The sequence below is a fragment of the Lagenorhynchus albirostris genome, chromosome X (assembly GCF_949774975.1).
Source record: "Lagenorhynchus albirostris chromosome X, mLagAlb1.1, whole genome shotgun sequence".
Classification (NCBI taxonomy): Eukaryota; Metazoa; Chordata; class Mammalia; order Artiodactyla; family Delphinidae; genus Lagenorhynchus; species Lagenorhynchus albirostris.
Window position 1 is genome coordinate 20,409,531 of NC_083116.1, and position 70,924 is coordinate 20,480,454.

Consider the following 70,924-nt stretch of genomic DNA (forward strand, 5'->3'; position numbering starts at 1 on the left):
GGCGCTGGTGTATGTGCCCCTCACCTGGCTGGTCTCCCTGACCCTGGGGTGGCGGTGACACAGCCAGAGGACTCAGCCACCACCCCCTCCTCTCCCTCTACAGGCACAGTAGGGAGCCTGGAGGCAGCAATTGTTCCTTCAGCCTGTGGCTGCAGCCAGGAGGCCACTGCAGGGCCAGGGACAGTGGGGGTGACCAGAGGTGGCCTCAAGGATGCGGGAAGACCAACAAGTCAGGAGCCGGTGTGCGTCTGGCTCTCTCCAGCGGGTGCTGGCAAGGTGGGGCTCTCCTAGGGCCACGGAGCCCCTGCGGGCTAGGGCAGTGTCCTATATTGGTCTTTTGGGGGTGAAGCCGACAACAGCCTCTGCCAGGTTACAGCCTAGGCCTACCGGGTTCATGGGAGGAAAGGGACTAGCTGGCTCCTGTATCCTGGGGCTGGGGGTTTGGGGGTGGGGAGCTGAGGGTGAAATGTCGAAGCCCAGGTGTGGGGGGGAGCTGGGGGTGGCGAAGGTGTGACCCAGAAGCCCTGCACCCCTAGGGCTTGGCCCTGCAGGAGGCTAAGGGCAATGGGTCAGCAGGGGCTCTTGGGGCACGGGTGGGGGGTGAGGGGAGCTGAGTGAGAGGGTCAGGAGGGGAGTCTCGAGCTGCTAGACACTCCAGCTGAGGATGGTGAGAGCAGAGACTGTCATCAGAGGGGCCAAGGAGGCAGTGGGCGCTGCCCTGGAGGCCAGGGGCTCCGCGTGCCGCTGTAGCCAGGAGAACTCCTTCAGCAGCTGGCGCCGCTGGAGCTCGGGGCCCACCTTTTCGCGGATGGTCTGGTAGTAGCGGTTCAGGTACTGGAGCTGCAAAAGGTAGGAGGGGTAAGGGCCTCCCCAGGCCAAGCTGTCAAGGTGTGGGAGCTTGGTACCATCCAGGTCCCCACAGGTCCCCACAGGTCCCCAGCCATCATCAGGTGAGCAGGGGAGGGATGCCCCAGTGCGTGCCTGTACGTGCCATCGGTGTGGACCCTCCCAAGGGAGGGGAAGGGGCAGAGGGTCTTCGCTTAGGGGAAGCAGGGGTGAGAGAGGCCCAGGGCTGCGGAGAAGGCACTTAGTGGCTCGAGGGCTGAAGGGGAAACAGCGCCGAGGGGCGCTCGCTCACCTGCTCGGGGGACAGCAGGCTGACGTCGATGAGGTTCCGGTCATAGGGCACCAACGACACCACTTCAAATGTCAGGTAGGTCCCTGGGTACTGGGGCGGGGGCACAGGTAAGGTAGGAAGGCAGGAAGTGAGCGAGGGGGAGGAGCTAGGCTGAAGGGGTGGAGGGAACACTCCACCCAGAAGCCCTGGGCATGGGGAACTGACCTTGTCAAGCCTGAACCCTCCACAGTGCCCTTGGCCACCCCCGTGTCTACCACTTAGGCACCCGCCTTTGGTGCTTCCCTCATGATTCCTGAAGTTTAGACTTAGGCCTGTGTTTTTCAAAGTGTGCGCCTCCAGAGCGCCAAGGGAGCCTGTTAAACATGTAGATAGATTCTGCGGTCCACACCCCAGACCACTGGAGTGAGAATCTCTAGAGCAGAGCTGGGAACCTACATTTAAATACTTTTAAGGTAAGTATTAGTTTTTTATATCTTTCTATCTGATTTCCATCTCTATCTACAGCTCTCTTTCTATCCATATCTCTGTTTCTATCCATTGAGATATCTATGGAGATAAATATAAAGAAGAAGAAATAGCCCATAATTCCCATCTCCCAGAGAGCTCTTGCATATATGTGCTTAGAAAATTCAAACTACAAAAAGATACTCAATAAAAATGGAAAGTCTCCTCCCTGCCTGGTTTCCTTCCTGAAAACATTTTTGGCACATATAGTATATATATGTGTATATTCTAAAAATTCACGCAAAATGGATCCTACTATACACTTTTCTGCACCTCCCCGCCCCCCTGCCATAGTAAACCTAGGAGAGTGCTCCATATTGGCACAGGGAGGTCTACCTCACTCTTTTTTTTTTTTTTTTTTTTTTTTGCGGTACGCGGGCCTCTCACTGTTGTGGCCTCTCCCATTGCGGAGCACAGGCTCCGGACGTGCAGGCCCAGTGGCCATGGCTCACGGGCCCAGCCACTCCGCGGCATGTCAGATCTTCCCGGATCGGGGCACGAACCCGTGTCCCCTGCATCGGCAGGCGGACTCTCAACCACTGCGTCACCAGGGAAGCCCTACCTCACTCATTTTAAGGGTCCATAGTGTGCAGATGATAATTTATTTAACCAATGAAGGATATTTAGTCTGCTTCCATTTTTTTAAACTATTACCATCACTGCTACAATCAACATCATCGTATAAACATCTTTATACGAAGTGACGTTTTGGGACTATATCCAGAAGGGATACATCTGGCAGTGGGAATGCTGAGACAAAAGGTATAGGCATTTTCAATATGTATTTTGATAGATATTACCAAACTGCCCTCCCAAAAGGTTGTACCAATTTGTACTTCCCCCAGCAGTGTATGAGAGTGTTCTTTCCCCCACAAACTCACAAGCACTGGGTGTCATCAAAGTCTTTCGCTTTTGTCAATCAAATGGTATTCTACTGTCAGTTTGATTTGTATTTCTTTAAGAATAAAGTTGAGCATCTTTTCACATTTATGGACCATTTGTGTTGATCTTAGTGAATTGTCTCTTTACGTCTTTTGCCCATTTTTTCCCTTTTCCTTATTTCTCTCTTACTCGATTTTTAAAAGCTTGTGGTAAAAGAAGGACATTCCCCCTTTCTCTGACACACGTGCTATACTCGTCATACATCTTTTGAGTTTGTATATGGTATTATTCCCATATAGATGTTTTTTATTTAATTGGGTCAGAGTTATCAATCTTTTTCTTCATGACTTCTGAGTCTTACATCGAAAGGCCCCTTTCCTCCCTGGGATTATAAATGAATTCAGACAGGTTTCCTTCTAGATCTTTTATGGTTTCACCTTTAAACCTCGATCCATTTGGAATTTTATTGTAGTGTAACAGTGAGGTTCTTCAGTTTAATTCCCCCCATTTATTAAACAATCTTCCTCTTCTTTACTGTTTTGAAGCACCAGCTTTATAGTAAACTAAATTCCCATCTTGTTTATGGAAATTAGAGGGTCCATTTCTGGACTATTCTGTTCCACTGTTCCGTCTTTCCCATCTCTGGTGTCGTACTGTTTTAGTGATGGCTGCTTCGTAGTGTGGGCTAATATCTGCAAAGGCTAGTTTCCCTTATTGTTCTTTTCCAGAATCCTCCTAGCTATCTAGCTATCTTTGCATGTTTATTTTTACAAATAAACTCTACTATCATTTTGTGAAGTGTTGAAATTGAGGTTGCCTTGAATTTATAGATTAACTTAGGGAGAAATGACATCTTCATAATATTGAGGCTTATTTCCAGAGACCGCCATTTACTTAAATCTTTTTTATGTCCCTCAGTAGAGATTTTCTCCGTGTAAGTCTTTTAAAGTTTATATCTAGGTATTTTATCTTGTTGGTTGTTATTATACAGAATCTTTATACCTAACAGGCTCCCCTGGTGATTATTATGTGCATTGAGAACCAATGATTTAGGGCAAGGATACTGATTCATTTGGTTTGGAGTGGGACCTGGGCATTAGCATTAAAAAAAATCTCCACGGGCTTCCCTGGTGGCGCAGTGGTTGGGAGTCCCCCTGCCGATGCGGGGGACGGGACACGGGTTCATGCCCCGGTCCGGGAAGATCCCATATGCTGCGGAGCGGCTGGGCCCGTGGGCCATGGCTGCTGGGCCTGCACGTCCGGAGCCTGTGCTCCGCAACGGGAGAGGCCACAACAGTGAGAGGCCCGCGTACAGCAAAAAAAAAAAAAAAAAAAAATCTCCAGGTGATTCTAATATTCTAATGTGTAAACAGGTTTGAGAAACTGATTTATGGAGTTATTCTGACACTAAGGAAGACTCCAAATAAATTCATGACCCTACATTAAATTCTCCTTTGACCTTCCTTACCCCCCATGCAGCCCAGAGTCACTGCCACGCTGTCCACACCTCCAGCCCGCCTCAGTGGCACTTTACCTTGGTCTTTGCTTCTACCACAAGGGCCACATCTTCAAGACGGATCCCAAATTCTCCATCCTGATAGTAACCAGGTTCTGGGAGGCACAAGAGATGCTGGTGACATTAAGTAGGGGAGGGGACCCAAGCCCAGGTTTCCTATGCTGACTGAGGAGTGGCTGGAGGGCCCGGCTGCCCCCAGCACCTGTTAGATGCTCCGTGGCTACTCGGAGGCCACTGCCAGACTTCAGATTCCCCACCCTCCCTTGCAACCCAGCGGGGAAGACTTAAGAGCCCACTTGGGTCCTGGAGGCGCTCCCCTCTCCCTGTGTGCCACTGTCCTGTTACCCCGGCACTTGAATGGAGACTCTGGAGTTTGGATGTACAGCTGGAAACCAACTCCCATGGGCAAAGTGAGGGTACGGGCTGAAGGGGCTTGGGGTTAGAGTGGGACAACCCATTCGGGGCTGGGAGTGGGGAGGTGAGGGAGTGCAGCGGTGGAGCCGGGGCGGGCCTGTGTGGGGCTGTGCTCCTTGAAGGCTGGCGTTCCCTAGACTGCGGTCCTGGAGGAGCCCCGAGAGCCGTACCGATGGAAGTGAACATGCCCTTGGCCATGGCAATGTTGCCAGACTGGAATCCCACTGGCCCTGGAAAGGGAGAGTCAGGGACAGTGTCAGCCCTCCTGCACTCACCAGCTTGGAAACTAGCAGGTTCCGGGGAAGAGCAGGTAACTGGGATCCCTAGCAGCGTGTGTCCACCGCATCACCATCTACCTGCGACTGGTACAGACCAGACTGGCTCTGGCTTTTATTTCTCTGGGGTCTATGCCAGTCAGCCACTGGGCCTTGACCTGCCTCTTCTCTCTCTGAGGCCGTCCTAAATGCCAGCGGAGCGGCCAGCTGCCAGCATTTCTCACTTACCCTGTGGAGCACCAACTCCCCACCAGCTGGGTGACCTTGCATGGGTCACTGCACCTCTGTGGGTCCTGGTCATTTCCACACCTGTGAAACGCTCCACCTCTTTCATAAGAGGGGGAACTCCAGGGGAGTGCTGAGGAGATACCTACATTCGTGCACACACAGGAAGTTGCCAATGCCGTGGCCTGTCCCATGACCATAATTGAGGCCAACATCCCACAGGGCTCTGCGGGCAAAGGCCTCCACCATTCGCCCTGGAAGAGAGATGACCTCTGGTCAGCTGGCTGGACCCCAGACTATTGGCTTTGCCTCTTCCTGCTCTCTTTTTCCAGACCAACCACCAGGATGGTGCCTGAGGAGAGGGCCCCCTGAGAGGCAGGTAACCATGCCCTATCTCCAGTATACCGTACGTTGTACCCACTACCTGGACCTCCCCATCTGTGAAGACACCCGCTTCCTCCAGGAATCCTCCCATGACCGCTGCAGCCCACACTGACCGCCCCCACCTCTGAGCTCCGGCTCCAGCTCCTGAGTTGGACTAGGAGACAGGAGGCCTGGGCTCAAGGCCTGGCTCTCCCACTAACCCTCTGTGTGACCTTGGGCAAGTCACTTTCTCTCTCTGGGCTGGATTTTATCTATACGGTGGATGGGATGATGATATAATCCCTGCCCCACTAGCCTCCCAGGGTCTGAGTGCAGTGAAATCAGGGCCTGAGGTTCTGGGTCCAGCCTGGTTTGCAAAACCCACCTGATGTAGCAGCTGGGAAGACGAGTCTGGAGAGATCAATATTTCCTATCAACACGCGGGTGTACGCCTCCTGATGGGGAGAGGGCGAGGGAATGCGGTGTGTGGGCCCAGGCCTGGGTTGGGGGATGTTTGGGGGAAGTGCATGCTCATGCGTGGTCACCAGGTTCTGGAGGAGGGCCGGAGGAGACCAAGGGGGACCTGCTCAAAGCTGGGGCTTGGTCCATGCGGTTCCCTTTGGCTGGTCCACAGGGATGCTTGTAGGTGGGGGTGAGCTGAGGCCACAACAGTAGGGATTGGGGAGGCAAACTCCCTGGGCTGGAATCCTGACATGGCCACTCACAAATTTGACCTTGGGCAAGTGATTTTAACCGCTCTGTGCCTCAGTTTCCTGGTCTGTAATGGGACGGTCATAGTACCAGCTCATAAGGTTGCTGGGAGGACTAGGTACGTGCATGTTGGGTGCTCCCAACAGACTAGATGCTCAAATAGAGGTCAGCACCCTTCATTGCCATGATCACGATCACCCTTTAGTTTTCTTAAGGCCTTATGGTTGGGTTGAGGCCTGATAATTGGCAGGTCGGCCTTGCTCTGTCGGGGCTGTTACCTTGTGGTAAGAGGGAGGGAGGTGGGCTGACAGTGGCCTCTTCTCCTGGTCACTCCCTGTGGCGACCTGGTGAGTCCCCTTCACCGCCCCCCCCCCACACAGGCTTGTCATCTTGAGCATGATAGCCTGGGGCATTGGATCTAACAGCTAAACTGAGCTCATTGAGGCCTGACCAGTGTTTGTTTTCTCTCTCTCTCTGTCTCCGGCACAATGTCTGAGCCACAGTCCACTTGCTGAATGCACAAATGTGGCCCCCTGCTCTCCAGCCCCCCAGAGGCCCCCAGAGGCACACAGACCATGTCCCTGCCTCGACCCCAAGTGGACCAGCCCTCGCTGCTTCCTGAAAACCTCCAGCTCCTTTCCACCTCTGAGACTTTGCTGGTGCCTTTCTCTCCCCTTGGAATGGGATGCCTGTCTTCCTCTTTTCTGTTCAGCACAGTGCTAGGCTCACAGACAGCACTAAGAAAATATTTGTTCATTGAGTTACTGAAATGGGATGATGATAAGCTTGGGCTGAGGCCCTGTTGGGGGCCTGAAATATCTCTGGAGAAGTAGTTGGGGGCACTGGGTTTTCTGGTACTAATTTGCTGTGTGACCTTGGGCAAACTACTTAACCTCCCTGGGCTTCAGTTTCAGCCTCTGTACAATCAAATGGCTCTTGGCGGAGTGGTTGCTTGGGTGTCCGTTGGGTGAGTGTGGGTAGGGAAATGTGGTCCAATGCCTACCTTTTGGAAAGCAGAGGGGGTGCCCCAGTGGACTGTTCTGGTGATGTCTGTTGTCCCGTCCCTGTGGAGAAGGACAATCAACATGTCCAACTCTTCTGAACACCTTGGGGTAGGGATCGTGGCCACGTGCTTCCCGAGTGCTTTCCACTGGGGTTTGAGTGGCAGGGCTGGGATGGGGGTGGGGAGGGAGGTGAAAGGAAGAGGATGGCTGCCATCATGCAATTCCCAAACTCAGCATCTATGCATGAAGGGGCTCTACAAAGCTATCACATTCAAAATCACTATGTTTTCTGAGAGTCCCAATTCCCCACACACATCTTCTACCCCCATACCAGCCATTTTGGTTGTTTTGTAAATCTGGGTTTCCTTGGGCCAGGCTGGCTCTAAAAGCAAGGCTTCCTCCAGGCTTCCTAGGAGGTAGGAAGGGATGGTCCCATTCTTACAGATGGGGAAACTGAGGTCCAGAGAGATCATAGCACTCTCACACATTCATATACTTATTTGCCATTTATAGAAGGGAGGGAGGCAGAGCAGACGTCATTATCTCCATTTCACAGGTGAGGCAATTGAGGCCACGAGGCTATCTCCCTCCCTGAGCCTCAGTGAGGCCAGGTCTGGCGCAAGCACTGACTCCACACAGTTCTCTCCATTGTAAACATGGATCTGCCCCAGGGATTTGCTCAGGGTCCCAGTGAACCAAAGCTGCCAGAAGCCAAATAGTCTGACTCCCAACCACCAGCTGCAGCCGTTCCCTCAGGATGCCTGCTGTGGCCACCCCCCGGGGGTGGGGGCAGTGAGGAATGATCCCAGGGCCCTAGGGACTCCTCCGTGGGAGCAGGTCACAGGGCGTGGCCGACTTCTTCAGAAGGAGAGAAGAGGAAGTGAGATGGCCATTTACCCGGCCTCACCCTGCTGAAGCATGCCCCAATCCAGCAACGCCCCAAGAATTCACTTCCCCTTCGCACACTGGCCATCTCAAGTATACACAGCGCCACACCGGTGACTGCGAAGGCTGCTAGGCTGAGCTCCTGCCAGGCTGGCTCCCAGAGCCCCGTTAAGGCTAAGTGTAGGGCTTTTATCATTAGCACATTCACTGCAGGATAGAGGATGGGAAACTATTCCTTGCTCCTCCATCAGTTCAGCGTGCCCCTTTCTATCCCCCACTCTAAGTTTCCCACAGTCCACCTGCTTCCTAGATGAGAAGGGAAAATCTTCCAGCCCACCTCAGCTCAGCTCCCATGTGAATGAATGGGCCTAGTCTATTCTGCATGGCTGTCATGTCCAGGTGTTCAGGTTGTGCACTGCACAAAGGTACCACATCTAAAGAAATGCCATTCACTGAATGGGTATATACTAATTTCAATGAGAGCACACAAGTGGACACACAGATTGTGGGGTCCTGGAGCACGGGACAGTGCCCCCCCACCGCATAACCCTATCTGTGGTTGTGCTCACACTCAGAAGAACACGCACATGTCTACTTGCAGACACATCCGCATGCTGATGGGTGTGCCCTGTCCCAACTGTGCTGCAGGTGTCCCCTGAGGTTGCTTCACTCACCTGCCTACTGCTCTTGAAGGCCTGATCCTGCCCCCACTCCCCATGACATGGTCACCTCACCGTACAATGAGGGAAGAGGTGGTGAGGACAATGCATCATGCTGGTGGCGTGCGGGACGTGTCCAGGGTGTGCATGAGTCGGTGAGAATATGGGCGCTGTGTTTGTGCAGCCAGGCGGGGCTGCTGAGCGTGGCTGTTCGGACTGTGTAATAATGTTCGGGCTTAAAAAACATTTAACTTTCACAAGGGGAGTCTTCCTCATTCTCACAGGGCAGCACCTGTGGGCATCCCCACTGTTTTGGCCTCTGTCTGTTGCCCACCGGGCAGGGACCCCCACGTGTGAAAATGGGAAGGATACTCAGGCACATTCAGTCCAGGCCTCTCCTTTCTCAGATGAAGGATCCATGCCCAGGAAGGGAAAGCTTTGGCTGGCTCTTGGCTGAGCTGAGACAGCCGGGCCAGGGCTGGGTGGGGAGCACATACCAGTATTGTCCCCCGGAATCCAGCAGGTACATCTCATCTGAGGACAGCTTGCGGTGCAGCTCCTTGGTGGGGCTGGGAAGGGGAGAGACGCTGAGAAAGGAGCAGCCTAACCCTGAGCTGGGTGAGGTGGGGGTCCTGAGTTAAAGCAGAGGAACCTCCTCCCCCCTGGGGGCCGGCCTTCTAGCTAACTCCTTTGGGGAAGCCATCATCCCCCAAAGGCCCCGGGGAGACTACTGAGCTTCTGCTGCTAATGTCCTCAGCGCACATCTGTTCATCCTGCACCTCCCCGAGCAAGGCCCTGGTCCCCAGGGAGGGGAGAAAGGAAAGAGCCCCGAGTGTGGGAGACGGGAGAACTTTAATGAGCACCCAGATGAGCTATCTCTTTTTACATCAGGAGAAACAGGTTTGCAGAGCAAGGGCTTAGAGAAGGCCCCGAGGGAAAGCTGTGAGGGAGCTGGGCCTGAACCCAGATGCTGAGTCTAGGGCTTTCTCTAACTTCTTGCCATCTCTGGGAGCAGAGGGCCCCAAGAAGCCAGGGCACAGGAAGGGAGGGTACCTGAGGGTGGAGCTGGAGAGCAGGAGTTGGTAGGGCTGAGGAGTTCCTACCCTGTTACTCTCTAGTAGGGAGAAGGGGCTGGGCTAAGGCAGCTGAAGGCTTGGGGACACTGGAGGAGGGAATTCTGGGATGGGTCAGGCCAGCCACTGGAGGGTGTCTGCCCTCTCCCTGCTTTGTCCTTGCCAGGCTGAGGCCTCTGGTTGGCTCGACTCCCCACCCCCAAATTGCATCAGGCAGGCCTGCAGGTGTTTGTTTTGTACAGAGCCAAACATCTGGCCAGCCTACATCTTGGGCCCACCTTGGTTGGTTCAGGCAGAGTGAATGGGCCCTTCTCCCCATGTGCTTGTGAGCTTTAAGAATTAAATAACTCACATCCAGCAGCAGCCCCACCATCTCCCTTCCAGATCCTTCTGCCCAGAGTGCTCACAAAGTCCCAGCCTCTCGAGCAGGGAGATTATCAAGTCTTTTAATTCAAAGGAGACTCTCAACGCCTGACTGGGCTCCATTCCGCACCTCCAGCCTCCACAATGCTAAAGGCCTCAGAGCTTAAATGTGGACTCAGGTCCTCCACAGAGCCCCAGAAAATTCTTTCTTCTGAAGTACCTGTAGTGGGCCAGGGCAGCATTCAGGCCACTAGCAGAGATGGTTTCAAAACTGGATCCGGAGAAGAACTCTTCTTCTCTGGAAAGGACAAGGCAGGAATGATCAATGAATGGGCTCAGGGACTAGGCTGGGCCCAGGATGTCCAACAAGGGCAAGTGAAGGTGACGGCTGCCTCTACCTCAGCCAGGCTCCATTTGGCCTTCCCAGTCCCACCTCCTGTCACTTCCCAAGCCCTGACCTGTCACTCATAGACCACTCAAGGTCAGAGAAGCAGAGATTGTAGAGGCCAATTTTTCCTCCTCTACCTCCATTTTATAGATGGGGAAACCAAGGCCTGTGTCCCAAAGTGAGTTCCTAGTAAAGCAAGAGTGAAGAAACCTAGCTCCCTGTATCTGAAAACTCCCTCAACTCCGGAGCAGCATCCTGGGCTAAGTGTGCCCTCAGGGAACCTCCCTCCCCAACCTTGATATTCTCAAGTGGTCCAAGGTGCTACCTGGCCTGAGCTGGCCTGAAGCAGACCCTAGGGGGCGCTGTTGGGTTGTGGCCCTTCAAGTTGTCCCACTTTCCGCAGAGCTGGGGAATGTCATCCAACACCTCTGCCCCGCTTCCCGACCACGACCACCCAAGAACCTGTCACTCCTTGTTCCAGTGGGGCCCTCAGATACTAGGAGGGTCTTCCTTCCCCCATAAGGAGACCAATCCCCCCTCCCTGCCCCCACCCCCACGTTAAGACAGTCAGCCGAAAAGGATGGCTGTGGTCCTTCACCCTCGGAACTTCTCCAGCAGCTCTGCCCCTGAGAACTCATCCACGGTGCCTTTGGGCACGTTCTCCTCCAGCCAGACCAAGTATCGGATCACAGCCACAGCGTCCCGCACCTGGAGCAGGGCAGGCAGAGAGGCGGGCCGAGGAATGGTCTCAGCCGGGGCTCAGGGATGAAGGAGATGGGGGGACTGCTCTGGGAGCTGAGCTTTAAAAACACGAGGGTCTTCCTCGCTATTCGATGATATTAAGGGATTCTTATTAATGTTTATATATATGATCAGAGTGTGGTCATGTTTTGAAAAGAGTTCTTGTCAGAGATACTGAAATGTTGATAGAAGAAACGATATGATAGATGGGATTTGCTTTAAAATCGTCCAGCAGCCGAGGACACGGGGGAGTGGAGATAATGAATGTAGGGTTGTAGAGGAAATGAGATTGGCCTTGAGTTCATGATTATTGAAGCTGGGTGATGGTGATGGAGATCATTATGCTACTTCCTCTACTTTTGTATATGCTTAAAATTTTCCACAAGAAAAGTTTTCAAAAATGAGGCAATGTATCCTAATTTTAACAGGAATATCCAAAGGGGCAAGCCATCCTCTCCCTGGGGTGAAGGAATTATTATAAGTAACACTTATTTAAGACTTGGAATGTGCCAGGCAGTGCTCAAAGCAATATATTAAAAATATATAATTACATAATTATACTTATACATATAGAACTATATAATCATTATATAAGTATCATATATTTATGTAATTATTATATATTTATATGTACATATTAGATATATAAATGCACATATGTACACTATATATATTTATATTATGTATTACAATGAATATATTTAAACATGCATTATTTATTATATATTATTTATACTATACAATGTAGATATATATCTTTAATCCTCACAACAACCCTCTGCTATGGGTTACAGTTATGATCCTCATTTTACAGAGGAGGTAACTGAGGCCCAGAGAGGTGAAGTGACTTACCTAAGGTCACCCAGCTAGGAGGTGGGTAGAGGAACTAGGATTTGAACTCAGATACCATAGCTCCGGGGCCCAGGCTCTAAACCACTGAACCACCCTGGGAACAACAGGGTGGAGCACAAGTGGGTGCCCAGGAGTTTGGCGTCCACGTCTCTGATTCACCGAGGGCCTTCTTCAGGCTCCTCCAGCAGGGTCTCCTTTCTAACCCATCAGACCAGGAGCTCCCCAGAGGCTCGTGTGTCTGCCTGCCCATGGACTTACATGGCTGGCCCTGAGGAGGGTCTGCTCCTTGCTGTTTTTCACCGCCTTGGTTACCATCACTGGGGAGTAGGTGTCTGCTATGAGTTTCTCCTGTGAGGGGCAGAGAGGAAGCGGTCTGGGAGCCCTCTCTAGGGCACGGTGGTGTTTGAAAAGGATTGGCAGGAAATTCCAGCTCAGATGAGACTTGCCGTCTCCTGGAGTGGCAATGCCCTTCCCGCGTGTGCTTTCTGACTACGCAGGGCTTTCCTAGTCTTCCCTTCCAGCCTAACCTTCCCTCTCTCCCTCCCTCCCTCCCTCCCTTCCTCCTCCCTCCCTGGTCCTGGATCCCAGCAGCACTCTGGGATGGATCCGAGCCTGGCCCCTGCCAGCCACGGGCTGTTCTGACACTGTGTTTCCTGCACATCTCATATCATGACAGCTACCACTTATTGAGCGCCTGCCACGCGTTAGGCACTGGGCTTTACATGCACTTTCTCCTTTAAATCTCCTCAGAGTGACTCTTTTGAGGTTGTGACTCTTAGTGCCATTTTACAGGTGAGGAAACGGAGGCCGGATTGACTAAGTCACTTGTCCAGGGTCACGGCACAGCCAGTTCTCAGTCTCAGGTTTGGTGACCTCAAAGCCTCTGCTCTACCAGCCTGTACTCCCCCAGCCTCCTTGACAATCTCTGAGCTCTCTGTGGACAGATGTTCTGTCTCTTCCCGGGAAACCCTAGAAAGGGGACTCAGTGCACCACTGCTGACTGGCCAACTGCCAGAATGGCCCAGGGGCTGTCCACCCCCCCCCCGTTAGGTTGAGACTTATCAGGGCTGTTGGGGGGTGGGGAGGACGGTGCATGGCAAACCCACCTTGGGTATCACTTCATAGAGCCCATACGAGGTGTAGCTGGTCCCGATCCAGATCTTCACGGCTCCTGAGGTGTAAGCCTGGACGCTGTCACGGACTTGGCCGTAATCTTCGAGTTGCACACACATGGAATCCGTGCAGCCAGAGTTCAGGTACTGCAGGGTCTTGGAGCTAAAGCGACTCTTGTTTGCAAATAACCTAGGTGGAGAGGGAACACCAGGAGGGTCCAGACAGAATCTAAGGACAGTGCAAAAGACCAGCGGCCCTTTGTTCCTGGAGGTCAGAGGGCGCCTGCGCCAGGCAGCTGAGCAGACCAGATTTGGAGTACGTGGGAACAGAGGTCAAGGGGGTCAGGAAAAACTGATTGGAGGCTTCCTCGAGGGTCCTGCTGGGGCAGGCACCCCGCTTCTGGGAAGACTGCATGTTGGGGCAGTGAGGAGTTAGAGGAAGTCCGTTACCGCAAGCCAAGGACAAGCCCTACCTGATGGAGGAGTCAGTGAGCAGCGTGTAGGAATAGAAGAAGGGGTTATAAGGGATGTCACTGCTGCGAAGGTTGAAGAGCCCTGGGGAAGAGAATTGATGGGGACTATTTGAGGCTGACCTGCCCGACGCAAGTACACATGACACCTTTGCTCTACTGTTGGCTTTGGCCGCACGCCGGCATCCTCTGCCCCTGAATGTTTCTCAGTCTTTCCGGAGTGGGGGAGGGCCTTTGAAGCACTAATGAGCGCTAGGGGCACTTTCTCCCAGAGAAAGGCAGATACCCAGCCAGTAGTCTGCACACGGTGTCGGTGGGCTCCCAGAATACCTGAAGCCCAGAGCTGGGGTCAGGTGAGAAGCGCTGAGCCACGATGGGATAGAACAGGGCTGCACGGGGTGCTAAAGCCGGGAAGCTGAGTGCCCTGGGCTCGTGGCCAGGAGGTTGGGAGGTGTTTGCTGGGCCTCCTCCCCTTCATGAGACAGAAGCCTTTGCTGCTGTGGTTTCCTGGTCCTCTGATGGCCCGGGGGCTGGCCCCAGATTGCATGGGGCTTCCTGGTTTCCTTAGTGAGCAGACGTGAGCTCCTGCCCTCACCTTAGTTCCCGCAGGCCATGACCACGGAGCTCTCAGAACCCATGGGTCAGTGGTCGTTGGGGGAGGAGTCCTGTGCTGCAGAGCCCAGGAGGCTTGGGGGTTGGGGGGAACCCAGGCACCCCCCTGCATCCACAAATCTCTACTCACAGGCCGTCTCATCAAGTGCGGACAGAAGCACGGCAGTTGGGGCCTCACGATGCTTCTTCATCTGGCTTCGGATGCCAGATACTTTCTCCTGCCAGCTGCTTCCTAGAAGCAAAAGAGCCAGAAGAAAGCAGAAGTGATCTACCTTCTCTTTGGCACTCCGTTCCTGAGAAGGGCTCCCTTAGGGCAATGGTTTTCCATTCCTTTAGAAGCAGTAGAACCCTTTCTTTAACCAAACTCTTACTTGTGTAATCATTAAGGACATGGGCTCTTGACCCAGACTGTCTGGGTTTAAATCCTACCTCTGTCATTACTTGCTGGCTGACCTTGCGAAAATTAGCCCCTCTGTGTCCTATCTTGCACATCTGTAAAATGGGGATGGATTATAATAATAGTGTCTACCTCAATAGAGTTGTTATGAGGTCCGAATTAACTAATATTTGTAATGTATGTAGAATTGTGTCTTGATGTATAGAAAATCTGGTATAACTTTCTGATGAACAAATAAGCATGCAAAACAGAGATCAGGAGAGCAGCCCTAGTTGAAGGGCAAAGGGATAGGGCTGGGCCATGTTTAATCCTCTTCCTCGCAGTAACCCCAGCACTTACTAAAGCCACTTGGGTCTGGGCTAAGCACTTTGTGTACATTGTTTTAATCCTTACTTGACCCATTTTACAGATAAGGAAATTGAGCCTTTGGAGAGGTAAAGTGACTTATCTATGGTTTTCATAGCTGGCAAGGGGAGGAACTGAGACTTGAACACAGGTCTGTTTGACTACATGGCTCACACTCTTAATCGGTATAGACATTGGACTATCTTGCTAACCTTGTTAGTCTCCAACCTTGTCCTTAAACTCTGTGTCACAGAGCTGTCCTTTCTGGGATGCTTGTATCCTGGTTCTAGGACTTTGGTTTTCATCCCCCCCCCCACAGGCTCCCTGTAATCACTCTAAAGAGTCTGCCCCTAGGCAGGGCTAGGAATTTGCTGGCAGAAGATCATAAGCATTAAGGGTCCTAGTTGGGCTGACAGATTAGCATAAACAACATAATTCAGTTTAAAAAATCTTTATGCAAACAGGTGAAACTGCTCATCAAGAACCAAAGCTTTGGGTGCGATACTTCTTCTAGGTTTATTTTATTGTGGTAAAATACACATACCATAAAGTGTTATCATTTTAACCATTTTAAAGTGCACAATTCAGTGCCTTTAAGAACATTCACAGGGCTTCTCTGGTGGCGCAGTGGTTAAGAATCCGCCCGCCAATGCAGGAGACACGGGTTCGAGCCCTGGTCTGGGAAGATCCCACATGCCGTGGAGCAACTAAGCCCGTGCGCCACAACTACTGAGCCTGTGCTCTAGAGCCCGCGAGTCACAACTACTGAGCCTGTGTGCCACAACTACTGAAGCCCGTGCGGCTAGAGCCCGTGCTCTGCAACAAGAGAAGCCACCGCAATGAGAAGCCTGTGCACCACAATGAAAAGTAGCCCCTGGGCTTCCCTTGGTGGCCCAGTGGTTGGGAGTCCGCCTGCCGATGCGGGGGACGTGGGTTCGTGACCCGGTTCGGGAAGATCCCACATGACGCGGAACGGCTGGGCCCATGAGCCATGGCCGCTGGGCCTGCGCGTCTGGAGCCTGTGCTCCGTGGCGGGAGGGGCCGCGGCAGTGAGAGGCCTGCGTACCGCAGAAAAAAAAAAAAAAGAGTAGCCCCTGCTCGCCGCATCCAGAGGAAAAGCTCGCGTGCAGCAACGAAGACACAACACAGCCAAAAATAAAATAAATTAAACAAAATAAATAAATTTTTTTAAAAAAAGAGCATTCACAAAATTGTGCAACTACCACCACTATCTAATTCCAGAAACATTTCCATCATCCCGAAAGGAAACCCTGTAGCAATTAGGCAGTCTCTCCCCATTTGCCTCTCTCCCCAGCCCCCCGCCCCCGGCCACCACTAATCCTCTTTCTGTCTCCATGGATTTGCCTACGCTGGATGTTTCACACAAATGGAATTCTACAATATGGGGCCTTCACTGACTTCTTTCACTTAGAATTATGTTTTCAAGGTTCATGGATGTGATACATTTTTGAGACAACAAACGAAAGCCAATTTAAATTGTCTGATACACACAGGTGTCTTTGAACTTTTCACGTTCTTCCCTTTGCTCTTTGCCCCCTTTAAAACCTGTGAGTGGCTGGAGAGAAAGTCTCTCTTGTCTCTGTGAGCTTAGAGACTCTGTTCTTGGGCTTCCAGGCCCAGTTCTGGCTCTGGATGGCTTTTCCTTGAAGACTAGCAGCCTGTGATGGCTTGGCTTCCTCTCACTTGTGGGAAGTGACAAAACCCATGTGAATTCTCTCCCAGTCCCTGGAAGGTTTTCCCCTTTATCCACTCCTCTTCCTGACATAACTGCACCCTTCTTTAACTGAATGGAATGAGTTTTATTTATGATGGAAATGTCTTGGATAGCAAGTTTCTTTAAAAACTGCGTCAAGATGCAGAAAGTTTCTGCAAGTTACATCAGAATGGATAAAGAAAATTGGACACAATTTTGACTTGTTTCATCAGACTCGCTATTTTGAAATTTCTCTCCTGTTTTTGGGATTCCTTTCCAAACAAGAAGTGTGCATAGACCTGTGTGTGGAAAGGGACCTCTCAGATTGCCCAATATTTCTAGGAATCCAAGTCTATGGGCTTGTTCAGAATTCCTAGGGAGGTAGAAGCTGGAGGTGGCCAAGACATTGATTCATACTCGGTAGCCTGGGTCCAGTCAGTTTAGTTACCACTTACAAGAATTACAGAGCACATTGTTCTTTTATGACATATTTAGATGGTGTCAACGGGGTCAAGATTATCGATGTTAGAATTTTGAGGGCCAGTTAATTTTCCTTTGCGGTCCGGCCAACACTTGAACCCTAATCTGTGCCACAGACTGAGCTTGACTTAGTTTTTGCTTCCTTTGTCCATGCCAGCCCATCTGACCCCAGCCATCTTACATCTAAATTCCTCATCACTGCAGGACCCGAAGTCAAGGTCTGAATGATTCAATACAAACCAGTCTTCACTACCAGACAAGCAGCCCATATCATGTTTTCTTCTCTCTTCAAAGGGGTAGGTTTTTTTCATCTTTTTCTGACTCCCTTGTTTCCCCCCTTCCTGTTCCCTCTTGCTTCAAATCCTGACATTCTTTATTCCAGCATTTTCTAAATATGCTTCGAGGAACTTCCGATTCAGACTCTCTGAGGGGATGGGGCCTAGAAACCTGTGTTTTAAGAAAGCATCCCAATCTATTCAGGTACACATGGAATCATTGCTTTGGGACCTCTTAGGATGAATTTTTCAGCCAAAGGAGCAGCAGCAGGGGCCTGTGTTGCTCCAAGGTGGGAAAGAGAACGGGCGTAGGAATCACCTGTGAATGCCTCCTGCAGGGCATAGATGGGCTCACTTGGCACCGGAGGCCTCTCTGACCCCCACAGCAGGTCCACAAGGTTGACGGTGATGGACACCAGCTCTCTGTCAGAGTCTTGGAGGGCCACGTTGTAACTCTCCCAGGAATCTGCAGAGGCAGGAAGGAGTCACTTGTCCCTTGCCTGTGTATGCCTCCGGGAAAATTGTGACGCAGGCAAAGCTCGTTCTTGTCCCCTCTGCCTCCTGTTCCGCTCAAGCAGCCTGGGCTGTGCAGTCTCACCTTCCTCCTTCAGCTTGCCCTGAGCCCGCCCCAGTACTGCCCACGGTCAATTAGCTAAGCTCGCCCTTTTAAGTGCCAAGTGTTGTGGGGCCCTCTTTTTGGTCCTGTCTGTTCGACTGAACTTCAATGCCACAGCCCAAAGGAATGGTGAGGTTCAGGCCACTGGAAAGGCTGGCAAAGAAGCCAGATCTGAAGTGGGAGCCTTTCAGTGCATATTCACGAGGACGGCACCCTTGGGGGCAGGCTGGCCAGCTGGCGGGGCACTGGGAGCTCAGGGAGCTGTGTTCCTGGATGGGAGGGGAGGGGACTGTGCTTCTTTTTGTAAAAAAATTGTTTGGCCACACCATGTGTGCCATGAGGGATCTCAGTTCCCTGACCAGGGATCAAACCCACGCCCCCTGCAGTGGGAGCGCAGACTCTCAACCACTGGACCACCAGGGAAGTCCCAGGGATCGTGCTTCTTTACTCAGAAACCCTCTCGACTCCTTCGACCCTTCCAAGCTGCCTTCCAGAAGAGGGCTACCAAGCGATTCTACTGCCCTGATGGTTAGAGTTCCAGGGCACAGAGGATGGTTCTAGGTTTAAGAACATCCCGGCCTACCCACTGGCTAGGTCTTAACGATTCCCTGAATCTTCTAGGTTGGGTCTCTGCACTCCTGACTTAAAAAAAAAACCCTATGTTTATTCTTTTAAATGTATTTTCATTACACAATCCAGGAATACACCCTTGTTGCAAAATATTTTGCAACTACAAGTTCAAACACTCTATCTTTAGAGTCACCCTGCACCTCCTTTTACCAAGATGTGCTTCTTTACATCCTGAGGGCCTGAATCTCCCTCGTTGGTGTGGACAAACACGGGGACTGAGGGAAGAACATACTGATGGAGAAGAGGAAGGGGTCGAAGCCCACACGCCCTCCAATAGGAACCTCGGTGAGGAGCCAGGTGACAACAGGAGTAGTGCCAACTGTGAGAAAGACAGGAAGGGACACCGAGGTTACCCCAGGCCCTCCAGCCGGGCTTCTGTCTGCGACAGTCCTTCCACATCTGTCCTCCTTGATATCCGCCTCAAAGATTAGGGATGGCTCCAAATTTCTTGAGCTTCCCACAGGGGTCCAGCATGGCCTTCCATGCACCCCCCTCACCTGTACTTTCCCAAACCCAGTCTGGGTTCCAGGGCTTGGGGAACAAACCCGTGCCGTCCTCTTACCTTCCTTATGGAGCTCCCAGTTGCAGTCCATCTGCCGCTCAGCCTGGGTCCAGTAGCGGCTGTCGGTCCAGAGAGCGGCTTTCCCCATGGTCACCACGGCGACTCCTGGGGCAGAACAGAGAAACTTGGAGGGGAGGGTGAAGGTGTAGAGCGTGGCTTTGGTTAGCACTTTAGCAATGCGGTGCTGGCTCTGACATTGTCACAAGGGGTCTCTGGAAAGAGTTGCTCTCCTCGCTTGGAAGGGAGTGAGGCAGGAGATGTTAAAGAGAGTGTTGGGGGGAAGGTAGCTGGAAGTGTGTCCTGAGTTGGGCACCTCTGCTTTGCCTTGAGGCCCTTCCCTAAGGGGGCATTTAGCAGGACAAGTGGGGTCTGCTTTTGGCCATCCCCAAAAGTCGATGCTACATGTAGGTGCTCTCAGCAAAGATGGTGTGGCAGTCAGTATGAAGATGCAGTGGCTGATGGGAACACTAAGCCAGGGGCTTAGCTGAGGACAGGCAGAGAGGCCAAACCCAGCGACTTCTGCAAAGAGAAGAAGGGCCCGTGATGGGCAAGCCAGGCAGCTTGAAGCCCAGGGGAGGGATGTTTAAGGATCAGCAAGGGAAGCTTAGGTTTCATTCAAGGGGCCAGGATCAAGGTGGGAGGCCGATTCCAAAACTGGGACCCCATAAATGGCCTCTATGTTTGTGTCTCATTTGGCCACGTGAGGTGATGTTATCCGTAAAAGGACCAGCAAAGTAAAACTTTGTCCCCAAACGAGCCATTGTGTGAAGGGAATCAGTGGGCTCCTAGTGGCTAGATATAGAGGTAGCAACTGTCCCAGAAATGGAGCCCAGGGAGCGCCGTCTGGGCCTGGCTGTGGCCGAGGCAGCGAGCACAGGAAAGAAGTCAGGAGGGCCACCTGCCTCACGCAGAAGCGTGGCTGCTGGGCTATGAGATGTGTGCCCTGGTGACCCCTTTCGGAGTGGTGAAGGGGGAGGCAGAGAGAGGAGCAGGGGCCTCTGGACACTCGCTCCTGGGCTCCTGGCTGCTGAGAACTAGCCACACCAGGGCCTCTCTGACCACTCTGGGTCTCCCACCAGAAACAATGAGGGCCGGGTAATGGCTGTCACCTGCAGACCCTGTAAAGCCTGTAATCCACGCACGCCTCTTGTCATAGTCGCCGATGTACTCGCTCTAGGAAATCAACAACGCCGTCATTAGCCTTCTTCATGGAGTCACACCCCACATGGAAGGGCCCCAACCACATCCCGGTTCTTTCTGTCTAGTCAGTTTCAACCAGTCCTACAAGCCCAATGGGTACATCATAAATAACTTGTGCAGAGAGCTTTACACATTATTGGGTTTGGGTTCTCATAATCCTTGGAGACAGATCTCATTATTCCCATTTCGCAGTAGAGGAAACTGAGGCTCAGAGAAGTTCAGACACTTACCTACCCAAGCTTCTTAGCCCTTTTCGGCAGGTGGGGAAATGAATTCAAGTAATCGTATTGACACTGAAAATGCCTTCTCTTCCAACTGGGCTGTTGCTGGGAAGGTGGATGCGGTGGAGGTGGAGCCAGGGTGGGAAAGGGTGGGATGGGTGGGCAGGGGTGCTGCTTTGGGAAAAGCAGTTCTGGCTCAGACCATCTTCTTTCCTGTCTGTTCCCCTCTCCCAGCCTACACCCCAAACTTGTGGAATCTTGGATGCTGGATCGTTTCAGCGCTCCATCCATCAGCTGACAGGAAGGGCTGAGCCAGAAGGGAGCTCAGGGCTCTTCTAATTCAGTTCCCATCCCACATTCTAACCTCCTAGGGCAGGGGTATCCTAAACATTCATTCTGGATCCACCATCTAGGAATAGATCAAAATCGCTCTGAAGCTGTTTATAGTTTCATTGCCTGAGGTCAAGGAGATTTGGCAATGTCTTCTCTCCTCTGTAAAGGAATACATTCTTTCAGTTGCCCTAAAACGCCCGTGTCCAAGCTCCCCACTTCCTTCCCTTTGCCTGTCAAATCCTTTTTCTGTCTTCCATCTTCCGATTCTTAACAGCATCCTGTTTGTGGCCTGTTCTCTTAGGCCAGACCCAGCCCGGGGCAGGGAGGGGGGGGTTGGTGGGAGGAGCCATCCCTCACCATGTGAGCATCCGTGTCCGGGACGATGTAGGCAGAGACATCCTGGGTGTGCATCTGCTGGCGGAGGGCTGTGAGCTGCGCTGTGGTATTGACCACAGTAACTGGAAGGTACTGACAGGTGACAGGAAGACACCAAGACACACACACAGACACCCATTGCTTAGAGAAAATGTCGCCGGGGCCCCCATCCTCTCCTTAGGCAGGGATTGATTGGGGTTGGGTAGGCTGGGCCAGCCTGGAGAGGGATGGTGCAGAAGCCGATGTTATGGATTAGTCTAGATTACGGTGCCTGGGCTGAGTGGAGATGGAGGTGTTTAAGAGCTTGGAGAGAGACTTTTTGTGACAGTAATGGGACCTGAGTCTGGGATGGGGTAGGGGGTGGGTAAGAACTGCAGGGTTCTGAGCCCTGCCACTGGGCCAGGCCAGGGGATGGCCCCTCTTTGGATACCTTGGGGTAGAGTTGCCAGTTTAGCAAATCAAAATACAGCATGCTCACCCAGTCACATTTGAATTTCAGGTAAACAATGAATAATGCTTTAGTGTAAGTGCGTCCCAAGTACTATTTGGGGCATACTTATATTAAACACATTATTCATTATCTGAAATTCAGATGTAACTGGGCGTCCTGTGTTTCACCTGGCAGTCCTACCTTGGGGACTTTTTTCAAGTTTCCACTGACTGGACCCAAATGGCAGAGGAGAGTGAATGAGTATCCCCAGCAGTTTGGGACATTGTCCAGAAAGATCGTCTCCAAGCCAGACATTTTGTTAAAGGTTATTTTATCTTAAAAATAAAAAGTGTGGGCTCTTTGTTTTGTTTTGCCTTCTACTCCAGGATACATCCATGTTTATTTTAACATAAAAATAATGTGGTTTGCCCACCTACCTGCCTGCCCCAGTGGTCTCATAAAGTGGACGAGGCAAGCGGATGTATCCCATTTGTCCCGAGACTTTAGTGACCTGCTGGCAGGCCCATGAGCCCTCACCTTCCCATGAGCCCTCACCTTCCCATGAGCCTTCACCTTCCCATGAGCCCTCACCTTCCCATGAGCCTTCACCTTCCCATGAGCCCTCACCTTCTGGCCTGCTCCTGTCTGGAGAAGCTCTTTCACACTCTCATCTAGTTGTGGAAAGAACCCCTCTGGTCTCCATAGGGAGCTGATGACCTTCCAGCTCCAATATGCTGGGCCTTCTCACAGTCTTCACACCCGAGGCCTCCCCCTCTTGACCTTGCGCTGGCTCTTCTAGCCCTCTGTCTTCCGCCCTCCTCCCGGTTCCTCTAGAATTGTTGTTTTCTTTCCTCCCATCCTCTTCCTGGCCTCTGCCTAGCTATCCTCAGCGAAAGGCTGGCTAGGGGCCTCCTCCCTCCTTGTTGCCCCTCCTCCCTCCGGCTCGCAGGGGCTGCCTGGGCTCAGGCCTGGAGGGAAGGAGATGACCTGCCGTGGGAATGGCTGGGAGGGAGGGATGGGGGCGGATGTCAGACACCTGAGAATGCGCCGCCCGCCCTGAGGGAGGTTAATCAGAAACAGTGGCCCCAGAGTCCGGAAATCAGGAGGAAGGCTGGTAGAGGGTGAGGCTAGCAGCTGGGCCCATGGGGGATGGGGAGGAAGGTGGGAGCTGTGGGTCCGGGCGGGGCGGGGGCGGGGCGGAGGCAGGGCCTCACCGGAGGGCTGCTTGAACAGTTTCTCACATCCTCTCTCAGGTCCAGTGACTTTGGGCGGCCCCAGGCACAAGCTAGAAACCGGAGAAAAGTCCAGGGTTACTTGGAGACTGGATAGGTCCTAGAGAGCACGGGAACATGTTCCCCCAACCCCCCTCCTGGTCCTCGCAGGGCCTCCATCCTTTGAAGCAGGAGATGCTGTCCAACTCTACTTGAGGATAAAAATAATTACATTTCATAGGAAATCAGGCTGAATTGGTTGGCACCCTGGGTCACAATCAAAGAAACCTGTTTCATCGACAAGTGATTGCCACTTTTGGATGGGTTTTAGTGCTCATTAAATCATTTTTTTCCTTCCAATCTAATTGGGTCTTTTCAGGATCTACCGAACTGGAAAAGTTGTGTGTAAATTAAATTTTTGTAATCAGATTTTCTCTTAAATGCTCTAGAGGATCTCGCTAAATAATAACCCCACCTTCGTTTTACCCTTCTATAAATCTAATTTTATATATATTGGGTTTACTTAAATTCAAGGCCCACTTCTACCATTTCTTACAGTCCAAGTATCTGCCTCTCATTCCAGGCTACAGAAGCCAGCAATCCCAGGCTGACATCGTCCCCTGGTGGGGAAAGGTGGGTTAGCATCTAAAGAGCTCCTACTATGTGCTAGACACCGAACCCAGCAATTTACCTATAGTATCTCTTTTGATACTTGCAACAACCCTGGGAGATGGGGATTATTGTCTGCTTTCTACAGAAGAGGAAGCTGAGGCCCAGGTACGTTTAGTTACTCGCCCAAGTTTTACCACAGTGAGTCCGTGGCAGAGCAGGAATTTGAACCCAGGCCATCTGAGTACAAAAAAGCCAACCATGGAAGGGTGGTGCCCCAAAAGGGACAGAATGTATAGAGACAGTTTCCAGTTGGGGCTCTGCCCCAAATTTGGTGTATCCCAAGAAGAGTCGCCCAGTATTCATTGAGCAAACATTTCCTAAGCCCCTGCTCTGCGCCACGCACTGGGCTAAGTCCTGCAGGCTCTGGGTCTTCACACCCTGAAAGTCCAGGGGTCTCTGATAGGCCTTCCTTCCAGCACCCCACCTTTTGGGGGGGAATCTCCCCAGAGGTAATGGGGGTCTGAGTTTGGGGAGACACTCTACTTTTCCTTTCTGAGTGGGTTGAGCTACAGATGGAAGGAGTACCGCTGGGTTCTAACACCGTGAATGCCCTGCCTCACTGTCTCTCCCGGTCACATAAACTCAAGGGAGAGATGAGACCCACCCTGTTGATTTAAGAAAATGAACGCTCATTTCTGTAGGAACAGATATCTGGCAAAATGGTGGCGCTAAAACAACAACATAAGAAGCAAGACACAGCCAACCCATGTCCCTCTGGACACCCCAATTGCTGTTTTCTGAGGTCAGGGCTGTGGCTCCCAAGGGCAGGCTCTGCAGCCGAACCACTCTGTGGTCCCTGGCATGGGGCCTGTCACTGGGAAGGTGTCAGGCACTGGGTACTGAATGAATGAGTAGGGTCCTGCTGCCACAGAGCAAAGGGAAGGAGGCCTCCCTAGGGCCAGGGTGGAGTGGATGTGGAAGATGCTGAGCTGGGCACTTAGCTGTGACTAAAGAGTACAAACAGGACACCATAGGGTGACAAAGACCAAACTTTAGCTAGACTCCACCAAGCCCTCTTCTCCATTAGGCCTTGACTTCCAAGTCCATCCTGTCCTTACTGGGCCTGCATCGCCCAGTCTTAACAAGAATCCTGCTAAGTCAGTTTAGAGAGAATTCCCCACCCTTAGTATCTCATCAACCTTGATATCTGATCAAATTCCTCATCTCCCATCCTTGATATTTGATCACCCTGCCTTCAGCAAGATCCTATTAAGTCAGTTTAGCAAGAATCTCCTCACCCTTGATGTCTCCTCTTGGCAATTTTCCATCCACTGACCCCCTCACTCTGCTCATGGACAAGAAGTCCTCAGCCATCTTTGCTGTATTCGGAGTTGAGCCTGATCGTTCTCCCCTACTGCAGCGCCCCTATTGCAATAGTCTTGAATAAAATCTTCCTTCCTCTTTTAACAAGAGCCAGAATCATTTTTTTCTTTAACAGGTGGGAATGGAAACAGGCCAAATCAGACTTGAGGTGAGCCTTGAGGGTCCCCAGGACTGGCCCTGGGGTTCCTCTTCCTTAAGACAGAGAGAGGGACCAAGAAAAAAAGAGACAACCTAGGCCCAGACTTCACTCCAACCCTTTCTGAGCCCACAGGGGAGAGGCCAGAACTGCTCTCCAGCTGGACCTGCCCTCCCAGCGTGGGAGGGAGAGACGGGGGATGCACATACCACAGAGGAGGACAAGCCAGGGGCAGCATCCCCAGGGAGCCAGGGCCATGGGGTCTTCAGATGCCGGTGCTGGGTGGATGGAGGGTCAAGGGAGAGTGGGCAGGGCTGTTTCCTTGGCCTCTTCCTCCAGGCCTTTCCGGAGCAGGAGCAGCCGGGGGGGGGGGGCTGGCAATGGGGAGGAGGTGTCCAGCTGGTGGATGGAGAGTCTTCTGGTCTTTGGTTTCTGAGGGTTCCAGGAGTCAGGCTGGGTGGAGAAGGCTCGACTGCCCCAGGCAACATCTGCTGGCTCCCTGTCACCCAGAATAGGGTGTGAGCCTGCCCCGGGCAGAGTCCAAAGATCTCTGAGACAGAGGAGGAGCAGCTGGTCTCAATCAGCCTGCTTCTCCCAGCCCCCTCTCCAGCAGCCAGCCTCGGCCATTCCCGAATTCTGTCCCCCTCCCTCCAGCAAGCTGTTTCCTATTAGCTGCCTCACCCCAGGCTCTGGCTACAGCCTCACTTTTGCTTTGAGATGGATGTTTATCCTTCCGCCTCTTCTGAGCTGGCCTGACTCAGAAAAAGCCAGTGTCCTCTCTGCCCAGTGCCTGTGAAGCCCCACTGCACCCCTCGGAGAAGTTAATTACAGCCGGAGACTGACTTTCCTGAACTGAGGGCTGGGTCCCCTCAGGAGAGTCCCTTCTGTAAAAGTGGCGGCAGTCACTGGCAGAGGGCAAGACTGCCCTTCTCTTGGGATGGTGGGGATGGTGGAGTCCATGCAGCTGTTAGTGCCATACACACCTGAGGGAATGAAAGCCCAAAGGCCCATCTGGAGGGATCGGGGGATGACATTGAAGAGGGAAGAAGACCCAGAAAGGAGGTTTGGGGGCTCCCAGAAGACAAATTTGGTTAACTGGACATGCCCTTTCTACCATAGCTTCTAGAAGAGGCCTTGGTTCCCCTGTGGTGTGGGTCACTCCCAAAGGGCATGACTCCCTCTGGGGGAAGTGGGCAAACTGAGGCCGGCCCTGTGTCCACCCACTACATCAGAGGGCAGCTCACTGCACCAGCGCCAAAGCAGCCCCCAGTCAGAGCCATCTACACCCCTAGACCAGAAAGGAGTACTTCCCAGAGACAAACAGACCCAATGGACAGGCGCTCCACCTAGCCTGGAGGGCCCCAGAGGCAAACCACCCATTCCTTTTGATCTTATTTTTAACATATTTACACTCGGGTTACATCCATAGCAAGTTTAAGGCAGCTTTCAAGTAATCCATCCAAGGATCATAAAATAGATCATTTTGAATAGGGAAGGGGGGCCTTCGTGGGACTCCCTGAAGGAAGGGTGTCTAAATGAGCGAGGAGGTTCAGGGAGCTCCACCTCCAGGAATAAAAGTAGAGGCAGAGCCCAGAGCCTCAGAGGACAGCCCAGGACTGGGGATGAAGTTATGCCCAGAGACCAAAGGACTGGGGAAATGTTCCCTCAAAGGCCTTTCCCTCCCCTGTGCACTGTATTAGCCATCCGCAACCGCAAGCAGGTAGACTTGATGGGGTCACGCAGGGGAGGGACCCGGAAGACAGCCTTCTAGGACAAACAGCCCTGCCTTGACCAGTGACCTGGGAGCCAGACTGCCAGGGCTTCAATCCCAGCTCCGTCACCCACTAAACTCACAGTCTTGGGCACATTGAAACAGGAGGGAAGGGGGCAGGACACAACCTTTAAAAGAATGACATAGCCATAGGACATGACAAAAACTGGTTAGAGCCAGCTAGGTTCAAGATGGACCTTGAGCCTCATTATAAGCTCATTGTTATACATTAGCATAAGCGAAGTGACACACCCACAGGTGCCATGACAGTTCCGAGGCTGACCATCAAAGATCAAAAAGTGGGCGATAGCCCAGTTCCTGGAAATCTCTGCCCCTTCCCCAAAATACTTGGAATAATCCTCTCGCTCATTAGTCTATGAAGTTACCCAGCCGGTAAAAACTAACCACGCCATATTTCAAGGCCTCTCGCCTTCTGAGAGGGCCCACACTCTTTCTGGGGAGTGTGTTTCTCTCTAAATAAATCCACTTCTTACCTATCATTTTGTCTCTCACTGAATTCTTTCTGCGATGAGACATCAAGAACCTGAGCTTCATTAAGTCCTGAGACCAGGTGTGTGAGCTCAGTTAAAAGACCATGGGTTCAAGTCCCGATCTGAGTTGCACAGTTTCAAAATGATGTCACTTCTCTGAGCCCACAATTTCCTCACCTGTGAAATGGGTAATAATTGTAGTAACTTCTTAGGAATGTGATGAGGGTTAAATGCATTCATGTTTGTGAAGCTCTCAGAACGTGCTTGCCACAAGGAGTAAAGGCTGCGTGAGTTTGTTAAATCAAATGCATAACTAGAACTCAAGCCATTCTCATCTGTACCTGGTTCTTTCTGCCCCGGCATCCAACACTGCTGAAATGACAGTTAATGTTTTAGCAAAGATCAGCTGGGCTGAAGTGTGCCAACCTTGGAAAAAATAACCAGAGCAGGCATCCCTCCCCTATCTGCTGGACTCTGCCCTGGGATGGTCTCGGAGGCTGCACACAGGACTCAGCCCTCTGGTTCTGTCCCCAGGGTCCCTGTCTTGGCCCTGGTGGCGATGATGACCTCACCTCCCTTCACCCTCAGCTCCTCTCTTATCTCAAAACCAATGTCTTTACTCATCACTCTGGGGGACTTGAACCCAGGTTGGTAACAGGCCTGATGTGGAAAGGAGTGATTCAGTGCGGGAAGGGTGGATGGCCAAGAGTCCTTGTGTCAACGTTGTTTCGATGAACTGTCGCTCACTGGAGTCTGGCCGTGGTGGTGCAGGCAGCCCATGTCTCCAAGGCCAGCCAAAAGGCCAAATTCTGAAACTGGAGAATTTGTTCTTCAGGGCCACTGCTGTTCCTGCCTCTTTTTTGGCACCCTGATCCCATCTTAGGCTTGCCATCCTGCCTTCTAACCTAGGTCTGCCCACTCTGGGTACCCAGGACTGCCCGACTTCATCAGAATGCACCTACCTAACTTGCATTTTCTCCCACTTGGTGAAAACGGATGTCCTGAGTCACCGTGCCGATCACAATCACAGCCCATCTCGTGTGTATGAGAGAAAATGTATGTAAAGCGACCAGCATGCCAGGAGCTCTAGCACCAGGGCCACAGGCAGCCCTGCTGTGGGACCCTCTGGAAGAGTAGAAGCCAAGGATGGCCTGAGAGCGAAGTGGGAGCCAGCAGGCCAGAGCCGCAGAGGGCATCCTGACAGCCTCGGGGAGTAGCATTGGGGCGAACATTGGCAGGAGAGGCACAGAAGTGGCACTGCAGGCAGCGGTCATGGGGTGGGTTGGGGGCAGATTGGTGGCGTTGACATAAACAGAAGCCTGAGAGAGCACGGGCAGGTGGCACCGTGGCCTGGAGCAGTGTGTGACAGCAGGAAATTTGGATACCCAAGCGTGCTCCGAGCGTTGTGAAATACCCCACTGGGGATGTCCCAAGATACTAAGGATGAAACCTCAAAAGGGAGCCTGTGGTCCTGCTGTTCTGCAGGTGGGAGGGGACTTCGGATCTAGCTGTTGATGTGACCTCAAAGGCTGAGAGACCAGCTCCCCCTTGCCATGTGGGCAGAGCACATGTCTGCTGCTTCCAAAGCCCCTTTCTACCCTTCCATCAGGTTAGTCAACCACCCTGGGAGACAGGCAGTCCTCACCTGCAGAAGAGGAGGCAGGCTGGAGAAGAATAGTGGCGTGGCCCAGGTCCAAGCTGATCAGTGGCAGAACTGGGACTCAAACCTGGTTTTGGGGGCTTCAAAGCCCCTGCTCCCTCCATTGGGCCTCACTGTCGCCCCACCTGAAGTTCCTCCACGGCTCCCATTGTCCTCAGGATAGAATTCAATCTCTATAGCTCAGCGGTCAAGGCCTTCCTCCCTGATATTTCCCATCACCCATCTCTTCCTGTCCACATTCTCTCCAACCATCAGAGTCTAGTTCAAAAGTGACCTTGTCCACCAAGCCCTGACCCCCATTTCAAATTCGTCCCTCCACTTTGGAGGCTTCCATAGCATTTTGTTTGAGCTTCTATATTAAAAGCTTGCCTTGACCCTTTGCTTTTCTGACTCTCCCCTCCTAGGTCACCCATCCCTGAGAGCAGGAGTTTGCTATTATAAATGGCTGTATGCACCACAAAATCCAAGACAGAGCCCAGCAAAGAGTGGGCTCAATACAAGCTTGGTGAATTGACATTAAACCCCAACAATGTGGGGACTAGCCCCCCATCCCTAATCCGGAAGGAATGCCCTTGATGGGGGGGGCAATTATCTAGTCCCCAGACGGCTGCTGTGGTGCTTTTGGGTGCTCCTTCTATCACATCTGCCCCACTTTGACAAAAAGCCAGCCCTGCCTCATTTGTGTGTGTGTGTGTGCGCATGCATGCATGTGTAGGGTTGGCCACAGGGCTGGAGGTAAGAGTTTGTTTCATAGAAGCTGGTCTTTAGGGCTTCCCTGGTGGTGCAGTGGTTGAGAATCCACCTGCCAGTGCAGGGAACACGGGTTCAATCCTTGGTCCAGGAAGATCCCACATGCCACAGAACAACTAAGCCCGTGCGCCATAACTACTGAGTCTGTGTTCTAAAGCCTGCGAGCCACACCTACTGAGTGTTTATTCCTGGGTATTTTATTCTTTTTGTTGCAATGGTAAATGGGAGCGTTTCCTTAATTTCTCTTTCAGATTTTTCATCATTAGTGTATAGGAATGCAAGAGATTTCTGTGCATTAATTTTGTATCCTGCTACTTTACCAAGTTCATTGATTAGCTCTAGCAGTTTTCTGGTAGCATCCTTAGGATTCTCTATGTATAGTATCATGTCACTTGCAAACAGTGACAGTCTTACTTCTTTTCAGATTTGGATTCCTTTTATTTCTTTTTCTTCTCTGATTGCTGTGGCTAAAACTTCCAAAACTACGTTGAATAATAGTGGTGAGAGCAGCAACCTTGTCTTGTTCCTGACCTTAGTGGAAACGGTTTCAGTTTTTCACCATTGAAAACGATGTTGGGACTTCCCTCATGGCCCAGTGTTTAAGAATCCACCTGCCAATGCAGGGGACATGGGTTCGAGCCCTGGTCCGGGAAGAACCCACATGCTGTGGAGTAACTAAGCTCATGCGTCACAACTACTGAGCCTTTGCTCTAGAGCCTGCGAGCCACAACTACTGAAGCCCATGCACCTAGAGCCCGCGCTCCGCAACAAGAGAAGCCACCACAATAAGAAGCCCGTGCACCACAATGAAGAGTAGCCCCCGCTCAACACAACTAGAGAAAGCCTGTGCGCAGCAATGAAGACCCAATGCAGCCATAAATAAATAAATAAATAAAATGATGTTGGCTGTGGGTTTGTCATATATGGCCTTTATTATGTTGAGGTAAGTTCACTCTGTGCCTACTTTCTGGAGGGTTTTTATCATAAATGGGTGTTGAATTCTGTCAAAAGCATTTTCTGCATCTATTGAGATATCATATGGTTTTCCTCCTTCCAATTGTTAATATGGTGTATCACATTGATTGTTTTGTGTATACTGAAGAATCCTTGCATTCCTGGGATAAACCCCACTTGATCATGGTGTATGATCCTTTTAATGTGCTGTTGGATTCTGTTTGCTAGTATTTTGTTGAGGATTTTGGTGTCTATGTTCATCAGTGATATTGGCCTGTAGTTTTCTTTTTTTGTGACATCTTTGTCTGGTTTTGGTGTCAGGGTGATGGTGGCCTCGTAGAATGAGTTTGGGAGGGTTCCTCCCTCTGCTATGTTTTGGAAGAGTTTGAGAAGGATAGGTCTTAGCTCTTCTCTAAATGTTTGATAGAATTCGCCTGTGAATCCGTCTAGTCCTGGGCTTTTGTTTGTTGGAAGATTTTTAGTCACAGTTTCAATTTCAGTGCTTGTGATTGGTCTGTTTATATTTTCTATTTCTTCCTGGTTCAGTCTCGGAAGGTTGTGCTTTCCTAAGAATTTGTCCATTTCTTCCAGGTTGTCCATTTTATCGGCATAGAGTTGCTTGTAGTAATCTGTCATGATCCTTTGTATTTCTGCAGTGTCAGTTGTTATTTCTCCTTTTTCAATTCTATTCTATTGATTTGAGTCTTCTCCCTTTTTTTCTTGATGAGTCTGGCTAGTGGTTTATCAATTTTGTTTATCTTCTCAAAGAACTAGCTTTTAGTTTTACTGATCTTTGCTATCATTTCCTTCATTTCTTTTTATTTATTTCTGATCTGATCTTTATGATTTCTTTCCTTCTGCTAACTTTGGGGTTTTTCATTCGTCTTTCTCTAATTGCTTTAGGTGTAAAGTTAGGTTGTTTATTTGAGATGTTTCTTGTTTCTTGAAGTAGGATTGTATTGCTATAAACTTCCCTCTTAGTACTGCTTTTGCTGCATCCCATAGGTTTTGGATCGTTGTGTTTTCATTGTCATTTGTCTCTAGGTATTTTTTGATTTCCTCTTTGATTTCTTCAGTGATCTCTTGGTTATTTAGTAGCGTGTTGTTTAGCCTCCATGTGTTTGTATTTTTTACAGACTTTTTCCTGTAATTGATATCTAGTCTCATAGCATTGCGGTTGGAAAAGGTACTTGATACAATTTCAATGTTCTTAAATTTACCAAGGCTTGATTTGTGACCAGAGTGACTTCTTTTAAGCATAGCAATAGATAACCAGAACAGCCTTCTAATGACAAAATTTAAAGGACCATTTTAAGGGTAATGACCTCTTTGTGGTAGTTGATCTAGTAGAACCATTCCCTCCTCTTGAAACTTTCCCTTTCTTTGACATCCTTGACAATTTTTCCTAGTTTTCCATGGTTGCTTTTTAGTCCTCTACCTACACTCCTTTATATTCTTTGCCTTAAATTTTGATGCTCTGGCCTCAGCCTTCTTCTTTTTCTCTTGCAGCTCACTCTCCCTGGAATATCTCAGCCATCTACCAAGTTGATGCTAGTCCAGACTTCTTTCCTGAGCTTGAGGTTCATAAAACAAATTGCTCACTGACAATCTCCACTTGGATCTCTCACACTCACCATTTCCAAAATGGACCTCTGCATTTCTCCTGTACCCCAACATGTTCCTCATCCAATGATCTCCAAAGTTCCCAACTCCATGATTGGCATCCCTAGCCACCCAGTTGTCCCAGCCACAATGCTGACAGTCATTTCAGACCATTCCCTCCTCACTGCCCTCACATTCAATCGGTCACCATATTTTGTCAAACCCACCTCCTAAATACATCTAAAGATCTTTGTGGTTGTCTTCTGCAACATCTCCACTCTCCCCTAATCAAAACCGGTGCTCATACAGTCTTCTGTATTCAGACCTGACATACCCAAGCTACAGCTGCTGTGGTCCATGAGCTTGGAGCTGTTTCCTTCAGTGATGAAGGTGAACTGCTAGAGCAGCTCCAAAGTCTGTGTTCTCAACCACTGGCCGTGGTGTGGAGGCTAGTTTGGAGGGAAGAGAGTAGAGGCAGACAAACCAGTTAGGGTCTATGGCAATTTTCACGTCTCTGCCACTCCCTGGCTCTGTGACCTTAGGCAAGACATTCACTTCTCTGAGTCTCAAGTTTCTTCATCTATAAAATGGAGACAATAATAATTTTACCTACTTACAAGGTCGTTGCCAGGATTCATTAAGATAATGCACGTGCAACATTTAGCACAGTGCCCTGCACACAGCAAATGCTCATGCTCAATAAATGATTGTGGAGTGTTCAAGAAGGAGGAGCAGATGGGAACTTGGCTGGCTCTAGCTGCTTGCCTTCTTTGCTGAAGACAACAGCTCCAAACTCATGGACCACACCAGCTGTGCCTTGGGATCATCTTCGGGTCTGCATAGGAAAGACTATGTGTGCATTTGTGTTGATTAGGGTTGAGTGCAAATGTTGCAGAATACATCTGCGTTGTGTTCCTGAAGTCAGGGTGGCAGCTAGGGGCTGGAGAAACTGACTTAACCTGCCCAACTGTAGCCAGCATGTCTGGAGCCAGACAGCAGAGGGCAGCAGAGGTTGATTCTATTGCAGTTCCCCGAATTGGAGTGGGGGTGGGGAAGAGAAACCTAAAGGAAGGACTTGTGGTCCTAATTCCAGATTCCGGTGGACTGGGGAAGCTGTTCAGAGAAGAGACATGCTCTTGGGATCACTCTCCCTTAGGGTCTGGGGTGAAGATGATTAAGGAAGTAAGACAGCTTGCGAGGGGCCAAAAGGGCTAGAATTTAAGGGTGGGATCTGAGTGAGTGAGTTGGGATGTTTACAAAGTATATTAAAGAAATGTATATATCCTAGTCGTGTCTCTATTTGGGCCTTCTAACTTTTCTTGGAGTCCCAGTGGTCCTTCTAAGGGCAGAATTATCAACTGGGGACCCTAGAGGGTGGAGATACCCTTATGTGTGTTCAATGATGAATTCGTAGTACAGGTAGGGACCCCATTCCTAAAGTATAGATGAAAAGAAGCCTCAGGCTCACAAGAGGGAAAACCAAAGCCCAGAGAGGGGAAATGACTTGCCTACGGTCATATAGCTAAGATTCAATGTCAGAGTCAACACTCACTGAGACTCTAGAGGTACTGCTGAACACACTACACACGTTACCTCACTTCACCCTCACGGTAACCTTATGAGGCAGAATCAGATGTTTTATTATCACATTTTACAGATCAAGAAACTGAAGCTCAGAAAGGCTAAGCCATTTGCCCAAGGTACAGCCAGGATGTAAACCCAGGCCGCCTGATTCTAGGGCCTGTGCTATTAACCACCTCATTCTACTACTTGCCTAGACCAAAGGTTAGGTCTCCAGACTCCTAAGTCAGGGCTTTTACCATTATTCGACATTGTCTTGGATGGAAATCCAATTTTAGTAAGTCAGATCCTGGTCTTAAGTATAATAACAAGGCAGTTTGCTTCTTTAAGTGGATTTTCAGTTAGTTCTTTTGTAAGGTAAATACCCCATTAAAAAAAATCTCTCATCTATAATTTACCTGCTCTGTGGTGTTCCTATGTTGTGCGAACTGTCTGGGGAATGTGCTATTTGGTACGCTTCCTACGGAGCATTAATGCCAATATGTGTTCTGCTTTAAATGTCTTCTTTCTCAGCCTGCTCTGGCTCTCTCCTGGGATACCTTCCTACATCAGACTGTCAGTGTAGGTCCAGGGACAGTGAAAGCTAGTTAAAGCAATGGAGTTTTTTGGATGATCATCTATTTTGTTTTCCTTGTAGTATTGCTCATTGTTGGCCAAGCAAACATTCTTATGCTTATTCAGTATTTGTGTGGAGGCATGCATGAATGCATTCATTCAATACTTGCTGAGCACCTACTATGTGCCAAACACTATGCTAGATCCTGGGGTTACAGTGATGAGTAAGGTGAGCATGGTCCCCACCCTTATGGAATTTTGAGTCTAGATGGGCAGCACGTGCCCCTCACTGGATTTGGGCATCGCCCGTCTTCTCCACCCTCACTGCCTCAGTTTGAGCTCTCGCCATCTGTCTCTTCCTTGGGTCACTGCATCTATCTGGTCTACCATCTCTGCTTCCTCCCAACCCCCTACCCCAGCCTGCACAGAGCAGACAGCAGCAGACAGACTCCACCTTGGAAAACATCCCTTTCAACATGTCACATCCTTCCCCTGCTCAACCTGCTCAAAATCTTTCAGTGACTCCCCATTTCCTGTCAAATGGGATCCAAATTCCTTCACCATCTGGCCAGAGTCAAGCAATTCCATGAGCCCATCCTGCCCTATCCCCCACTCCTTATTTTCTACCTGTTCCTCTGTGAGTAGGGAGGGTCTTCTCACCATCCCTATGCACTGCCATCTCATTCCTCAGCCGTACTGCACTTCCATCTCTGAGAATCCCACCCGTCCAGAGGTACCACTATCCGCAGGAAGCTTTCCCTAAAGCACCCCCCCCATTTTCTGCTCTCCCTTCTCTGTGATTTCTGGGTCCAAGTCCTGGCTGGTGTGAGAATCAGATGAGAACCATTGTGGGCAAATGCTTTGTATTGCCTAATGTTAGGCAGTCTTCATATTGGTTCTCATAGCTAGCATTTATTGAGCATGTGTTCTCTGCCAGATAGTGGGGCTCAGTGGTTTACAGACTTCATCTCACTAAATTCTCTATGAAATAGATAATATTTATTAAACCCATCATTTAGATGAGGAAACTGAGGCTCAGAGAAGTTAGAGATCTGGCCCAAGATCACACTTAGAGATTGGTCCATCTGGGGATCCTGTGCTCTTTCAGGAGATGGTCCATTGGACTGAGCTGGGTTGAATCTCAACTTTGCTCTTTTTAGCTCCCTTAGTTGAACACCATATGGCCTTGAGGGTTTTTTACACTTGGTTTTTTAAAAATTCTATTGATATTTCCCCTGGTCCTGACTCTCTGTTTCTATTTTATCATTATTTTATTGTTGTAAGTCATCTAAAGTCTTTGGGAAACAAGGCGTAAGTAATCGAATTCGAAGCAAATAAAATGCATTTCTCCCGTCTCCACTCCCAGTGTCCAGGAGAGAGGTGGGTGCCGGTGTTATGGGTGAGCACTGTCTCGCTCTGTGCTCTGTGGGCCCTTGAGGAAAAGGCAATACAAGTCAGAAGCCAAAGGTCAGTTCCTTCTGTGAAATAAAAGGGCACACGGTCTGTGCCAGGTCCTCTAGCAAAATGCCAAACTGTGGCATGAACTCTATTTCCTTCCATGGTTTTATTTTTAAGGAGCCATCAGGTGGTGATGGATGATTCATGCTTTACTTACTCTTCTTGTTTATTTCCCTTCCTCGACCTTCAGATTTTTTTCGCCTTAATGTTTGTTCCGGGTTTTGACAAAGCACTGAGGTACTTGACTTGCGTTGGTAACTTTTTTTCCCTAATGTCTTCTCAGGAAAAAAAAATGAAAGGAAGTGACAGTATTCCAAAACTATCTTTTATTCCATCAGTGGATGGATTGCACCTGCTACTCCTAAGGTCACTCTCCTCTTGTTTCCTTTTACAGTAAAACCTCATTAGAAGACACTCCATGAGTACCAGATGGGGATGGCTTGGGCCCTACCTGACCTTACTTTGCCCACTCTCAGCAGAAAGAGTCATCTGAATAAATGGGCTCCATGCACTGAGTTTCCCTACTTCAAGGCAGCAAACTTTGTCACTCCTTTGGCAGCACTATTTGTGTACAAATGACTGATGCTGGGGAATCTTTTCATGCAGGCAAGTCTCCTAAGACCTCGATTAGGCTACAATTTGTTAGCCTACTTGGAGTTACTGTGAATTATTCAAAGCTATAAAGCTTCGTTTCTTTACAAGTAACCTACAATACAAATGGTTCACTAATTTGAAGGGCTACCTCCAATTAGTGTAAGTGAAGTTGGACTGCATTCAGGAGCAATTTATTGATTTCTCTCATCGTAGAAATCACCCTCTCTAAGCAAGAACACTTTCTAACAGTCCCAGCACTGTGGGAAGTCTGGAAGAGTGGGTTCCCCCTAGAGACAAAGATGTGCTGGCCACTCACTTGTCCTTGAGCTGGAACCTTAGTAATAGGGATCCCTTTGAACTGATACATCCATATACTTGTAATCTTATACTTTATGGCTAAAAACATGGTCTGAAATTCACGGTCAGTATATGGCTGGGATGGAGAACTGGTTGTGTGTGATATTGGCCAAGTTCCTCTACCTCTTTAGGTTCGAGTTACCTCATTCTGTGACTGTATACTTAGCCTGTGAGTATGATTAAGGACCGTCAGTGGCCAGGGTTAGGGCTCAGCCTGTGGATGAAGAACTAAGCAAAGGGGCCTTCCTTTCCCAATTCTTACAGCCTGCTCATAGGTAGCCCAGTGCTCTACCCCACTGAGCTAAGATACAAGACACTAGACAGCTAGAGGAGACTGGAATTGCAGGACAAAGACATTTAGGAAGGTGGGGAAAGATAGTGGATAATTTATATTCCCTGTAAAGAAGGCAAGAAGAAGAGGGTCACTTCTGCAGTCACTGGTGTAGCAAGGCATTCTCAGATTCCAAATAAGTATTTGAAATGGGTGATTTTGCTTTGAATTTCTCCCTGGGAGACTTTGGCCATGGGATGCTGCTGGAGTATGTTTCAGCGAAGCTGTCTTTTCTCTGTCTGTAGTAAGGGTGGGGAGGAAAGGAGATGGGCTGGGCCACCTTGGCCATATTTGAGCTACCAGATGACAATAGAATTCCTGCTCAGAATGCTAGGGAAATGGGTTTCTCTGATCTCCTGGGAGGAATTGTAATCACCAAGTGTTGAAAAGCCTAGGGAATCTGTAACTGAAGGCTGACTTTCATTTGGGACAGGAAGAGACAGCCACGGAGGGTGAGACTGATAAGTGCAAGGGCGTGAAGCACCGTTTCCCTGGCAGGATGCTGGGGCTGGCCTGGAGAAGAGGAGGTGGTGGTGGTGATGGGGGAACCTACCCTCTTTGACCTAAATGCTCACAACCACCTTATGAGGTCATTACCATTATTATCCCCACTTTACAGATCAGGAAACTGAGGCACAGAGAGAAACAGAGGTCACACAGCTGGTGAGTTACAGAGCTGTAACTTGAATGGAGGGCTGACTCCAGAGCCTCCAGTTGTGGTTATTGGGAAGAGCAAGTTCTCCTGGGACAACAGGGTGACATGGAGAAGAAAGGATGGAGAGGGTTATGGTAACATGGCGCCTCAAAGGCCCTGAGGTGGCCTCCACGCCAAGAGGTAGTATAGTGTAGCGGGGAAGAACGCACATCAGTGATCCAACAGTCTCCGTCAACAGTCTGGGTTCAAAGCCCAGATCTACTGCTTCCTGGCTTGTGACCTTGGGCAAGTTTACTTGACCTCTCCATACCTCAGCTGCTTCATCTGTGAGATAGGGATGTCAGGGTAATCATAGTACCCGCTTCCTGGGATTGAATGAATCAATACAGGATTGAATGAATCAATGCCTGACACCCCTTGAGGACCACCTAGCTATTTAGCAACTTATGCAGCAATGAAGTGCACAAGGGCTAGGGCTGTGGTTGGCTGGGAGCCCTTTGAGCCCCAGTTCCTCCATGCAGCCCACTTTAGGGTTCCTGTGAGAGGCAAATGAGGCAGCGCAGAAAGAGAACTGCACACAGTGATCCCCGCAGCTGTTTTGCATGATTACATCAGCCTCTTGCAACTAACGCTAGAGTCCACATTCTCCTGCTGGCCTGGATCTGGGAGTTCACACATTAAATGAGTGGGTCACTGGCAAGGGATGGGGAACAGCTTTTGCTGTGCAAAGAATTTCATTTTTTTAAATGAATTTTTATTGGGCTATAGTTGATTTACAATGTTGTGTTAGTTTCTGCTGCACAGCAAAGTGAATCAGTTATACATATACATATACCCACTCTTTTTTAGATTCTTTTCCCATATAGGCCATGACAGAGTATTGAGTAGAGTTCCCTGTGCTATACAGTAGGTCCTTGTTAGTTATCTATTTTATGTATAGCAGTGTGTATATGTCAGTCCCAATCTCCCAATTTATCCCTCCTCCCCCCTTTACCCCCTGGTAACTATAAGTTTGTTAAGAATTTCGTTTTTAATGCAAGCGACTTTAGGTCCTGCTGACAGACAGTGAAGAAGGAAAGAGGCCACGGCCTCAGGTACCTCTGGGCTCAGATCCAGAGCCCCAAGAATCCAAAACCTGCAAGGCGGTAGAAGAAGAACTCAGCTTCCAGAGCCAGACCCACTCTAGCGCAGACTGAGTGGCCTGGGGCAAGTAACTTCACCTCTCTGCCTCAGTTTCCCCATCTGGAAAATGGAGATAGGATTTATACCTCACAGGGCTGTTGTAAGGGTTTACTGCATGAACACGTGTAGAGAGCTTAGAGCAGTGCCTGGCACGTAGTATAATTATTGTTGATTTATTTCCTGAGAAACCAGGGAGATGAGTGAGAAATGAAGGAAGACGGGCACTCCCCCGAACCCTTTCCCCTTCCCCCCGGCTGGAAGGTGCTCCTGGCCAAGTGCGACATTGACGCCTAAATAGCACAATAAAGGAAAGGAAGCCTCTCAGGGAGCAGATGGGCTCCCACTGCCGCCTCCCAAGGAATGTGCTGACTCTTCAGAACAGGCCTTGGGCTGTCACTTAACACAATCACGGAGCAAAGGGAAATGATCAGGTTTGTCACCAGGGTCAGTGCCAATTTATTTAAGGAAGTGGTGAGCCTGAAAAGGAGGATGTGGGTAACGGGAGGTCCCATACATTCCTGGAGCCAGTTTGCAAAACCTTCGGGGTAGCAATCCCAGGTGAATGGGGAACCACCCCTCCACACATGCCATTCCAAAGTTCCCAAGTGAGCAACCTTGACCAGAGGCTGGGATTGGAGATTCTGAGCCAAGCCTGAGAGGGGGGTTGGTGGCCTGTGTGGGCTGCGTCCAGCTGAGGCTCTCATGCTTTTTTTATTCTATTCAGCAAACTTGTATCAGGTGTCCAGTCTGTGCCGGGCACTGGACCAGGAGCCACGGGAGATGCTGGGAAGAATGATGCAGGTAAGGTCCTTGCCCTGGAAGAATTCACAGAGGGTAGAGCCTATGCTCATTACACCCCGGGAAAGCGTCTGAGAAACACTGAGGGGTCAGGGACCAAATGGCCACCCCTTTTCCAGGGAGTTTACCTGGAAAAAAAAGAATGTCTGGCAAGGATAATGCTTAACACGGAATAACCTCTCTTGGTGGAATGAGCGGGAGAGTTATTTTCCGGGGGGGGGGGTGAAGGGGCTACAGCAGACTATAAACTCATTCAAGGAAAGGCTTATGCCTTTGTCACTCCCTTCACCAGTGACTAGCATGGCTTTAAACCTATAGAGACTCATAGGCAGAGCATTTAGAATTCGATGCCACCAGCTTTGAGTGCCTACTATGTGCCAGGCACAAGGCCAGGTGCTCTCCCATGCTTGGATATTCTACAACATCTGAGTTGGATTAATGTAAATACTGAATGATTGGGCATGAATCATAGAAAGGAGCATGGGTATAATATAGCCCAGTGGTTCTCAAAGTGTGGCCCCTGGACCAGTAACATCAGCATCATCTGAGAACTTGTTCGAAAGGCAAATTCTCGGCCCCACCCCATAGGTACTGAATCAGAAACTCAGGTGTCGGGCCCAACAAGCTGTATTTTAACAAACCTCCCAGGGGTGCTGACACATACTCCAGTCTGGAGACCACTGCTCTAACCCAGTGATCTTTAAAAGGGGATTCCGGCTGCCATGGAGGTTCTGGGGGAAACTCTGGGGAGGGGAGGGGGGCTGGAGCAGCCCTATTTTCTTCTTCTTCTTCTTCTTTTTCTTTGACCTCACCACGCGGCTTGTGGGATCTTAGTTCCCTGACAAGGGATCAAACTCGTGCCACTGCAGTGGAAGTGCGGAGTCTTAACCACTGGACCGCCAGGGAAGTCCTGGAGTGGCCCTATTTTCATCTGCTTTACATGTTGAGCTGCTACATCAGACTTTGCTTAAAGAAAGTGTTTTAAACTGAAGAAGTTTGAAAGCTGTGACTCTATCCTGCCTCATCATCTGTACAGATGGAAACACTGAAGCCCAGAAAGGGAAGGCTCTGGGAAGCAGGGATGTACTAGCAGCCAGGCCTCCCAACTTTCAGCCCAGGGTGCTTACCAGCATCTCAGGCAACCCCCTCATGAGAGAGGAAAGAGGAAGACTAGCTTTTGGGGCTGTCTATTAGTAAGATCCCGGGGCCTGTCTGCTTCTCTTTCTGGTTATGCCAGGAAAGGCCAGGGGCTTCCAGGGTTCTTGCAGGAAGCCCTCTGGTTTCGTCTTTCTTCCTGTGGCCCAGGGTCTGTAGCCCCAGACTCCCTCCCAGCCAGCCTGACTCTCCCGCCCCCCACCCCAACATTCATCTCAAGGCAGAACATCATGGAGGTCTGCCTGAGCTTCCAGCCTCTCCCTCTATTCCCCATCCCGCCCTCTTAGGCCCACCTGACGTCTGAGACCCTGCCCAAGTCTGCATTTCCCTGCCCTCCATTCCTTGCCCACCCCAATCCAGGCAATGCTCCATCATTGGCATCATACTATGAACTGGGGTCACTGCGAGCTCCTCCTGGGAGGTCACTGCATTCTGTACCATGGCTCCTCCCTCCCCAGCCCCCAACACTGCCAGGCCTATGGTCCCAGCAGGCAGCTCACAGGGCTTGGTAAATGGGCAGGGGAGGGCTTCCCTGGTGGCGCAGTGGTTGAGAGTCCGCCTGCCGATGCAAGGGATACGGGTTCGTGCCCCGGTCCGGGAAGATCCCACATGCCGCGGAGCGGCTGGGCCTGCGCGTCCAGAGCCTGTGCTCCGCAATGGGAGAGGCCACAACGGTGAGAGGCCCGCGTACCGCAAAAAAAAAAAAAAGGGCAGGGGAGATGCTGGTGGGGTTGGGGTCTGCACCACCAGCTGCTGGCTCCTCCCAAGGCCCAAAGACCCAGCTGGCAGGACCTCCCCACCGCTGCCTGTGCCCTTTCAGGGCATCACCTTTGACTTAGGACTTGAGCTTTTGCCAACCTCTATGGCTTTCTCCAGGGCCAGGGCACTGAGTGCAGCCGTGTCCACAGCACAGGGGAGTACGCAGCGGCTCCTCTGGGTGCCAGCTGAGGACAGCGACCAGGCTGGGGCAGGAGTCTCGAGCCACTGAGCCTACGTGGACAAAGTCGAGGCCCCTTCAGTGTGGCGTGTGAGTCAGCTGCTTGGCTCTTCCCTTCTGGCTGTGTGGGTATGTGCGGGGGGTGCACTCTGGAGGAGGGAGAGAAGGAAGAGAAATTGGAAACATGACCACCGAAAGGCTAACATTCATAGACCAAACCAGCTCATCTCCCCTGCCAAAGGGTGTTTGAAACCCTAGCCAGGCCCGCCCCTGTCCGAACCCTTGCCCTCTGTGGACTGCCTTATAGCAGGAATTTCACAGCTGATGGAAGCTGGGCAGTGGGAGGGAAATAGCCCGGGTTCTGGAGTCAGATGGACGGACATTCAAACCTGGGCTCAGCCCCTCACTAGATGATCAGACATGTGAGGGAATCCACCTCCTTGAACTTTGGTTTCCTCAGCTCCCAAAAAAGGATGGTAATATTAGGTTGAACCATACGAAAATGCTATTTTGTAGTCTTTCTTATCAATGTACAGAGCAAATCTCTCCTAATTACTTTTTCTCCCAGAACCTTGAGTTATCTGGGCCACTAATGCCATCCCACTTAAAAGAGCATTTTCTTTTTTTTTTTTTTTGCAGTACACGGGCCCCTCACTCTTGTGGCCTCTCCCATTGCGGAGCACAGGCTCCAGACGCGCAGGCTCAGCGGCCATGGTGCACGGGCCCAGCCGCTCTGCGGCACATGGGATCTTCCCGGACCGGGGCACGAACCTGTGTCCCCTGCATCGGCAGGCGGACTCTCAACCACTGCGCCACCAGGGAAGCCCAAAAGAGCATTTTCTTAATGACGCTGTGATAAGCTGGTCACTCTTTGTGGTAAAGCCACTGTCCACTGAAGGCTTCCATTTAAGTCACAAAAGGGGAACAGATTCAACCATTGACTCATCAATTCATTCATTCTTTCAACAGTTGGATCGAGAGACTATTGTGTGCCAGGTACTGTGCTGAGTGCTGGGTTGAAGGAGCTATGGTCCCTGCCCTGGAGGAATTTGCAATTTGGACGGGAGAAAACCCCAGGAGAGGTACTGACAGTCCACTGTTGACAAGCATCCTAGTCATAAAAATTGTGTCCCAAGACTCGCGGGAGTACTGAGGAGGGATCATCAAACTCTGTCTGGAGGTCTGGGAAGGCTACACAGAAACAAGTGACATGCCAGATGGACCTTGAAAGATAGGTAGGAATTCCTTGGATGGAGAAGGCGCAGCACTAGAAGGACATTTCAAGCAGGGGAAACCTAACATGTAGAGAAACGAAATTACAAAGGGGAGTGATTGGTCTGAAGTTCAGTGATAGGGATTGATTCAAAGTTCAGTGTGTCTGGAGCATGGGGTAGGGAACGGAGTATCAGGGGCCGAGGCTGAAGGGGCAGGTTAGGGCTGAGTGAGGAAATGTATCATATGCCAACCTAAAGGGCTTCGATGTGATTCTGTGGGCAATTAGAACCAACAGATAAGGGTTTCCCAGAGTGTGCAGACAGAAAACAATCTGATTTTGTCTGGAGTAGGTCCTGGGAATCTGAGATAGAAGAGTTTTTTAATTGTTAGTAATTATTCTCAACTTTATTGAGGCATAATTTATATACAATAAAAGGCACCCATTCGTTTAAGTGTACAGTTCAGTGAGTTTTGACAAATATACACCCATGTAACCAGTACCACCTTAGTCCTGGGCAAATGGGGGTCCTGCTCCATGCCCTGCATCTCAAGGGTGGGGAACTGTGTTTTGCAGCACCTTCCTTACAATTTTCAAAGGTCCCCTTTAGTGCCTAGGAATGGCCAGGGTCAGCAATATCATCAGGGTGGGCTGCCCATAGTACAGAATAAGTTGCAGGTTGGTGGGAGACCAGATCCATGTTTTTCCCCTTCAAGAGACACTTTGAACCTCTAGACCCTTACCACCCCTTCATGCTTGGGGCCCACCAGATACCGCAAGGAACTTCAGGATTCTTACCTATGGGATCATCTATGGGACTCTCATGCTTGGGACCTGGTTCCAGGAGGGCAGCATGGCAAGTGGATTGATCCACTAGCCAATGCAGTATTTCTTTGACACAACTGCATGAAACTGGGCGATCAGAATGGTACCGACACACTGGTTTTGGATGATTCAAATAGTGTCTCTAGACAGGGGCCATGCAAAATGTATTTACCTAGGCTCTGAGCTCCCTAGGAGTGGCCACTGTAAAACCACCACTGCAATCAGGATTTACAGCATTTTCCTCCTGGTAAAAAAATTTTCTTGAAGACCTTTGCAATGAATCTCACTCCCACTGTCCATCCCTGATACCACTGTCTTGCTTTCCGTCACTACAGGTTAGTTTTTCCTATTCTAGGATTTCAAATAAATGGAATCATACACTGTTTAGCCTTTTGTGTCTGGCTTCTTTCAGTTAGCATAATACTTTTGAGGTTTTCCATGTTGTAGCACATATCAGTAGTTTGTTCCTTTTTATTGCTGACTATCCATTGTATTAATATACCATTGTATCGATATACCATTGGTCCATTGTATAGATATACCACAATTTATCTATTTACCTGTTGCTGGGCACCTGGGCTGTTTCTAGTTCAGGTTTTTATTTTTTATTTTTTTGATAAATAAAGCTACTTTGAACAAGGCTTTTTGTGGGCATATATTTTAATTTCTCTTGGACAAATACCTAGGAATGGAATTACTGGGCCAAAGGATTGGCTTATGTTTAATTTTATGAGAGACTACTGAATTGATTTCCACCATGGTTGTACCATTTTATACTCAATCAGCAATGTAAGAGAGTTCCCATTGCTTCCACTTGCTATTGTTATTTTTTAAAAAAATTTCAGCCATTCTAATGGGTGTGTACTAGTATCTCATGGTGGCTTTAATTTGTATGTCACTGATAACTAATGATGTTGAGCATCTTTTCATGTGTTTATTGGTCATTTGTATATCATCCTTTGTGAAGTGTCTGTTCTTTAGGTATAATGCACAGACAATAAAATTCACCCATTAAAAGTGTGCAATTCAATGAGTTTTGACAAATGAATACAACCACATAACTAGTACTACCTATCTAGAAGTTTATCAATAGTACTGATCTTTTCAAAGCACCAGCTTTTGGTTTCATTGATTTTCTCTGGGTTTTTTTTTTTGGCTATTTCATTGATTTCTGCACTTACCTTTATTATTTCCTTCCTTCTACTTACTTTGGGCTTAATTTTCTCTTCGTTTTCTAACTTCTTAAATTTGAAGCTGAGGTCATTGATGTGAGGCTTTTTCCTTTCTAATATAGGTATCGAGTACTATAAACATCCCCCTAAGTACTGCTTTAGCGGCGTCTCACAAATTTTTATATGTTATTTTCATTTCTTTCATTTAAAAATACCTTTCAATTCCCTTTTGATTTATACTTTGACCCATGGATTACTTAGAAGTGTGTCATCTAATTGCCAAATAGTTAAGGATTTTCTGACATCTTTTTGTTATTGATTTCTAATTTAATTATGTTGAGGTCAGAGAACATGTTCTCTTTGATTTCAATCCTTTAAAATTTATTGAGACTCATTTCATGGCCCAGCATGTGGTCTAGTCTAGATAATGTTCCATGTGTGCTTGGAGAGGAATGTGGGTGAAGAAGGCAGATGTTGGGTGTAGTCTTCCATTCATGTCTATTAGGTCAATTTGATTGATAGATAGTGTTGTTCAAGTCTTTTACATCGTCATTGGTTTTCTGTTTACTTGTTTTATCAGTTACTGAGAGAGAACTGTTGGACTCTCCAACTATAATTATGATTTTATATATTGTTTCAGTTCTTCAGTTTTGGATTCATGTATTTTGAAACTTGTTATTAGGTACTTACACATTTAAGATTGTTGTATTGTCCTGATGAGGTGACCCTTTTATCATTATAAATGTCTTTATTCTTGGTAATATTCTGTGTCTTGAAGCTTACTTTGAAATTAATATAGCCATCATTAATATATCTTTATTCATCATTTTAGTTTTTTTAAATAAATTTATTTATTTATTTATTTCTGGCTCCATTGGGTCTTCATTGTTGGGTCTTCGTTGCTGTGTGTGGGCTTTCTCTAGTTGTGGTGAGCGGGGCTACTCTTCGTTGTGGTGCCCGAGCTTCTCATTGCGGTGGCTTCTCTTGTTGCAGAACTTGGGCTGTAGGCGTGTGGGCTTCAGTAGCTGTGGCACACGGGCTCAGTAGTTGTGGCTCACGGGCTCTAGAGTGCAGGCTCAATAGTTGTGGTGCACGGGCTTAGTTGCTCTGTGTGCATGTGGGATCTTCCTGGACCAGGGCTCAAACCCGTGTCCCCTGCATCGGCCAACCACTGTGCCACCAGGGAACTCCCCATCATTTTAGTTTTAACTTGTGTCTTTATACTTAAAAGATGTTTCTTATAGACAGCAAGAAAAAGGCCAATTTTATTTTTAATACAGTAGGATGATCTCTGACTTTTAATTGTCTTGCTTAGAGTACATTTACATTTAATGTAGTTGTTGATATCGCTGGGTTTAGGTCATCCATTTCTCTAATTGTTTTCTATTCTTCCCAACAACTTCATCAACTTTTCCCTTTTTTTCTGCCCTGTTTTGGATTGAGTATTTTCTTTATTTTCAAGTAATTTTAGATTTACAGAAGAGTTGCAAAGATAGTACAGAGTGTTCCTGAATACTTTTTATCCAACCTTCTTTACTGTTAACATCTTGCATGAACATGGTAGTGTATTTATCAAAACTAAGAAATTCACATTGGTACAGTATGATAAACTAGACTACAGACTTTATTTGGATTTTTCCATTAATGCTTTTTCTGTTCCAGGATCCCATCCAGATACCACATTTCAGTTAGTCATCATGTCTCCTTAGGTTCCTCCTGGCTGTGGCAGTTTCTTAGACTTTTCTGGGGTTTGATGACCCAGACAATTTTTAAGAGTACTGGTCAGGTATTTTGTAGACTGTCCCTCAATTTGGGTTTGTCTGATGTTTTCTCTTGATTAGTCTGTGGTTATGGATCTTGGGGAAGAATACCATTGAGGTGGTGTGCCCTTGTTATCCCATTATATCAGGGGGTATGTGACATCAACATGACTTACTGGTGGTGTTAACTTTGATTACTTGGTTTAGGTGGTATTTGTCAGATTTCTCAACTATAAAGCTACTGTTTTTCCCTTTTCAAATTTTATTCATTATATGCAAGTCACTAATTTCAGCCTACACCCAAAGGGAGGAGAGTTAAGCTCCACCTCCTGGAGGGACAAGTATCTAGGAATAATTGAAACCTTTTATATTCTGTGTTATCTACACCATGGGCTGCTTAGCTATAGCTGTATTTTTTGCTTTGTTTTTGTTTTGTTTTGTTTGCAGTTGCTCTACGGTTTAAAGCAAACATTTTTATCTGAAAAAAAACCCAAAATAATAATTCAAAAAGACAATGCACCCCAATGTTCATAGCAGCATTACTTACAATTGCTAAGATATGGAAGCAACCTAAGTGTCCATCAAGAAATGAATGGATAAAGAAGATGTGGTGTATATATATACAATGGAATACTACTCAGCCATAAAAAATGAAATTTTGCCATTTGCAGCAACATGGGTGCACTTGGAGGGCATCATGCTAAGTGAAATGAGTCAAAGACAAATACTGTATGATATCACATATGTGGAATCTAAAAAATACAACTAAAAAAAATACAACTAACCAGTGAATATAACAAAAAAGAAGCAGACTCACAGATATAGAAAAAAAACTAGTGGTTACCAGTGGGGAGAGAGAAGGAGGCAGGGGCAATACAGGGGTAGGGAAGTAAGAGGTGCAAATTATTAAGTGTAGAATAAGCTACAAGTATATATTGTATAACATGGGGAATATAGCTAATATTTCATAATAACTATAAGTGGAACATAACCTTTAAAAATTGTGAATCACTATATTGTACAGTTGTAACTTATATAATATTGTACAACTATACTTCGACCAAAAAATAAAATAAAATAAAACAAGCATTTTTTGCTGGAGAGGGTGTGGAGAAAAGAAAACTCTCTTGCCCTGTTGGTGGGAATGTAAATTGATACAGCCACTATGGAGAGCAGTATGAAGGTTCCTTAAAAAACTAAAAATAGAACTACCATACGACCTGGCAATCCCACTACTGGGCATATACCCTGAGAAAACCATAATTCAAAAAGAGTCATGTACCACAATGTTCATTGAAGCACTGTTTACAATAGCCAGGACATGGAAGCAACCTAAGTGTCCATCAACAGATGAATGGATAAAGAAGATGTGGCACATATATACAATGGAATATTCCTCAGCCATAAAAAGGAACGAAATTGAGTTATTTGTAGTAAGGTGGATGGACCTAGAGACTGTCTTACAGAGTGAAGTAAGTCAGAAAGAGAAAAACAAATACCATCTGCTAACACATATATATGGAATCTAAAAAAAAGAAAAAAAATGATCGGAAGAACCTAGGGGCAAAATGGGAATAAAGGTGCACACCTACTAGAGAATGGACTTGAGGATACGGGGCGGGGGAACGGTAAGCTGGGACAAAGTGAGACAGTAGCATGGACATATATACACTACTAAATGTAAAATAGATAGCTAAGTGGGAAGCAGCCGCATAGCACAGGGAGATCAGCTCAGTGCTTTGTGACCACCTAGAGGGGTGGGATGAGGAGGGTGGGAGGGAGGGAGATGCAAGAGGGAAGAGATATGGGGACATATGTATATGTATAGCTGATTCACTTTGTTGCGGAGCAGAAACTAACACACCATTGTAAAGCAATTATACTCCAATGAAGATGTTAAAAAAACAAAACCAAACCAAAAAATAAGCATTTTTAACTTATCACAATCTATCTTCAAATTGCATTATATGACTTTATGTACAAGTAAGAACCTTAAAACAGCATACTTGGATTTCTCCTATCCTTTGTAGTATTGTTGTAATACATTTTGCTTCTACATGTATTATAAGCCTCCAAATCCATTATTATTTTTGCTTTAAATAGTCATTTATCTTTTTCAAAATAATTTATTCAGGTGAAATTCACAGAACATAAGATTAACCATTTTAAAGTGAACAATTCAGTAGCATTTAGCAATTATCTTTTTTTAAAATTAATTTATCTATTTATTTTGGCTGCGTTGGGTCTTCATTGCTGCGCGCGGGCTTTCTCGAGTTGCGGCAAGCGGGGGCTACTCTTCGTTGTGGTGCGGGGGCTTCTCATTGCGGTGGCTTCTCTTGTTGCAGAGCACGGGCTCTAGGAGCGCAGGCTTCAGTAGTTGTGGCATGCGAGCTCAGTAGTTGTGGCTCGCAGGCTCTAGAGCGCAGGTTTCAGTAGTTGTGGTGCACAGGCTTAGTTGCTCCGCGGCATGTGGGATCTTCCTGGACCTGGGCTCGAACCACGTCCCTTGCGTTGGTAGGTGGATTCTTAACCCCTGCGCCACCAGGGAAGTCCTTTTTTCCTTTTTTTAAAGGAGTATATTGTTTGGCGGCTGGGTAGAGTGGAGTTGCTGAGTTCAGTTGTGGACATGTGGACCTTGACTTGTCTGTGAGCTGTCCTACTGTAGAGGGCAGTTGGATACGTAAACCTGGGGTTCAGAGGAGAGCTGGTGGCTGAAAAAATAAATGTGGAGTTTATGGCATATACATGGTAAGTAAGGCCATGGGAATGGGTGAGACTGTCCGGGAAGAGTGTGTCCTAAGGGAGAAGAAGGCAGCCCCAGACAGAGTGAACATCCTCATTTCCAGCAGAGAGGTTGGTACTGAGAGAATGGGCCACAGTTCAGGGAAGTCATGATGGGGGAAGAGATAGCAGAGAGTGGGAGCCCTGTTTGTCCTGTCCATGGCAGATAAGCCCTGGGAGGGACTGCCTGGAGGCTCAGGCCCCAGGGATAGGAGTAGGGGGTGCTAGGAGAGAAGTCACCAAGCCCCAGGGCACATTCTGCTGACTTCACTGTTCTTTTGGCTTCTGCCCTGCCCTGCCTGTCTCACCTCCGGGCACTACCACTACCACTAGTACAAAAAAAAGGCAAACTAGGGCAAGCAAAGGCCTAATTGAAATAGAAATAGTTTCTAAACCCCAAAGTAGGAGAAAACCTCAACTGGTATTTTGGAGGCGACAGGCAGCAGTTGTCCCTCCGTCTCTGCAGGCCAGCGCTGTCAACTTGGCCCTGCACCCTGCCACTGGGCCCTGCAGGCTGGCCACACTCCAACCAGCCCACACATCTTCACCCCCCCGCCTCTGGCACTGGGAACCATGCCAGTGCCTCCCCAGGTGGCCAACCATGTGGCCAAGCCTAGGGAGCAGAGTAGGAGGACTCCGAAGCAACTGGGACATGCAAGGAGAGTCAGGAAGGGGACGACTCTGTGTGGTGGTGCAGGGGATGCCTGAGCCCAGTCCTGGGTGCCCACACTCAGTGGCCTCCCTGACTCTTCTTGCCTAACCTCACTCGTGCTTCTCAGAACTAGTGAACTAGCAATGGTGTCACCACCCAACTATTACCCGAATCCATTCTCTGGGGCCTATTGTTCTTCCATTGGCTCCTGTCTGTCTCCTCAATGGGCTGGGAGCTCTCCCAGGCCAGGGACCTGCTGCAGTCACTGTTTGCTTGGCTTCTCCCCAGTCAACCCATCTTGGGAAAATGCCCCGGGGTACGTTGAAGGGGACCCTTCATCAGCTTCACTGTCAACTTTGCTGTCTACTCAGATACACAGCGTGCTGACTGACTTTTTTTTTTTTTTTTTTTTGCGGTACGTGGGCCTCTCACTGCTGTGGCCTCTCCCATTGCGGAGCACAGGCTCCGGACGCGCAGGCTCAGTGGCCATGGCTCACGGGCCCAGCCGCTCTGCGGCATGTGGGATCTTCCCGGACTGGGGCACGAACCCGTGCCCCCTGCATCGGCAGGCGGACTCTCAACCACTGCGCCACCAGGGAAGCCCCTGACTGACTTTCGATGTACTGCTGAGTTCTTTTTAACTGGGAGCCTCTTGGGGCATATAAAGTAGGCTCTGGTTCCCCCCAGTGTCGTTTGCATTCAACTTCTCAAGGACACAGCTTTTGGGTAGAGTGAGGTAAAGCTGGATTTCTTTTTTTGAATTAAGATGAATAGCTGGGAGCCCTTCCAGACCATCAGCAATGAGCCCATGCTCAGCCCCTCCCCCAGACTTTCTGGGCTTCAGGGGGCATGTACATCTCTTAGGCTACTCATCTTGACCCACTGGACCTTTGCCTTCTGTCAGTGGGGGTCCTCTGAGAAGCAGACATCAAGATGAGGTTAGGGACTTCCCTGGTGGCACAGTGGTTAAGAATCCACCTGCCAATGCAGGGTACACGGGTTCAAGCCCTGGTCTGGGAAGATGCCACATGCCACAGAGTAATGAAGTCCGTGCGCCACAACTACTGAGCCTGATCTCTAGAGCCCATGAGCCACAACTACTGAAGCCCGCGCGCCTCGAGCCCATGCTCCGCAACAAGAGAAGCCACCACAATGAGAAGCCCGTGCACCTCAACGAAGAGTAGCCCCCGCTTGCTGCAACTAGAGAAAGCCTGCGTGCAGCAACAAAGACCCAATGTAGCCAAAAATAAATAAAGATCTTCGTGAAAATGAAAAATGTTTCTAAAAAAAATAAAGATGAAATTAAATGTACAAGCGATGTATTGGGAGAGACACCTGTGAAGGATGCAGGGAAAGAAGTAAAAGCAGGCAGGGAGTATCTTCCCACTGCAGTGCAGGACTGACACCTGAGAAAGGAGAGGAGGAAGGAAGGAGGCGTGGGTGGGAAATGTCTCAGATCACAGCACAGTTCTGAGAAAATCTAGATTGACGGGAAATCCCTGAGCAAGGTTTGCCTGTTGGAGGAGTCCCATGTCCCAGGGATGGGCTGGGATTGGTGTCCTTGCTGGACTTAGTCCTTGGCTGGGAGTAGCCTGGGGGAAACATGGCCTTGATGTGAACACCACCCATGGATCCCAAAGTGGAGCCCCTTGGGCTGTCGGTGAACGCTGCTCCCTGCAGCAGGTTCTCTCGAAGGGAGCTCTGAGCTGTGCAGTGCATCTCCACGCCCGCCACACCCTCCCTGCAGTCTCCTGGCTTCCCTGCTCTGCCACCTTGCCTGCGACGAGTCCTCACTGGTTTGTTCCCAAGGCAATCATTTCTCCCCTTCCAGCCGAACTCCAGGCCAGACGATCTGCCTGGGCCTCGTAAGGCTCCGCAGCAGGGCCCAGGTCCCCGACCCCTGCCTCGCTGGAGTGCCGCTTGGAGCAGGCTGGGAGTGGGGGCCGCTGGGGAGGGGCTGCGCACTTTGATTCACTCACCGGCCAGGTGGTCAGTGCAGGTGGCAGAGACGTTAACAACAGCTCCCAAAGGAAGGCTGCTGCTGCTTCTCTCCTACCTCTGGAAGGGTAGCCACAATGCCGGCCTGGCTGGTGGTTCCTCCTGGCCCAAGCACCAGGTCTGCTTTGGTGGTGTGCCTCCACGACCTGGTCTAAAGCCTGGGACACAGTGGGTGCCCAATATCTGTTGGTGGAACAAGTGCCTTCTCCTGGTTTTCGCTCCCAGTGATCCCCTTTGCCCTCCACTAGAATCTCAGGTTCATGAGGGCAGGAACTTTGTTTTGTTCCCTGCAATATCCTAGTTCAGAGCCTGCACTCAGCAAAGAGCATCCATTGGGTGCCACAGTCCTATTCCCAGGAGCACAAGAAGGAGGAAAGTGTAGGCCTGGCCCATGAGAGCTCACAGCCTTCTGGGGAAACGCAGCCTCTTAGGCAGCAGATGCGAAGCCAGGATTTACTCTGAAATAGCTAGACATAAGGACCGATTGAAAAGAAAGCTCTAAGCAAGAACATAGGTGACCACAGCTGGTTGGAGAAGACTTTGGCATGGAGGGGGACACTGGAATGACTGAGGTGACAAGAGCTGGCTGGAGACAGCTGCTGCACGTTTCCTTTCTAGGCTTCTTGTTTATGGGGAACACATGTTCTGACTCAGAACTCTGGACACATGGTGTGACCAGGGGCCTGGATGTGGGAAAGTGGGATTGGCCTGGAAAATCCAACAGGACACTTCCTAGTCTCGTGCTGGAACTGCTCATGGTAAGGAACAGCCCAGATGGAGGCCAGTCTCTCTGCTGGGAGCGGGGCCAAGTTCCCAGGCAGTGGGTCTTACCAGTAGGCCTATCTTTGGCTCTCTTGCTGGAGGTTGGCAAAAGCCAAGTGTATCGAGGAAGGAGAAAGACTTCTTGGACGCATGAGAGAGCAGCAGTACACTCTCTGTGCCCAGCTCAGCCTGGCACCCCCAGAGGCACATCCTCGCCATGGCAGCACACCCCTCCAGGTCCTTGAGTCTTGGTCCAACGAGAGAGAACACCTTTACCCATTCATGCATTGCCTTTGGACTCCTAGCCGTCCTCACTGCCAGCTTAAGAGTGTAAGTGCTCAGAGGCGGGTTCCAAGAACCTATCATTCTTTGGGGGAGATTATTCTGTGCAACTTCAGATTTATTGAAGGCTCATAATTGAGAGAGAAGGAATCAATACACAAAAGCTATTCCCCTGAGACGTCTTCAGGGTGTCCTCCCCACTCTAGGAATGTGATTGGCCTGAGCCTTTCACATTCCATCTTAAGAAGGCAGACTAGGGTTGGGGTTCAGGTTGAGGCCAGGGTTATTGTTCAATTAGGGCTTAGTCCATGGCTAGGGCTAGAATAAAAGAAAGTGGTCTGCACCGGGGTGAAATCCACAGTCTTGGCCCCCAATGGATCCAATCAACCAAAGTTAACCAGCCCAGACATTTAGATATTGTCTGTTGCTCATAAATGACGCACTAGGACCTGCTTTACAAATCTTTGAGGAAAAGCTCAAAGTTCAAAATTTTAGTTGGAACTAAAGGTATAGCGGTCTCCATGAATGCAAGAGTTATGGGTGGACAAGATTCAGCCATGACTGGCCATGAACGTGGCAGTGGTAATTCTTTCAGGAACTGAGGCTTGGCAGAGAGCAATGTTTGGAGAGACTAGTTACTTTTAAGCTGAGGAAAGAATGGGTTGGTCTGGAGACCCCTAGGGGGTAGGTTCTGAGGGGAACGGATGTGTAGGGACACCATGGTGAGGGTTCCAGCAGACAGTCTTTGGTTTCCTCCTCCTCTTCCTGTTGGCTGACACTGTGTGCTAATTGTGCTTATTCCTTCACAAGCATTATCTTATTTTGTCCACAGGACACCGTACAAGGAAAGTCTGATATCATCCCATTTTACAGATGAGGAAACTGAGGCTGAAGAATGTTAGATAACTAGTCTACAAGTTCAGAATGGGGTAGGAGTGGGACCCAGGTCTGTCTGACTCCAGAGACTGTATTACTGCCATCTTCTGCTGACTCAAGTTTTTCCTGGGGTCTAGGCTTGCTGTGGGTGCCCAGGGGACAGGTGGGCACCCGAGATCTTGATTCTCCTAATGCAAAACTGCCCCAAGCATGACTCATTCATAACACCCTTCTGTCCACTGCCCCTACAGCTCTGCTCCCCCTGGAACCCTTTGGTTCTCCTGGACCTCCTCGGAATTCTGCCAGGCCCGCGTGGGCAGGAGCTCGCTCCTTGGGGCATGTGCTGTCTCTACAGACTCACCCCCAAATGACTGGGGTGAGGCCATCCCCCAAGCCCAGCCGCTTCCCGCCCCTCTGCCTCCCTCAGCCCTACTGTTCTCTGCAGCCTTCCTGCCTCCTGATAACTGTGGGAGGATCTGCAGCTTGTGTATGAGGTTAGCTGGCCCCTGTCCAGGCTGAGTTTCACTTGGTTATTTCCTAGCCATATTCCTAACCTCGCAGGCCCTCTAGAGACTCGATCTCAGTCTTGGCTCACTCTGAGCGGTCAGTTTTTAGCTTATCTGTGGATTTCATTAGTGTGCTGTTTATCGGCATCTTACAAAGTTTCTAATGAAAGTGTTCCTGGAGACTGAGCCTGGGGTTGGTCACTCGGGGTGGTCAGAGTTTGGTGTTAATGAGGCCGAGCACGTGGGTCCAGGCTGCATCAAGCCCAGTAAGCCACAGGCTGGGGCTGATCCCAGACCCCGTTTCAGATTCAGGTTGAGTCCTACCCACAGGCCGGCTCTGGGGGTCTGAACTCGGGGTGGCAGTGGGCATGGAAAGTCATACAAATAAATAAGCCAAGGTACTTGCAGAGACGCTGGCTTAGAAGTTTGTCCCAGGTGTCTACCTCCTCCCTCACCTCCCTGACATCCTCAGCACAGGCTTTAACTCAGACCTGTGCCCTCCTGCACTGGGAAGATGGGGTAGTAATGGCGTGCGGAAGGGAGCTGGCCCGGACCCCCCTCCCCACCCTTGCACTGGCCCGGGCCTGGACACAGTGTCATGGTGTCTCATTGCAGGTGGTGCAGGTGAGGGGTGCAGGCAGGCCTGCATGGGGGCTTTCTTCTCTGCACCTCCTTCTCCTCATCCCACCTGAACTGACCCAAACTGGTCCCTCGAGGAGTACAGATGGCCAACCTGTTGTGTCGCTGGCTCCTCTGGTTGGAAAGGGTCACGTTTGCCTCATATCCAAGACGGCACAGGAAAGAGGGACTGAAACCAGGTGACTGTGTTGCCCCGTGGGCCCAGCCATCTCTGCTCCAGTGGTGGAAATGGCTGCGCCGGCACTGAGGGGCCACAAACCCTCTCCTGGACCCTCTGGGCTGATTTACAAGGCCCTGAAGGGTGAAGCCTGTGGCTGGAAAACAGTGACAAGCACCCGGGCTGCTGGAGGGCTGGGTCCACACTGTTGCCCTCGTTAGCCTGGGGTTCTCTGCTAACTAATCAAAGGGACCCTGCATTCTGGGATGGTAACTCTATTTTGCAGCCTCTGCAAGTGTGTAGACTATGCCTTCTATTCTGCTGATGATTTTTCTATTATTTTTCCTCTCTGCCTCCTCCCTCTGCCCATAGCAGGGGCTGAGTATAAGGGAGACAGATACCAGAGGCCGAAGGCCACTCCACCAAGGGCCGGTCAGTCTCGCCTTTGCCTCATCTGTGCTGCCAGGCTGCTGCATCACAGGTGGGGGTAGTGCCTATGTGCAACATGATGAGTGCTATGGACTGCATGTTTGTGTCCCCTTGAAATTCATACGTTAAAACTCTAATCCCCAGTGTGATGTTATTAGGAGGTGGGGCCTTTTGGTGATGATTAGGTCATGAGGATGAAGCCCTCATGAATGGGATTAGTGCCCTTATAAGAGACAGAAGGGAGCTTGCTTCTTGTTTCTCTCTCTGCTCTCTGCTATGCGAGGGTACAGCGAGAAGACAGCCAACTGCAAACTAGGGACGAGACCTTCACCAAGAACTAGACCATGATGGCGCCGTGACCTTGAATTTCCAGCCTCCAGAACTGTGAGGAAAAAATATTGTTGTTTAAGCCACCCAGCCTCTGGTGTTCTGTAATAGTAGCCTGTACTGATTAAACTAGAAGTCTTCACAAAGGAAGTGATTCCTGGCCAGGGGTTGAAGGGCCAATAGTTTTTCCAGATGGGCAAAAGGAGGAGGGCAATGCTGGGGGATGCATGAAGAGCACGAGGAGAGGCGCAAAAGCAAGAGTAGCTGAATGGGCTTGGGAACCTGCAGCTATTTCAGCATAGCTATTTGACTTTTGCCTCGCAGTGCCTGGCACCTGGCTGGTGCTCAGGAGACGTTAGGTGAATGAATCCACCTCCATGACCCTGGGGTACCATATGCATCTGTAGGACTTCTGGTCCTGTGTCCCCTGCTAGACTGCAAGCTGGTTGAGGGTGGGTCTGTGAGAGAAAAGTGAACGCTCAGGGTGATGCAGAGGGTTGAGCAATGAATTGGTCTAGAACCCAGCTCTCCTGACCCCCAGCTCACTGCTCTTTTCACTCCACCTACTTCCCTCTCAGTCAACACCCATCTCTCCCTTCCGCAGCCCCTTCAGCGCTTTCAGGCAGAGCCATGCACTCTCACATGACTCCTCACCTCTCTTGTCTTGCACATGAGCTGTTTCTAGTGTGTTCCACCTGTCTCTCTTCTTTTCTGTGTTCTCTACTGCGAGCTACATATTTCCCAAGCCACACTCTTTCCTCTTTCCCCAAGAGCTTTGTGGGCTCATTTTTCAAGGGCTGGCTGACCCGAACTTAGGAGTTCCTTAACTTTCCATGTACACACCTGTGGCCCTGTCCATGCCATGTGCAGGGAAATCACCATAGTAAAGAACCTCCACCATCCCCTCCTTTGGGAAGTTTGCAGCCGGGTCAGGGAGGGAAAATGGCCCCAAACATAGTATAAAGGTGGATCTCTGTTATTTTGTTAGTGTGTTCCTAAAATGTGCGTGGGAGTGGAATACCCCATTTGATGCACTGGGAAAAAATCACTAGTTGAGGAAGTCTGATGGTGAAATTTTTTAAACTAATGACATTGAATTTATTTATTTCATTTCTCCATGGCATCTTTTGCTTATTAGGGTCTGAGTCTATTCACTTACCAATTATCTAAGAAAAATCCGTCCATCCTAATGAATCCGTACATCTAAGTGAATTCCAATATGGAGAAAAGTAAATACACACTAATTTATAAAAAGGGATACATGTATTTTATTTGCAGTAACTTCTTTTTCAAAATGAAAGACTCACACCCTAACAAACCCAATGTGTTATACTAGGACTAGAAGCTGAATACGATTAAAGGAAGTTCTTACAGTTCTCGTCCAACAGATGGTTATGGAAGTGTGTTTAGATTTGTATTTAAATGTCATTGGGGCCCACCACCTAGTTTCTCCAATGGAATCCATCCATAGGGTGCAGGGAATCAGATAGGCTGTCTTTTGAATCCACTTCTGCTTCTTACTGAGTGACCTCAGGCAAGTGACCTAGCTTCTCTTTTCTTTTTTTTTTTTTTAATATTTATTGATTGATTGATTGGCTGTGCTGGGTCTTAGTCACGGCATGCGGGATCTTCGTTGCCGAGTATGGGATCTTTAGTTGTGGCATGTGGAATCTAGTTCCCTGACCAGGGATCAAACCTGGGCCCCCTGCATTGGGAGCACAGAGTCTTAGCCACTGGACCACCAGGGAAGTCCCAGTGACCTAGCTTTTCTGGTCCTCAATTTCCTTAGCTATAAAATGGGGACAATCAAAGCAAGTGCCTTGTAGGGTTGTGATTCAGATGAAATGTGATGAACATCAAGAGTGTGGGTCATCTGAACTAGGTGAAGGAAGGGACTGTGAGAGAGGGAAGCAGCTCCCTCCTAAGGTGACCCTGAAGCATAAATCCATTACGCTAAGGGCGAGTTCTCCCCACCATGCACCCACAGTGGAAATGATTTTACCATTCCGAGGCAGGGTGGGGGTGGGGAGCCAGCAAGGCACATGTGGGTTTCAGCAGGTCATCGACAGATTCTCCCATGACACCTCTATGGGCAAGGTGTCCATTGGGGTTGGATGATAAGCATAATCATAAGTATTAGCAAGAGCTTGCTTGAGGAGCTCATGCACTTAAGGTAGATGGGACTCCCCTGGTCACGCAGTGGTTAAGAATCCGCCTGCCAATGCAGGGGACATGGGTTCGATCCCTGGGCCAGGAAGATCCCACGTGTCGCGGAGCAACTAAGCCCGTGCGCCACAACTTCTGAGCCCGCGTGCCACGACTACTGAGCCTGCCTGCCACAGCTGCTGGGGCCCGCGCACCTAGAGCCCGTGCTCCGCAACAAGAGACGCCACCAAAGTGAGAAGCCCGTGCACCGCAACGAAGAGTAGCCCCCGCTCGCCGCAACTAGAGAAAGCCCACACACAGCAATGAAGACCCAATGCAGCCAAAAAAAAAAAAAAAAAAAAAAGGAATGGTAAAGACACAGATGACATTCAAACCTGGAAGGCTTCTGGAGTAGATGATGATGACCTCCCTCCTTTCCCCATCCCGGCCTAGCTGAGGTCACCTGCAGCTGTACTGGAAGGTTCTTTCCAACGTGCCCGGCTTCCGACTTCCAGCGCCTGAATCTTCTCTGCTGGAGGGAGGGAGGGCTTTTCTCCAGCACCGGGGCACTTGCCCAGCCCTGACACTGGAACCTGACCCCAGGGCAACCTTCAAATGATGGGGAATGTGAATTGGTGGGAAAATGCTCTAGCCGCCCCCCCCATCCCAGCTATCCAGTGAGACAGTTCTGAGGAGTGTCCCCACCCTTTCTCAGCCAGTCCCCAGCAGGATGGAGCCCTGGTTATGCCTGGGACCACCTGCTGTTTAATGCCCTCTTCATGGCTTCTCGTCCTTTCCTTACTTTCCCTATTTCTGCATGAGTTCTTCTCGTGACCACCTCCCCAGTAAACTCCCTAAGCCCCAGTACTTGTCTCTGGGTCTGTTTTTGAGGGAAGCCCAAACTAAAACACTTTTTCTATCTTCTACAGTTCACAGGAGAGCCAGGTGGGCAGGGAGACAGGAGCGTGAGAAAAGCTCACTACAAAAGAAATAGAATAAGCCTACCGGACATTTGTTTTCCAAGCAATTTCTTTCACCTACATCCTTGTTATTCAAAGCACAGAGGAGCGGCCAAGGCATCACCTGGGAGCTCTGGAGAAATGCAGACCCACCCCAGGCTGGCTGAATCCGAATCTGCATTTTAACGAGATCCCCAGGTGGTTTGTGTGCCCAGTATAGTTTGAGAAGCCGTGTACATTATCTTCCTCGACTCTCATGAAGACCCTATGACAAAGTGTTACCATTTGTAGTAAGTTCAATAGTGTCCCCCAAAATTCATGTCCACCCAGAACTTTAGAATGTGATCTTATTTGGACTTAGGGTCTTTGCAGATGTAATTAGTTAAGATGAGGTCATACTAGAGCAGGTGGACCCTGAATTCGATGACTGGTGTCCACATAAGTAGAGGAAAGGACGCACAGAGACACACACTCAGAAGAAGGGCAAGTGGCAGAGATTGGAGTTTCGCTGCCAGAAGCTAAGGAACACCAGGAGCTACTGGGAGCTGGAAGAGGCAAGGAAGGATCGTCACTAGAGCCTCTGGAGGGAGTTGTCTGCCCAGCAGACAACTCGGTTTTGAACTTCTAGCCTCCAGAGCTGTAAGAGAATACGTTTCTGTTATTTTAAGCCACCAAGTTTATGGTACTTCATTACAGCAGCCCTAGGAAACCAATAGAATATTATTCCCGATTTCACAGCCACGAAAGTGGCTAAGTCAGGACTTGACCTAGGCACAGTTTGTGTTGCTGCTTCAACGCCCCGCGGTGGGTGCCGGGCCTGGGGGGACTCCGGGAGCATTTCCAGGGCCCTGTTCTTAGCCCTGCCCTATGTTGTTATCCAGGACTTGGAAGCAGGCACGGGGACACGTGGCTCAGGTGTGCAGGTGACACGAGGCTGGGAGAGATGGCTGAATGGGGACTCAGGAAGATTTAGACAGGTTTAGAACAAGGGCCCCGACACCAGATGATGGAACCCCACCGGGTTGAGAGGAAAGCTCAACGCTTAGGTTACAAAGAACAACCGTACAGAAACAGGATGGGGAGAGCTAACTTGACAGATGTTCTGATGGAAACAAAAATTAGGGCAGGCGTGTGGGTGGTTTAAGTGACCTCAAGCTCAGCTGGAGCTGAGAGTGTGATGCACTTAGTGGAGCAGGACCATGGCCTTCGGCTGCATCAATAGAAGTGGGATGCCTTCCCTTCCCCCAACGAGCAGGGACAGCATCTTCTGCTTCTGCTTTGTGCTGCTCTCACCACCCCTGGAGGACTGGGTCAAGGCAGGGGTACCACTTTTTTTTTTTTTTTTTTTTTTTTGCGGTACGCGGGCCTCTCACGGCCGTGGCCTCTCCCACTGTGGAGCACGGGCTCCGGATGCGCAGGCTCAGCAGCCATGGCTCACGGGCCCAGCCGCTCTGCGGCATGTGGGATCTTCCCGGACCGGGGCACGAACCCGCGTCCCCTGCATTGGCAGGCGGACTCTCAACCACTGCGCCACCAGGGAAGCCCAGGGGTATCACTTTTTAAAGAGGACTTCAAACTAGAGAGTGTTTGTGGGGCAACCAGAATGGTGGAGATTCAAAAATAAAACGGTGATAAGAGCTGCCATATATTGAATGCTCCCTATGTGCCAGACACTGGGCTAGGCGAGTAAGACAGACACTATCCCTGCCCCGGGGAAGCTTACAGCCTGCTGGCCAATAAACCCGGATAAATACATGTATTTATTTAGAAACCTACACGTGCTGCAGAGGAGTGTGGGGTGCTCTGAGACCACTAATCCAGAGAACCTGACCCAGACTGGGGATCTGGGTTTTCATCTTTGGACCAATATATGAAGGCTGACTAAGTGTTACCCAGGGGACCATGATACCTTTGAAATAGAGCACAGCAGGTTCAAAGGCCCTGGAGCATATTTGAAGAATAGGGAGAAGGGACGTGACTTGCTTAGGTGAGGGTCTTGGAAACATCATTTTGGCTGCATTGTGAGGAACGGATTGGAGAGAGGCAAGAGTGGAGACCAGCCAGGAGAGGGTTGGGGCCAGCCTGTGTTAGTTTCCTATTGCCGCTGTAACAAATCACCACAAACTTAGTGGCTTACAGCAACACAAATGTCTCCTCTTACAGTTCTGGAGGCCAGAAGTCTGAAATGGGTCTCACTGGGCTAAAATCAAGGTGTCAGCAGGGCTGTGTTCTTCCGGAGGTTCCAGGGAGAATCCGTTTCCTCTGCCTTTTCTTGCTTCTAGAGGCTCATGATGCCTTTCTATCTTCTAAGCCAGCAATGGCCGATCGAGACTTTCTTATGTCCCATCAATTCTGAATCTAACTCTTCTGCCTCCCTCTTTCACTTCTAAGGATCCTCATTATATTAGGACCATCCACATAATCTGGGATAATTCTCTAACCTCCCTGTTTTTTTTTTTAACATCTTTATTGGAGTATAATTGCTTTCCAATGTTGTGTTAGTTTCTGTTGTATAACAAAGTGGATCAGCTATACATATACATACATCCCCATACCCCCTCCCTCTTGTGTTTCCCTCCCTCTCACCCTCCTTATCCCACCCCTCTAGGCGGTCACAAAGCACCGAGCTGATCTCCCCGTGCTATGCGGCTGCTTCCCACTAGCTATCTACTTTACATTTGGTAGTGTATATATGTCCATGCCACTCTCTCACTTCGTACCAGCTTACCCTTCCCCCTCCCCATGTCCTCAAGTTCATTCTCTACGTCTGTGTCTTTATACCTGTCCTGCCCCTAGTTTCATTAGAACCGCTATTTTTTTTTTTAGATTCCATATATATGTGTTAGCATACGTTATTTGTTTTTCTTTTTCTGACTTACTTCACTCTGTATGACAGACTCTAGGTCCATCCACCTCACTACAAATGACTCAATTTTGTTTCTTTTTATGGCTGAGTAATATTTCATTGTATATATGTGCCACATCTTTTTTTTTTTTTTTTTTTTCGGTACGCGGGCCTCTCACTGTTGTGGCCTCTCCCGCTGCGGAGCACAGGCTCCGGACGCGCAGGCCCAGCGGCCATGGCTCACGGCCCAGCCGCTCCGCGGCATGTGGGATCCTCCCGGACCGGGGCACGAACCCGCGTCCCCTGCATCGGCAGGCGGACTCTCAACCACTGCGCCACCAGGGAAGCCCCTGTGCCACATCTTTATCCATTCATCTGTCGACGGACACTTAGGTTGCTTCCATGTCCTGGCTATTGTAAATAGAGCTGCAATGAACATTTTGGTACATGACTCTTTTTGAATTTTGGTTTTCTCAGGGTATATGCCTAGTAGTGGGATTGCTGGGTCATATGGTAGTTCTATCTGTAGTTTTTAAGAAACCTCCATACTGTTCTCCATAGTGGCTGTACCAATTCACATTCCCGCCAGCAGTGCAAGAGTGTTCCCTTTTCTCCACACCCTCTCCAGCATTTATCGTTTCTAGATTTTTTGATGATGGCCCTACTGACCAGTGTGAGATGATATCTCATTGTAGTTTTGATTTGCATTTCTCTAATGATTAGTGATGTTGAGCATTCTTTCATGTGTTTGTTGGCAATCTGTATATCTTCTTTGGAGAAATGTCTATTTAGGTCTTCTGCCCATTTTTGGACTGGGTTGTTTGTTTTTCTGATATTGAGCTGCATGAGCTGCTTGTATATTTTGGAGATTAATCCTTTGTCAGTTGCTTTGTTTGCAAATATTTTCTCCCATTCTGAGGGTTGTCTTTTTGTTTATGGTTTCCTTTGCTGTGCAAAAGCTTTTAAATTTCATTAGGTCTCATTTGTTTATTTTTGTTTTTATTTCCATGTTTCTAGGAGGTGGGTCAAAAAGGATCTTGCTGTGATTTATGTCATAGAGTGTTCTGCCTATGTTTTCCTCTAAGAACTTGTCTTGTTTAACATACAGTATGTACAGTTTTGAAGCATATTTTAAATTAATAATTACATTGTGAGTTTTTATTTCTATTATGAATTATTAGAAGTCTCAAGCCACTTATTTAATGCTTAGATATACATTGTAATTCCTTGAGGCAGTAAACAGTCAATGATCTTAATTTTTATTATGTAACATTTTACCTACAACTTATAAGATAGAATTTGGACTCAATTTTCAATCAAAATAAACTTATAAAATGTTTCTCTTTAATAGTTTCAGGATCTAAGACATTGATAAATGTTACGGACTAGGTCTAAGACCTACCTCCAAATTACTACTGTATTATCTGGCCACACACTTTAGGTTCAGCCCTCAAATTATTTATCAAAAGCTCCTTCTCAGTTTTATTGATCACTTTTCTAGGTTTTGGTTTCTTACATATGACTTTCGTGGATATAGAGCCACCTAGTTTCTTTGGTGGCAGACTCTTTTCTCTACCATCCCTCTGTGCCATGCTTCCCAATAAAGTGTCCTTTCTAATTTATTGCCTTCTAGAAGCTTGGGAAGGTTCAGTGGAACTCTCATTTGACTGAGACTCAAAAGTTTTCTCTGGGACTCTTGGATTTTTAAAATGTGTCTGGAGCTACTGCCCAGGGTGATAACCTCCCTGTTTTAAAGTCAGCTGATTAGCAACTGTAATTCCCCCTTGCCACATGACATAACACATTCACAGGTTCTGGGGATGAGGGTGTGGATACCTTCAGGGGGCCATTATTCTGCCGACCACACATCCTGATTTACATATATCACCTCATTCATCCCCCATGCCCCCTCCTGTGAGGTTGGTACTATCAGTCCCTTTTTATGGACAGGACACTGAAGCTCACAGAGGTGATCTGCGTAAAGTCACACAGCTGGGAAGTGGCAGAGTCCAGAGTCAGATTCCAGGCTGATACTGCAGATCCTGTGATCTTAGCCCCTGCGCCGTGTTGCCTGTCCATGTGGAGGGCACAGGGGAGCCAACTTCCAGTGTGTAATGGACTGGCTCTTACTGCGACACAGAGCCAAGTTCTGGGTGACTCTGGAATGCAGAACCAGATCAATAGTTACAAGGAGGTAAGTTCTAAGTTTTAGTGACTCAGAATGTTCGAACTGGAGGGGACCTGAAAGGTCATGGTGTCCATTTTCTTCTAAGGAAACCAAAGCCCAGAGAAGGGAAGTAATCCACCCAAGGCCACACAGCTAATTAGTTGCCTAATAAGGAACTTTCTATCACAGTTCTCCCAGCAGTGGTATGGGCTGCAGTATTAAGTGAGGGGATCCTTGTCACCAGAGGGGGCTGAGCCTCTGACGGGGGTCCTGTGCTGGGCACAGGCATTGCTGGCTATTGTGAAGCATGTGAGAGTAATTGGTTAACCACAAAATGCAAAGGTTTGTGAATAATTTACTCCTTTTAATAAGTTAGAGCAGTTCTTCCTACAAGAGTATCAGGCTCACCCATTTGTCCTCTGGTATAAGGTTTATTAAAAGTTGGGCTTTTATTTTTTTTCTTTTTGCGGTACGTGGGCCTCTCACTGTTGTGGCTTCTCCCGCTGCGGAGCACAGGCTCCGGTCGCGCAGGCTCAGCGGCCATGGCTCATGGGCCCAGCCGCTCCGCGGCATGTGGGATCTTCCCGGACGAGGGCACGAACCCGCGTCCCCTGCATCGGCAGGCAGACTCTCAACCACTGCGCCACCAGGGAAACCCTAAAAGTTGGGCTTATCAAGGCACAATCTACATACATTAAGAGTCACCCTTTTAAGAGTATCACTCAATGAGTTTTAGCAAATATATACAGTCATACAACCACCACAGCATTCCACATAGGAAAGGTTTCCATCACCTCAAGAAGTCCAAATGTTTCTGTGCCTCCCCTTTCGTTTTTCTCCACTTTGTTCTTTATCTTTTTTTTTAATTGAAGTATAGTGGATTTACAATGTTGTGTTAGTTTCAGGTGTACAGCAGTGATTCATATATATATATATATATATATATATATATATATACATTCTTTTTCAGATTCTTTTCCCTTATAGGTTATTACAAAATATTGAGTATAGGTCCTTGTACTATACAGTAGCCCTTGTTGGTTATGTTTTATATGCCTCCCCTTTCTTGTTTATTTTCAAATAAACAAAGTTATTTTCAAACAATCGCAGACTCACAAGAAGTTGCAAAAACAGGACATGTATCCTTCACGCAGCTGTCCCCAGTGACAACATCTTACATAACCATAGCACAACATCAAGTCCAGGGAAATGATATCAGTACAACATCATCAGCTGGACTGCAGACCTAACTCAGATTTCAGGAGTGTTTCCATGCACGCATTTGTGTGTACATGTTTTTGTGTATAGTTCGATTCAGTTTTATCACCTGTATAGTTTTGCATAACCACCACCAGAAAGGAGCTGCCTGGTGCCACTTCCTCAGAGTCGTATGCAACCCCTGCCCCTGGCGATCATGAATCGGTTTCTGTGCCCCTTTTCATAAGCTTTTTGTTAAATTGCATTTTTCATTAGAAACGAAATTGGCAAATGAATTCACATTGGAAAAGTCCAAACTCTGCAGGTATTGTGGAAGATCTCCTTGAGACTTCCTTTTCATACCAGACCCTTTCTGGACGGTAAGCACTGTTAGGGTTTTGGGTATCCTAAGCTTGCGTCTCTGCAGTTGCACACCATGATGGTTAATTTCACGTGTCAACTGGACTGGGCCACTGGGTGCCCAGATTAAATATGATTTCTGAGTGTGTCTGTGAGGGTGTCTCAGGATAAGATTGGCATTTGAATCGATGGACTCAATAAAGCAGATCACACTCCCCAGTGTGGATGGGCACCACCCAATCTGTAGAAGACCTGAATAGAACAAAAAGCAGAGGAAGAGACAATTTGTCCTCTTCCTGCCTGCCCGCTTGAGCTGGGACATTGTTTTTCTTCTGTCCTGGGACTTGGACTTAGGCCATCAGCTCCCCTAGTTCCTCAGGTCTTCTAGCTCTGCCTGGAATTACACCACTAGCTTTCCTGGGCCTCCAGCTTGCAGATGGCAGGTCGTGGGGCTTCTCGGCCTCTGTGATTGTATGAGCCAATTCCTCACAAGAAACATATATCTACATCCAGATAGGTAGATAGATAGATAGGTAGGTATCTACTATTGGTTCTATTTCTCTGGAAAACACTAACACACATGCAGAATACACATTACATGCACATGTACTATACCATAAAAATATAGAGTTGTATGTGTGTGTTTAACCTATATATTGCATCATACATGTTGTATGAAAAATATATATTGTATGAAAAAAACCCACAGCTGGGTGTTTTCACTTTAACTATATATCTTGGGTTACTTTCTATATCCACACATTTTTAAGGCCTACTGCATTAAAAGAAAAATCTCTGCATAGCATTCTGTACTATGGTGTCCCATTACTGATTTAACCAATCCCCCACTGGTGGGCATTTAGATTGCTTTTGGTGTTTGCCTATTACAAACAATGTTGCAATGACCAGCCTCTGTGCACACGTGCAAGTCCTTCTCATAAGCTGAGAGAAGTGATATGCTTTCTAGAGTGGAAGACGATAAAGTTCCAGCTGACAGAGAATTGCCCCAAACCCTGGAGTGGCAGTGGGTCCCCCATGTGAAAGGCATCCGGGACAGTTCATTTTGGAGGCTGATGACGGCTGGGCTGGAGGATTTGGGCAGTGCCTTTTAGCTCCAAGCGTTTGAGGTTCTCTGGCTGAGCCATCTCATGGCCAGAATTGCCTCTCTGGTCTGCTAACTCCTGGGCCCACACTCTACCTAAGCCAGCTCTTAGGTCCCATGAGGTGAAGGAGCCTAGGGGGGCCCCCTTTATTTGGGGGAAACCATGTATTGTTTTGATGAAGGCTGTTCCAACTTAATACTTCCCAGCCCCAGAGAGACCACAAGCCACCCCTGGCCAAAAGATATGATGGAGCCAACAAATAACCAAGCTCTTCTCCAGCAGCAGGGGTGGTGATAGGCTCATTTTCTTCTAAGGAAACTAAGGCCCAGAGAGGGCAAGTGATTCACCCAAGGCCACACAGCTCAATTAGTAGCCTAACAAAGAACTTTCTAACTAGAGGGTGTAGGGAGTACCTCTTTCCAGACCGTGTATGCGCCATAGGAGGTGTGTTGGAGCAGCTCTGTGTCTAACCCTTTGCTCAGCCTCCACTCCTATCGAAGATGAGCCGTTCAGAAACTGAGGAATGGTCATATTGCAAAGCCCCGCCTGCCTGAATCCCACCATGTGTGCCTAGGGAAAGGCTGCTTGCCAATACCGCCTCCATAACCATTCACCCACCAACTTACCCGTTCCCCGGGGCCTACCTGCTGGTGAGGAAGGAAGTGGTAGCTGAGAGAAGAAACAAATATAAGAATTGTTAGCATTTCACGAGCATTTTCTGCTCTCAGAGGGTCTTCCCATCTCCTTATCTGCTCATCACGCAGGTAGGAAGTGCAAGCTCTAGGTCTCATATTGCTCAAGTGGGGAAACTGAGGCCTGCTGAGAGAGTGAAGGCTTTGCGTCAGGTCACGCATGCATCAAATTGGCCAGAGAGCTGGTGCAAGGACCCTGGTTTCCTGATTCCCAACCGAAGGCTCTTGTTGACACAGTTTACTTCTACCCCCTTGCCTGACACCAAGGCCTCGTGCTCAGAGCCGGGTCAGCTCCTGCGCTCATCTCAGAAGAGACGCTGCACTGTGATAACGGCTCCGTCTGCCCTGCCCTTTCTGGCCGGATGCCATGTGAATGTGAACCTGAGGCTCTGTGACCCTGGAAGAATGAGGACAGTTCAGCCAACAGAATCCAGATGCCTAGGGCTCGCATGTGGTAAACATGTAAGCGTTTGTATCCTTTGGATGGGGGAAACTGCTGCTCGTGGGGCTCCTGGGGCTCTTTAGGGAACTTTAAGGAAGGGGCTGGAGAAGAGAGGAGGGCGCCCTGGGCAGGGGCCTGGGGCATCCAAAGTACAAAAGCACGACGGCAGAAAGCTTGTCTGAAGGGCTTGGAGGAGCCCTGCTGGCTGAAGTGGAAGGTTCATGTGAGGGAAAAGTGGGAAGAAAGACTGAGGTGGCAGGCAGTATTTTCCAAAGATGGCTGCAAAAATATCTCCTGTCCCGCATGTGCTTCTACCTTTGACACTGGCCTCATGGAGATGTAGGGGCTATCTATGGTCCTTCCCCCCAAAGCTGGGCAGACTTGTGACCATGGCAGAGGTGAAACTAGGTGACTTTGGAGGCTAGGTCATAAAAGGAGATATGGCTTCCACCGTGCTTGCTGGAACACTCACTCTTGAAGACCTGAGCTACCCTGTGATTTGCTCAACCGCCACCATACTGTGAGGAAGTCCTAAATAACTCACATGGAGAGATCACATGAAGAGTCTCGGAGACTACGTGAAGAGAGGGATGTCTGGCCTGTCCGCAGTTGCTCTGTCATCTACCGTTCCAGCTCCAGTCACTTTCTAACTGCAGCCTTAAGAGGGACCCTGAGCCGCCCAGCTGATCCCTTCCAAATTCCTGACCCACAGAAACTATGACACACAGTAAGATAACGGCTGTTGTCTTAAGCCACCACGGTTTGGGGTGATCTGTACACAGCAACAGACAAATGAGGTTGGTTAAAGCAGAGTAGTGTTGTGCAAAGAGTGCTAATTTGGGAGTCAGGAGACATGGCTTCCTGGGTCTAGCCTTGCTAGTAACTTGCCGTGTGGCCTTGGCCAGGAAGTTCTCTCTGGGCCTCAATTTCATTATTTGTAAAAACAAGAGGTTAGAATAAAATGATTTAGAAAACCGTTTTAGTTCTAAAATTTCCTTTGTGGTGATAAGCCTCAGAGAAGTTGGAAGTTGATCCTTTAGCGATGGGGAATCATTGAGCAGAAGACATGCTGAGAGAGTGTTCTAGAGATAAGAATGTGTGGATGAAGACAGAGCTGGGAAATCCTCCTTCCTCTTTCTCAGCCCAGTGGAAGGTGGGCACTGAGGTGATGAGAAACCCCCAAGCAGATACCCGACGGGAGGACGAGGGAGGGGGAGGCTGGGTAAGTCAGAGGCAGGCAGTCTACTGGCCAGATTCAGAGCCAAAACCTGCAAGGGTGCCCAGGAGTCCCCTCCCATTTGGGGAAAGGACCCCTCCAGCCCTTTCCACCTCAGACCTATCCATCTCCATCTGTCTGAAGGAGCATCTAGTTATGAAATCTCTCTCTCCTCCGAGTGGGATATTTTATGCTTTCCCACTTCTGGAACAAACCCACAAGGCTCATCACTTTGCTCAAATGGAGCTGAGATTAGACTCTAGCCTTGTGTCCACTGCTCGGATGTCAGGGCCTCTAGCAGTAATCACCACAGGTAGCTCAGTGCAGGGGAAGAGCCCGGCCAAATGTTTTCAGTGACTTCCTTTAGGCCCTTTTGGGGTCTGTGCAAGAACACCTGCCCCTGGGCCCTGTTCTAGGGTCTTGAGCTGTGGGGAATTGGGGTTCTATGACGCTCCCACTGCAATGGTCTCTCCAGGCTGCCATTTCCGTAAGGCAGAGGTAGCCCTCGCTCTTGGCCTGGGATGGTCTCTTGGGAAAACAATGGGCAGGCTGGTGCCAGTGGGGATGGGGAAGGTTTGCTTCTTAGCAACAAAGGGAGCATTTGAATGGAAGAGAAGCCCGGGGGCCCTCTGGGACTGTCTCAGTTGGTTATTTCTCTCTGCTCCTAGACGACTTCAGGCAGCTTGGGGACCTGGATTCCCCTTGCCTGTAGCCTGTGGCTAACACCTCCCCCAGAGTGAAGGGGGGGGACCGCATTTCTGCAGCCCTCTGGTGGAGGAGCTGGCCTTTTCCACACCAGCACTGCCAAAGGCTCACAGGTTATTAAGAGAGTTGCACAAACTGGAAGGTCGCAGCTGGGGAGGGGTCGGAAGAAGAGTGTTGGGAGAGCAGAGCTGTCTGAAACAGGCTCTGCTGCTGGCCGGGGGCAGGGCTGAACGCTGTCTCGTCTGGAGGGAGGTCAAGGACACAGCTGGAGCCTATTTGTAGCCCCCTCCCTCTTACAGCCCCCTGATAATAGCTCCAACACTTGCTGAGCCCTTAGTACGAGTCAGATACTGTTCTCAGCCTTTCCCATGGATCATCTCATTTAATCCTTCACAACAGTCCTATGAGGTAGGTCTATTATTATCTCTATTTTAGAGATTAAATAATAATAATTTTAAAACACCCTGAGGCACACAGAGGTTAAGTAAGTTTAGCTCAGGAGGGCGAAACTGACCGCTGGGCCTTGCTGCCTGTCACGTGACAGGCCGGCTACACGGTCGCACCCTCTGGGGCAGCCCTCTGAGGTGTCCTTTCAAGGCTGGCCCTCTTGGGGCCTTCCTCATGCTCTGAACATTACCATAGCCACAGCGTACTGAGCGCTCACGTGCACCACGGATTGTGCTAAGCACTTTACACGGCTTATGTTTATAATGCTCACAACGACCCTGTGCAATAGGTATTAGCTGCTGTCTCCATTCTACAAGGTGTGGAAACCC

At 49.2% G+C, this 70,924-nt stretch overlaps 1 protein-coding gene across 1 annotated transcript; it reads right to left on the reverse strand.

Annotated features, from left to right (window-relative positions):
* Positions 1-436: 436 nt before the first annotated feature.
* On the reverse strand, positions 437-25,390 carry XPNPEP2 (X-prolyl aminopeptidase 2). The gene is made up of 21 exons (XM_060137452.1): positions 25,317-25,390; positions 22,980-23,050; positions 21,318-21,428; positions 20,316-20,379; positions 19,207-19,311; positions 18,877-18,963; positions 17,718-17,864; positions 14,318-14,419; positions 13,579-13,660; positions 13,100-13,295; positions 12,252-12,341; positions 10,999-11,108; positions 10,233-10,310; positions 9,074-9,145; positions 7,032-7,092; positions 5,703-5,772; positions 5,104-5,208; positions 4,625-4,684; positions 4,059-4,135; positions 1,139-1,228; positions 437-840 (listed from the first exon to the last, which is right to left on the reverse strand). Exons 1-21 carry the CDS (start codon positions 25,363-25,365, stop codon positions 646-648), a joined length of 2,022 nt encoding a protein of 673 aa, XP_059993435.1. The 5' UTR covers positions 25,366-25,390; the 3' UTR covers positions 437-645.
* Between the last annotated feature and the right edge of the window lie 45,534 nt (positions 25,391-70,924).

Coding starts and splice junctions, on each gene's coding strand:
- XPNPEP2 (XM_060137452.1), bottom strand. CDS start 25,365: ATGGCCCTGGCTCCCTGGGGATGCTGCCCCTGGCTTGTCCTCCTCTGT. Junction 13,661..14,317: donor CGCACTTGATGAGACGGCCT/GTGAGTAGAGAT, acceptor TCTCTTCCCCAG/GGCTCTTCAACCTTCGCAGC. Junction 7,093..9,073: donor GATTCCGGGGGACAATACTG/GTATGTGCTCCC, acceptor CCTTCTCCACAG/GGACGGGACAACAGACATCA.